Source organism: Phyllostomus hastatus, unplaced genomic scaffold (genome assembly GCF_019186645.2).
Source record: "Phyllostomus hastatus isolate PE091 unplaced genomic scaffold, TTU_PhHast_1.1 phas_scaffold_11, whole genome shotgun sequence".
Lineage (NCBI taxonomy): Eukaryota > Metazoa > Chordata > Mammalia > Chiroptera > Phyllostomidae > Phyllostomus > Phyllostomus hastatus.
In genome coordinates this window covers 5,991,462-6,052,621 of record NW_025334005.1, presented here as the reverse complement: position 1 = coordinate 6,052,621, position 61,160 = coordinate 5,991,462, and the positions used below count along the sequence as shown (strand labels likewise).

General features: G+C 45.1%; 2 protein-coding genes, 1 long non-coding RNA gene and 3 pseudogenes across 3 annotated transcripts; 3 read left to right on the top strand and 3 right to left on the bottom strand.

Annotated features, from left to right (window-relative positions):
• Positions 1-6,692: 6,692 nt before the first annotated feature.
• Positions 6,693-10,634, bottom strand: LOC123829248 (annotated as a pseudogene).
• A 6,300-nt stretch (positions 10,635-16,934) lies between these two features.
• LOC123829603 (secretoglobin family 1D member 2-like) lies at positions 16,935-20,124 on the top strand. The gene is made up of 3 exons (XM_045855471.1): positions 16,935-17,033; positions 18,673-18,860; positions 20,043-20,124. The coding sequence occupies exons 1-3, from the start codon at positions 16,979-16,981 to the stop codon at positions 20,070-20,072; spliced, it is 273 nt and encodes a 90-aa protein (XP_045711427.1). The 5' UTR covers positions 16,935-16,978; the 3' UTR covers positions 20,073-20,124.
• A 1,126-nt stretch (positions 20,125-21,250) lies between these two features.
• On the bottom strand, positions 21,251-27,935 carry LOC123829247 (annotated as a pseudogene).
• A 5,113-nt stretch (positions 27,936-33,048) lies between these two features.
• Positions 33,049-35,034, top strand: LOC123829268 (mammaglobin-A-like). Its single transcript, XM_045854769.1, has 3 exons — positions 33,049-33,128; positions 33,484-33,671; positions 34,914-35,034. Exons 1-3 carry the CDS (start codon positions 33,074-33,076, stop codon positions 34,950-34,952), a joined length of 282 nt encoding a protein of 93 aa, XP_045710725.1. The 5' UTR covers positions 33,049-33,073; the 3' UTR covers positions 34,953-35,034.
• Positions 35,035-46,733: 11,699 nt separating this feature from the next.
• On the bottom strand, positions 46,734-54,505 carry LOC123829246 (annotated as a pseudogene).
• A 956-nt stretch (positions 54,506-55,461) lies between these two features.
• Positions 55,462-58,665, top strand: LOC123829206. Its single transcript, XR_006787581.1, has 3 exons — positions 55,462-55,556; positions 57,200-57,387; positions 58,574-58,665. It is a non-coding gene; the product is annotated as an uncharacterized LOC123829206 (long non-coding RNA).
• The last annotated feature ends 2,495 nt before the right edge of the window (positions 58,666-61,160 follow it).

The window sequence follows — 61,160 nt, the reverse complement described above, 5'->3', positions numbered from 1 at the left end:
CTACAAACAGGGGTGTCATCCAGAAGAAGTAGATGAACTTGCATGAATGTCCCCATGTCCTTGGTCCTGCTGCGACAGAAGTGACCACCACATGAGCCTCTTTCCTGCGTTGTTTTCTCTAGGCGTGTTCTAGCAAAATGCCAGACAGCACTGTTAAAGCACCATCAGGGTCTGGTCTTGAGGATTCCAGGGCCTCAGGACATGCTCCTTCTGCTCCTAACGCTCAAGCCCATGATAGACAGAGTGAGAATTGTGGCTTTCCTCCTCTGCTTCATGGCCAGAAGCTTGACACTGTTCTCAGGGGCCAAGAACCTTCCAAGAACAGGCCCAGCTGGTGGGAGGGAATTGACTCTAGAATTGAAGTGAGACATGCCTGGGTCAGAATCCTGATTGTGCTACTGCCTTGCTCTATGATGCTGGACAGGTCATATGACCACCTTGACACACGCTGACCCTTCTTTGTTGGGAGGGTCAATGGAAAAGATAGATCAGAAAATTCACAACACAGTTCATGGACAGGAGACTTGTTGGTTTCTTGGCTTTTCCTCTCCATGCTATTGATTCCCAGCTAGACAGCACAGAATGAAGAACATATTAGATAGTGGTTTTTCTTATGTAACAGCAACCCTTGACTGGCCCACCTCTGACCTAGCAAGTATCTCCAGATTGCCAAGGCAAGCCCACTTTCAGACACAAGTAGATTCACCAAAAACTTCTTTGCAGTGACTTTATGATATCACCTACGAGGGAGGTAAGGCTTCAACCTGAGACCTGATGCTCAGATGGTGCATGATCACCAGCAATGAGACAATAAAAGCTGTCTTGCCCTTTAGGAAAGCACCTGTCTTCATTGTCACAAGGATGGAGCATCACTTGAGCTTTCACACAGTTATACCCAGGCTTCAGGTTTTGTTATTGCTGGTCCCTCTCCTTACCCTAAAGCCGTGGCCACCCATGGGTCTCAGCGGAGAGCTGGGGGTATCAGAAGCTCTCCTCCTTTAAGGTAATTGAAGTCAAACATCTGTCCACCAACACATGAGAGGCCAAGGGATGCCTTAGGTTTTCAGCTCTTTAGTTGCTGATTTTCCTTCCTTATTTGTTTCTTTCAAATCATGTCAGTTTTTATGTGGAGTAGCGAATGAGTTTTCAGTGTGCTTCAGAATGAACCTTGATGAAAGAAACATGGTGTAGGGGTTACATACAAAACCAGCGCAAGTTTAAGAGCAGGACTGCCATAACCTGATAAAAATGTGGACATTTTAATGCACTAAACAGTTGACCTGTGGCTGGGACATCTTTACCTGTGGGTGGTACAGAGTCTTCCATTGGAATCCAACCATTAAGTTTCTTAAAATTACATTTACCATGTGGACAGGCATTCATGGTGTCCATAAAGTCTCTGGAGATACTTATTATTTCTAATATTAGTTACAGCCAACATTTTTTTCTCTTTCTAACTACCATGCACACTTCCCTATGCTCACCTCTTGGTCATGTGACCTGTCACTGAGTAGGTGGCTACTCACCTTGAGAAATAAGAAAAATGGAGGAATAGCACATTGATAAATCATTACCCAAAAAAGGCCAATCCAACTTTTAAAAAAGAGTTTTATTGATTGATTGATTTTTGAGAGACAGAGAGAAAGAGAGAGAGACACACACACGTCAATTTGGTGTTCTACTTATCTATGGATTCATTGGTTGATTCTTGTATGTGTCCTGACTGGGGATTGAACCCATAACCTGGCATATAGAGACAATGCTCTAACCAACCAAGCTACCCAGCCAGGGCCCAAACTTACCTTTTAATGAGGGTTGGTGACTAATAGGACATGGGATTGAGAAAATTTGGTTACACCTTGCTGCAGAGGAAGCAGTTGTCTTCTAACACATGCATGGTCAAGAGCACATGCAAAAAGGCATACATAGAATCAATGACTCTTCAGGCAGAAGCCCACACGATTTTACTCATAAGGTGCCAGGGCAGGTCTCCCTACACGTTTAAACTCATCGCACACATTTGATTCTGTAAATCCACTCAGTGGAAATCACCAGCGTCACCTGTGCCTTCACAGTGGCTTTCCTCACCTGGTGGGCTTGGCTTCTCAACCTCCTGCGCCATGTCTTCCTGGGCCCTGGCAGGGGCTCGAGGGGGAGACGTGGTGCAGAGTGGTGCGCCCACTTCTCTGTGGCTGCCCTCTTTTCCCAAATCTCGACCCCTCGAGTCCATGCTTCCTGGTTGCTCACCAACACTTTCAGACCTCTGACTTTTGTATTTCATCTAGATTCCCCCCATCCTTGGAGGAGGTGTTGCTCTCACACAAGCTATGTGGTCACAGGCAGAAGTGGAGGTGTGTAGGGCATCTTCACCTGGCCCTGTATGTCTTTAGTAATTTTGGAATTTTCTCATGGGTTATCACTTCAGATATTTATTATTCCAGTAGTTTTACTGATTTCCTTTGTGGGTTCTCATTTTTCCTGCATTGGACCTTGTAACTTGATGGTGGAATGAGGAGTGGCACAGGCAGGCCACCCGCAGGACTGGCACACAGAAGGAAATGTCCAGTGAGATGTTCTTAGGCTGAGCACAACTGTGAGGCCTGAACCTGCAGGGGGCACCATTTCCTGTAGAGTCTGGGTTCTCCCTGAGCGTTGGCAGCCCTCCATCAGTCACCAGGAGGAGGCTTTCAGCTGTGCTTCTGGATGCAACAGCCAACACTGACCCACCATGGGTTTGCTCTCTGCCATCCTCCTGTGAATTCCCCCTCCCACCAAAAACCACAGGATGAGATTAACACAGGAAAAGAATAAAACAGTAAACCCAACAGTGTGGTGGGAAAAGAAACTGACAACATTCGATTAGAAGTGTTCACGCAGATAAAGAGCAGGTAGGATGAAGTCCACTGAGAAATAAATCTGGAGGAAGAGAAGCCCAAGCGTGTGCTGGAGAAAACTCCTTCAGAGTGAGCAGATTTCTGTGCAAAGGAGGAATGGAGGGTCAGGGTGGGACGTGAATAATTGTTAACGCAGAGAGGAGGGAAGGGTGAGAGGAGGAGCAGGTGACCAGTGCCGGGCAGCTGCCTCTCTCCCGTTCCCTGGGTTTGCTCAGGATGCGGTGTTTCACCACAGAAGACAGAAGTCAAAGGTTGCACAACTGACTTCCTGTAGGAGCAATAAGTTACAGGTTAGCTGGTGACACCAAAGTGACAAAACGACACTGCATCACAAAATGTTATATAGCGTTAATTATCAAAAGAGCCACAGATTAGCACAGTTTCTGAAGTACTGGCAATGGTGCTGATCTCATGCTTTTGAAGATGTCAGGAGTATTGGTTCGGAGAATGTAAAATGTTGAGATTTTACTGTATGTGGGTGCTTTAATTTTTCCCTCCAGCTGGCAGTCAGTGGGACCCCCAGTCCTGTCCGGGATGGGGCTCCGCTCATCCCTTTGTGACTCTACAAGTTATGCATTTCTGTGCATACAGTCCTGTTAGCCATAAGCAGTCTTCCCTGGTGTTTATCAGGTTGTGTCCAATAAGGAAAAGGAAAAACACTGAAGGTCTATTGAACCGGGAGAAGCTCAACAAGGAGTTGGTAGTAAAAGTGTTTGCAGGACTGGAGAAATGAAAAAGAGACTACACAGGCTGCCTGTTGACTGCAGATGGCAGGAAGACAGTTTCTGGAAGTGCAAGGGAGAAAGACAAATGGTGTTGCCCAGAACCCATGGCTGCAGGGGAAGCTGAGGCTGCTGCTCTTGGGACTGAGCTGACTGAGCAAGAACCCAGGAGCCTGCCCATGAAGCCACGGGTGCGGCTCAGCCTCCCTGGGCTGCTGTGGGTACCACACACACCACTCCTGCCACCCCTGAAGGAGGCGATGTCAAAGCTGAGAACTATCACATGCGCCTGCCCTCTTCCCAGCTTCAATCTCCCACCAGAGCCTTCCATGAAGATGCTAACAAGAAGGCAGCTGGACGGGGGCCTGGGATGTGGAACCTGAAGGACTTCAGCTCCAGTAACAGAGAGGTGAGTAGGACAGACAACTCTGGGACGGAGGCAGGAGAGATCCTGAATGGCCCAGTGATGGTGACCTACAGAGTACCCTTGTTCTCTTTCTCCTCTTTCCTCTTCCTCTTCCTCTTCCTCTTCTTCTTCTTCTTCTTCTTCTTCTTCTTCTTCTTCCTCCCCCTCCTCCTCCTCCTCCTCCTCCTCCTCCTCCTCCTTCTTCTTCTTCTTCTTCCTTCTTCTTTTTTCCCAGTTTTCTTTATGAGTTTGATTGAATCTAACTTATGATGTATGCTGGCGGACAATGTTGCAAAAGCTTTCTCTATAGACTATTCTTATTTTCAGCCAGTCAGACACCATTTATCTGATTGTTACAAGAGTTATAGCTAGTAGTTTTTTGCCCAGAACATGATAAACAAGTTTAATTAACTTAAAAATAGTCTTGAAGATGAGATGCGATAGTATTAGCTTAGCAAGGTCCCTGTCCCTCAGTTTTCATTACCCTGGTGCGTGTCTACCAGTTTGAAGACCAAAACCCCAGGCTATTCCTGGGATGTCATCCTGAGACCTCAGGGACATGTGTGCCTGCACATCCTCCTCAGGACAGAGTCCAAAGACCCTGCCTACACTGCGCAAGTAACACCCATCCCCACCCACCACCCTCCTCTACCCTTAGTTCCAATATTCCCTATCAGGGTTTTAACATCACAGTAACAGTGACTCAGAGGTGATCATGAAACAGTAAATGAAGTGATTGAAAAGTAATGATCTTAATTTAACTGAAAGAGATCTAAGTGGACTCTGAGCCAAGTTCAGAAGCACACGCTGTCAGCACTCAGGGGAAACAAACACACCTGTTGGAAGAGTCAGTTAGACTCAGTCTGCTGTTTGACTTGGGAATGAGGTTATTCATTCTGTGTGACTTAGTGTTTACACTTGTTCCTCCCTGATGTAAGTTTAAGAGCTGACATTGACCTCCAGACTCTGTGTGCAGCGCATTTCCTCTGTTGATCCATTCATCCCAACACAAGTCCTCTGACGTCAGCACTAAGATATCACCCTTCCTTGACAGATGAGGAAAGTGGGGCTAAGTGGGTCAGCACCAGCTGAAGACCCACAGGTAGAATGACCCAGAGCTGACCTTGACCCACTAGTCTGGGCTCAAAGTCAGGCTTCTCTCCACTATCCAAGAAATGCAAACGTTCTCATTTTGAGTCATGCAGAGGACACTTTAGAATTCAAAACAGAGCACACCTGTCCTGCTAGGGCTCCGGTGGTGAGAGCATTGACTCTGTAGAATTATTTGAGAATAGTGGACACCTGTAAACTTATAAATACTTCCTTAAAGAACATGGTGTGTGCCTCTGTGAGTAAAGTTTCAGGATTTTTTCTGAACACACAGCACTTTACTGCAGGCCCATTTCAGTATTATGCTGCTGGTTCTGTTCCTGTTGCCACAGTCCCTCTTTTCCCACGATGTCATGTATTGGGAATGGCTGAGCTACAGGAGAGGAGTCACATGTTCTGTGGTGAGCATGAGTTCAGCTCACGTGAGGAATTCATATAATTTCCAATAGTTTTTTCAGTCGATTATCTTCAATGTTTAATTCCTCAATTCATTTTTAATTTAATCTTTATTGTATTTTTCCCATTACCATTTAGTCTCCTTATACATGTCTCTCCCCCACAATCAGCACAGTGTAGCCCATGTCCATGAGTCCTCAACAAATCATTTTTGAAAAATCCTCCCTCAAGGACGTGCTTATTGATTTTAGAGAGAGAGGGTGGCAGGGAAAGAGAATGAGAAGGAGAGAAAAACATCAATGTGAAAAAACAATCCATTGTTTGCCTTCCATATGCACCCCAACCAAGTATTGAACCCCCAACTTAGGCATGTGTCCTGACCAGGAAGCGAACCTGTGACCTTTGGGTTTATGGGATGTTGATCCAACCCCCTAAGTCACACTGACTAGGGCTCAAATTGTTTTTATATAGATATTTTTCCTTCTCTGCAGATAACGTTCTTATACTTTCCTCCTTTCTTTAATTTTTTTAGAGCTGTTTATGTTCACAGAGAAATTAAACAGCAAGTGCAGACTGCCCACAAGCATGCAACTCATGAACACGCACAAACTCCCCACCCCCTAATCTACAGCCCCACCAGACAGGGACATGTGTCATAATTGACAAACCTCTATTGACACATCAGCATCACGTACAGGCCATAGTTAGCATTAGGGTTCGCACCTGTGTTGTACATTCCATGTGTTTGGTGAAATGTACAACAATGGGGACCCACCTTACAGTGCAGAGAGCTTTCCTGCCCTCCAGTCCCTGTGCTCCACCTACTTTCCCTCCTTCTCCTTAACCACTGGAGACCACTGACTGATCTTTGAATGTCTCTATGACTTTGAACTTTCCCAACATCTGCCTTTGCATCAGGGTTTCTATAAGGCCTAAGGGCCTGTGAGGTGCTGGAGCCACTCAGTGGGAGAAGCCTGGGTCCCAATGAACCCTTGAGGTCAGGATGTGTCCTGGACAGACATCTGGGAGCAGTGGACTTCAGGTCAAGGCAACAGTTGTTCAGAGTGTCCATTCCAGAGGACTGTCATTGGTGACACTGTTGAGAACACTGGACCATGGTGATAATCAAAAGCAGTGGAGTTATTTCCATTTTATTATCATTTCTTAGTTCTTCACAGACAGTGCACCCTTCATCACCCACACCCCTGGGGGCTCTACCATTGCCCCTTCCTCTGACCTCAGCACAAACTGCTGCGTGTCCTCTCTGATGGCCTCTGCACTGCACTGAGATTTCACAATGACAAACCACTGTTTTTTGATCCACTGCAAGGAAAAAGGTAGCGAGATGTTGTCAGATGTGTGTTCTGGAGGGAAAGGACGACTGAAGACTCAGAAGAACACACACAACAAATCAAATGGATTGCCACCTTGGTCCTGTCTCTGAGCAGTGTGGTTTCCAAATTACACCAAATGACATACTTGAGGTAGTTACTTTATGTTGCATATGCCGTGTGCAGCATGCCTCAATCCTGTTCTACTCTGTCCTCAAATTCCCTTAGTTCTTTGATCTTTACTCAAATGTCTGTTCTCAGTGGGGAGTGTAGCACTGTTCAGATCTGCCCAAGTCTCTTAATGTCTCTAGCTCGGTGGAAGACAGGTACATTCACATACTTGCTTCACTCTTCACTCTGTTGCAATATCACATGTCAGGTAGTTTCTAGAAAATTCCACCAAACACTTGTGAGAAAAGGGCAGTGACCTGGAAACGTAAACCTTCATGTTCTTATTAAAGTAATTGTGTCCCAAACTCTCTGGTCAAAAGGTCTCATCAGCAGTGTCATGTAAGTGTGTGCGTGTGTGTGTGCGTGTGTGTGTATGGTGAAATTTGTTCTGTGTGGCAATTAGGCAAAGGCCAGAGAGCAGACTGGCCTTAACAAGTTAAACATATGGAGTGGTTTCCAGAAGCAAGTGTCCACTTCCACTTCTAAGGCTTTAATTGACATTGTTACCTCAATAAATGTACACAGTAAAATCTTGTGAATTTTTTTTTTGCTTCAAGGTGGACTGTATCAGGAAAAATTAGTGTAAAAACATTCAAATTCATAAAATTTAGAGAAGACAGTAAAAGCATACATTATATATTTGTAGCTACAATAATAATCACTTTAATCACAAATAAGGCAAGGTCTCAATTACTACCTAAGCAAACACTCTTCTGTTAGGCTCTATTGCATGTGCAGGCAGGAAACACTGCAGGTATGGGAAGGGAGCCCAATGCTGTATCTGTATGTGAGGCAGCAGAAAGGGTAAACGGCATGTTCTGACTATGGCATCACAGCACTGTTGCCTGAAGAAAGGTAACTTGGCTGATATGCCCTGTAGTGGAGTGTATGTTAGTAATTGTGCCCATGCATTAAAACTCTCATTTCTGTCATTAAGAGAGTAATCAGTTTTCTTCATGATAGATTGTGTTTTACTGAGTTTTGTGTGGTTTCTCCCTCTCAGATCTGCTTCCAGGGACATTCCTCCTTGGGGACAGTTTCCTGAGATACCCACTTTGATTTGCCTGACTCAGTTTGGTCATTGAAGAGCAGCCAAACTGCCAGGACACAGGGCTGGTGAAAGGCCCCTCCCTGAACCCGGGGTGAGTCAGCTCTCCCCATTGTTCAAACCCTGATGCCACACTAATTCAATAGGCATCACACTTGGCCAAGAGCATTATTTACAAGTTAATGTGGGATTCCGTTTGGTTATGACATTTTTATTTTTATATAAGCTTATTAAAAACATAGCTAGAAACATGCTCCTGAATTCTGAGAGTATTTTTGATTGACTTACACACAAGTGCGCCCTTGCAAAATTCCCCAATGGGCCAGGCTGAAAAATCTGTGCAGTCTGACTTCAGTGTTCTATGCAGCAAAAACATTCAAGTGAAGAACTGTGAACAATCCAAAGTGCCTGCAAGGGTGGGGACAGCTGGCTAGTGCAGCCCTGGATGCTGTCCATGGTTCTGAATTCTCTGTGGTTCTTGGCCTGTGTCTTGTCCTGTTTCTCTGTCTTAACAAGGCGTTTTCTCAGGAGCCTGCATCTTCCATGACACAGCCTGCAGGTTGGACGAAGCCATACTGTGAGACCTGGTATTTGGTGGAGCCCACATAGGATGCCTTCACCATCCGCCTCCATGTCCATGAAGTTCTTGGCAGTCCAGATGAGGGACATGGTGCTGTCTACCCCAGAGATGATGAGCTCCCCACCATGGTTCTCCCTGTCGCTTATGACCTTGCTGTACATGTTGAGCTGGTAACAGTGGAGGGCAATGTGCTGCAGGGGAGGCCAGCAGGTCCTGTTTGCAGGCTGTGTCTGGGCAAAGGTCTGGGGCCATGTGGCCACCCTTATGCATCCTGAAAATTGCCTTGGCAATTTTCTTGGCAGTGCTGCAAAGCCAATGTATTTTTGAGTGTCCCAGACCTCCATGTGAAGTCCCTCACCTCCATCACAATCATGCTCATCTGCCTGGGCCCCACAATTGTGTCATTACCCTGTTGTCTTTTTTGAACACTCAGTATCCAGGTGGTTCTTTTCATTGTGCAAGCTGCCACACACCCCACAGTGTTTGCTTTTTGCTCTTGGGGAGGCTGAGCCAAGATGGCCTGGGCACTTGGGCCAGCTTCAGGCTGATCATCCACCTGCTAGATAAAATGCAGCAGGACTGTTTTGGAGAGAAGTGGGGTAGCTTCCAGCGCTTTCTCTGTCTTGTCCCCTGGCTTGTAGGTATCCATGGCTGAGGTGAATGCAGGAATGACCTGGGTTGCTGGGCTTCTGGTGGTGCCAGCTAAGTGGTCCAGCCCATCCACATCTTTCTCTTGGGGAACAATGACACATTTGTTCACATCTTCCAGTGTAACACCGTGAGGCAACCAGGAAGTCATCAAAGGAGATAACATCATCAACAACATCTGTGAGAACATGGGCTGGTTTTTCCCACTGTTCTTTCAAAAGATCCACATACTCCTGGGAGTGTTTACTGTGTGGTGTTACTGCTCCAGCCAATGCAACATTGATAACCTGAGGACAGCATGTTTCTAGCAGACTTGCAGACATCTGAAAAAGTTTGATATCTTCTTCATTGTTTGAAATGCAAAAGGCCAAGTTGGTGACCTCAGACAACTTGTGGACAGGTTTCTGGAAAACTTGTGCACCGTCTAACTTCATTCTCATTTCCACTCTTTGCAGCTTCTATCAGCACTAACAGAGGAACATTGATTTCCAGGGATGAATCTGACCAGTCTGTGACAGTTTGTGAAGCTGTCTACACAGGTCAGTGTTCTTCTTCATCATTTTACCTATTGCAGAATTGAGTGCATAGTTCCTTTTCAAAAAGAATATTTATTCATTTATTTATTTACTGCCTTATTAGAGAGAGGGCAATGGAGAGAGAAAAGAGGGGGGGAAATATCAATTTGAAAGATAAACATCGATCCCTATGCACCCCCACATGCTCATGATGGCCCACATCTTTCCCTCCTGTTGCCTTTTAGGGCTGTGATGTTAAGTTCATCCACATTTGATTCCTGGGCTTCATACTGTATTTCCAAGTCTTGTCCACCACCATCAGTCCTTGGTTTCAAGGCACCATCTTCCACAAATTTCAGCTGAATAAGTAATTTGTAGACACCTGCCATGTCAGCCACAACAAACAGCCAGGTAAAAGCAGAGAGGAAAGCTCAAGCTGCCTAAACCACATTGTCTCAGGTCACAGAAGAATAGGGGTCATCTGCAAATTTCCACACAACCCTCTGCATTAAGTCACCTTGTTTTCCAATAATCTGCAGCAGCCACAAGCTTCTCCTTGAGAAACTGACTCTCCTTTGCAATTTTATCCCATTCCCCAAGAATTCTCACTTGCTTGTTTGCCAGATGCAACCAAAACCTGGACCTTCTTGGAATGGCCTCTCTTGTCATAGAGGGCCCCTTCCTCTTGGTGTTCACCAGTTGTAACCTGAGCAACAAGAGTCTCCAATAGTCTCTCCACTGCCAGAGCCCTGATCTCTAGACTTCAGAGGGTTCGCATCTGAAGCCTGTGTTTTCTGGGTGGACAGCAGGCATTTCTGTTGGGAAGGGAGCAAGCAGAGGAATTTTCCCAAGATCCAGAGCCAAGAGACACCACTTGGGATTCCCCCCATCCAGTTCCAAGGAAGAAATCCTGGTGAACTTTCTTAGTAAAAAATCTAAAGAAAGTGGGAAAAGAAGAAAAATCTTTACAACTAATGAAATCAATTTTCAAAGTCAACAGCCAACATCACTGTAAAACACTGAATGCTAAAGGTGCTTCCATTATAACAGGTGGGAAATATCTGATGAACCCAGTATTAGTCAACATGGGTCTACAAATTCTAAGTGTCACACTAAAATAAGAACATAAAATAATTGTAAATATTTCCAAAGATGAGATTAAATTCTTCCACTTGCCAACAACATGATTCTTTCACTAGGAGACATGAGACAGTCTCATGGAGAACCGCTAAGAGCATTATAATAACATGAAGAGATACACTGTAAGTAGCTGAATACATGCTCAATATATAAAAATACAGCAGCTTGTGTGTGCTGAAGGACAGAGTGAGAATTAGAAATGGAAGAAGATGTCTCATGGGCAAAAGTGACAAAACTGTAAAATATCAATGAACAAATCTAATGAGTAAGGTAGTATATACTGTACGTTTGGAAGACTAATTACAAAATTGTCAATCTCTCCAAAATTGATATATCAATTCAATGTATTTTTAACCTGAATGTCACTGGAGATTAATGAGGAAGTGGATACAACCATTTAAAAATGCACATGGAATAATTTATGTCTGCAAATGGCTAAGGTGATTGGAAAGAACACAGATTGGTTACTTGCCATAGCAGATATTGAAAGTTAATTAAAAATGCAACTCTTCTTGATTAGTGTAGCCTTAGAAATAGACAACTATACTGTGGAACATGTAACTCCAAAATGGATGCACACACTTAGAGAACATAATATATGGCATAAACAACGGTAAAACTTAGTAGTTAAGAGACTATTTTTTTTTGGTCAGACATGGCTACTGAGCATTGACAAGAAAGAAAACAAGACTTGTACCTCTTACAATAAACAAAATTGGAACTGGCTTCAAGATTGACATGGAAGAGGTGAGGAATTTCAGTGAAATGGTTGTGACAGAAGCCAGACTGCATGGGGTCGGGAGGGGGATTGGAGGTGAGCAGTGGGATGAGTCACTGGTTTTACTTTTCAGCCTGATGGAAGTCATTTGTCTGACCTGTAGAAAAGTTCATAACAGGTAAAGATAATAGCCTATAACAAGATACTAATGGACTTAATTAGCATAATAAATACATCAACTAACGAACGCATGAGCTTTATTGATCAATACCTGTGCACTGGGCAATGTTGGGTAAGAAATATTCCCGTACAAGCCTTCCAGTCAAGATGGAGGTGTAGGTAGGCACACTGTGCCTCCTTACATTACCAAAAGAAGGACAACAACAGATTTGTAAACAAGAAACAACTATAACTGTTAGAAAATTGAATTGCATGGAAGTCTAACAACCCAGGAGTTAAAGAAAAATTCATTCATTCAGATGGGTAGGAGGGGTGAAGATGGGCAGCTGGGGCAGAGAGGACACTCGGCAATGTGGCAGCTGGAGGATCCCGCAAGGTGTGGATGGCAGGCCTGGTGGTCCCACATTTGTGTGTGGCTACAGTGGAGGAGGAACTGGGGAGCGAGACAGACCATGCAACCCAGGGTTCCAGCACTGGGAAATAAAGCCTCAAAACCCCTGACTAGAAAAACCAGTGGGGGTTGTGGTGGTGGGAGACTCCCAGCCTCACAGGAGAGTTTGTTGGGGAGACCCACAGGAACCTAGAGCTACACAATACCACCCACCTGGGAATCAGTACCAGAAGGACCTAATTTGCTTGTTGGTAGGGGAGAAAGGGACTGAAAGCAGTCTGAGAGCTGAGTAAGTGGCATTGCTCCCTCTTGGAACCCTCCCCAACTGACAATGGCACAATGCAGCACTCTGGGTTGCCCCACCCCACTGAATACCTAAGGCTCTGCCCCTTGCTACAGAACAGGGGTGTGGAGACAAAATAATAAGGCCCAAATGAAAGAAATGACTGAAGCTCAAGAAAAAACACAACTGAGCAATGAAGAAATAGCCAACTTGTCAGATGCAGAGTTCAAAATACTGGTAATCAGGATGCTCACAGAAATGGATGAGTATAGTCACAAAATAGAGGACAAAGTGAAGGCTATGAAAAGTGAAATAAAAAAAATATACAAGGAACCAACAGTGAAGGGAAGGAAACTGGGACTCAAATCAATGCTTTGGAGCAGAAGGGAGAAATAGGCATTCAACCACAACAGAATGAAGAAAGAAGAATACAAAAAGATGAAGAAAAGCTTAGGAACCTCCAGGACAACTTTCAACATTCCAACATCAGAATCAGAGGGGTGCCAGAAGGAGAAGAGGAAGACCAAGAAATGAAAGGTATGTGAAAAAAGAATGGAGGAGAACTTCCCCAATCAGGCAAAGGAAATGGACTTTCAGGAAGTCCAGGAAGCTCACGGGTCTCAAAGAAGTTGGAGCCAAAACTGCACACACCAAGGCTCATAATAATTACATAACCCAAGATGAAAGACAAGGAGAGAATCTTCAAAGCAGCAAGAGAAAAGGAGGCTGTTACTATGAAGGAGTTCCCATAAAACTATCAGCTGATATCTCAAAAGAAACCTTACAGGCAAGAAGGGGCTGGAAAAAGGTATTCAAAGTCATGAAAGGCAAGGTCCTACCTCCAAGAAACTCTATTCAGCAAAGCTATCATTTAGAATGGAAGGGCAGATAAAGCACTTCCCAGATAAAGTCAAGTTAAAGGAGTTTTTCATCAGCAAGCCCTTATTGTATGAAATGTTAGAGGGAATTATCTAGGGAACATAAGAAGATCAAAAATATGAACAGTAAAATGACAGCAAACTCACAACTATCAACAAGTGAACCTAATAAAACAAAACCAAAAATAAACGAAGTAAGCAACTAGAACAGGAATAGAATAAAAGCAATGGAGATCACATGAAGGGATATCAGCAGGGAGGGGGAGGAAGGGAATGGGGGAAAAGGTACAGGGAATAAGAAGCATAAATGGTAGGTACAAAATAGACAGGATGGAAGTTAAGTATAGTATAAGAAACGTAGAAGCCAAAGAACTTCTGCATACGACACATGGACGTGAACTAAGGGGTGAGGGATGTGGGTGGGAGGGGAGGTACAGGGCAGAGGGGAATAAAGGTGGAAAAAATGGGACAACTATAATAGCATAATCAATAAAATATATTTATAAAAAGAGAAATATTCCTGTACAGTCTCATGTCTTACATCTCACACCAAAGAGCAGCAGGTCTACAATGAGAGAGATTTAGAGAAGGTGCCAAGGCTACATGCACATGAATGTCAGATGCTTAGGGATTAATGAGGACCAATGGCCACAAGGAACAGAAGACTTCTATTGTTCCCTTCACTACAAAAACCTGTTCAAGAAAAAAGGTCTTTCTGGCAAGCAGGGGATAAAGTTAAGCAAAGTCAATGGTCTTGAGAATCCTCTCATGAGTATTAGCTCAACAGTTTCTTGGTCCATCTGACATGCCCAGAGGCCTTTTGGCCTCTTTTCCCAGAGTTCCTCCAGAATGCTTAAGCCAATTCCTTCAATCTCTGATGAGTGGCCTTTCTTCTCTAGGGTCAGGACATAGAAAATACTGCTCACACTGAGCTCTTTGGAGTATGGAACTGCACACGCAGAGGCAATGCCATGGGATCTGACTGATGATGTGTACATCACCCATCTTGGTAAAAGGGAACAAGGATGTTTATGCAGGGGAGGTGGCACAGGAGAACAGTGTCACCAGACGATACATAAATTGTATCTTAAAGTACACGTGGACATCATGATCCAAAGTGATGATGTCTCCAATGTTTCCATGCTCCACATTCCTGTTCCCCAGTCAGACACAGAGAGCTGAAGGAGCCCTGGATTTCAATAACTTCCGAAGGACAGCTGTCACCAGTTCATCTTGCTGAGGACCTTGTTCCAAGAATTCTGTGTGTCTTGGGATAAATAGTACCCACCCCACCCATCACCCTCCTAGACTCTTAGTTCCAAAACACAGTACTTAGGATTACAAAATGACAGTAACAGTCACGTAGATGTGATCATAAAACAGGATATGAAGTGATTGAAAAGTAATAATCTTATTTCACTAAAAGAAATTCCACTGCAACTGGAAACAAATGCAGAAGCACACTCAATTAGCATTCAGGATAAATCAATACAGCTCCTTGGCAAAGTCACTTAGATTCAGTCTGTGGTTTGCCTTTGGGGGTGAGGTGGTTTGTTCTGTTTGATTTAGGGCTTACATTTTCCCTTTTAGTTGCATAATTGGAACAGCCGACTTTTACTGCCAGCTACTGTGCTGAGCATTGTTCCTTAATTAATTAATTTATCCTCACACAAATTGTTTGGTCTTAGCATTATTATACAGATGAGGAAACTGAGGCTGAGATGGTTAGCACTTTGCTGAAGACCCCAGAAGTAGAAAGTTCCAGAGCTGAGCTTGAAACCAGGTAGGCCCTAAAATTGGGCTGTTCTTCACAGCTCAGTAAGGGAGCACATTCTAAATTTGAAAGACCCAAACCGCATTGTTGAATTCAAAACAATGTGTAAAACTGACCAGTTAGGATTCTGCAGTGGGCAGGATTGAAACCATACAGTAATTTGGGAATAGTTGACTTCACATTTTCTAATATTTCTTCTGAGATATGTCTCCTGAAATTTTATCCACCACCTGGGAGAGAGACCAGACCAATCTGTGTCTTTAGGATGTGGTTGTTCGAAGTGGTGAGCCATGTCTGCCTACACTGCCGTCTGGACAGGACACCTTACTGTCTGTAGTTTTAGGGCAGTTTCAGGTTCACAGAAGGAGGGGCAGAATGTATACAGCGCTCCCATCTACCCTTATTTCCAGACAGGCACAGTCTTCTCTGCAGTCACCATCACACACCTGGTGGCACCTTTGTACCCACAGAGTGCAAGTGCTGGGGCATGGGGTCAGAGGATTACTTTATAAGAAATGGCCACACTGTCCTCCAGAGTGGTGGCACAATTTGTCATTCCCAGCAGCCACGAGGAGCAGTTCCTGTTGCCTCAGAGAGGAAAGCAGGGGGCAATTGGGGTAGTGTCTACTCAGCCACCCTTCAGTTTCCAGGACAGCTGGAGCACAGGGGCACTTTGCTTGACCTGGCCCAGTCTGTCTCCAGTCACAAAGTTGTCCCTGTCCCACTGGGCACTGCTGTTTCAGGGTAACATGCATGGGTTCCTGTGGTCTGTACCAGCTACCTGGTTCATGGTGTCTAGTCTTACCTCGTTCAGTTCCCACTGGATACCTCCTCCCAACACCACTTCATGTCCAATCCAATCTCTTCTGAGAGGCCCTCAAGCATATTCCTCTGTACCCAGACTGTTTTCTAATGTCTTTCCCATTCTTCCTGGGAGAAGGGTCCATGCTCGAGGCCTTCCGTGGGGTGTCTGCACATGGCTGGGGACAGAAGGGGGATGGGCCCTGTGGGCACTGCTGCTGCTGAGACCCTGAGGACCCAGGAGGGGCCACCCTGCTAACTGACAAGGGAACCATCAGTCAGGACAGTTTCCTGCTTGATTTGATGGAATGCTTGCTACACCATTTTTCGAACGTTAGATGAGAGTCAGAGTGTCGGAGCTGGCTAGGTAGTCTTTCTCTTTGCACAGTGATCTCTAGTGAGCCAAATCACTGGTATCTTCATAAGTGTCTATGTGCTACTGACCTTACTCCCTCATGTGCCCAAAGGGACCCTGGCCCAGCAGGCATCCTTGGCACTAAAGGTGCACTCAAAGTAAACATTCCAGGAGTATGTCCCAATCCCCTTGTCTGTGCCAGGCGCGAGGCTGAGACAGATGAGCAAAACCAGTCACTGCCCACAATTAAGGAGCTAAATTCTAAGGAGGCTCGCATCAATCAACTGATTGTACACTTCTGAAACTCCAGTTAAGAAGCTAAACTTTTGGGACACATGCCAATCAACTGATTATAGTTTCGTAAAACTCCATGCTTGCTTTTTGCCACAAAGGAGATGTGCTAGGTGTCAGCAATGTGTGTGGTTGACCAAGTCTCCGGGGCTGTGACCATGATGGTTGGCATCAAGCTTCAGTGAGGAAGGGAGGGCTGGAGGCCAGGCCTTGTGTCCTGCCACGTCTGAGTGGGCAGGACCTGTGAGGCTGACTGGGTACAAATAGCCCTGGGCTCCCCAGGCTGCTGAGTCCAGCTGCTAACTGCTCATTGTTTGCTAAAGCTGAACTCAACACAACATCAACCATGAGACTGTCCCTGTGTGTCCTGCTGGTCACTCTGGCCCTTTGCTGCTATGAGGGTGAGTATCACTCCTAATCAGACTACCACTAGACCAGGTAAGTAACCTTCTCTGAAGTAGGTAACTTATTTGGGGAGGAGGCATGAATGAACCAAAATCCAAACCAGCCCTGCTACTTGTGGAGTAGGCCCCTGAATGCCAAGGGCTCCTGTATCATTTCCCAACACCCTGGAACTTTCCAGAAAACCCTTTCAGGCCACTTTGAAGAGTTTCTCATTTGAAGCCTCACTCCCCATCTGGGGTCTATGTTCAGAAGCAGCAGGACGAGATAAGATTTGGTCGTGCATCACACCGGCCACTCAGCAGAGCCGTGACTTGAACAAATGCTCATCCTCCCAAGCCTCCTCTCATCCTTGGTTTCCACTGCCACCAGCAAGAGCAGCTCTGACCACAAAGTGAAACAAAGGGTGTCAGGAGCCAGCTCTGGGTCTCACCAGCTGGTCCTCTTCACACAGTCTTTGGTGTCAGTTGAGCCCACAGCTCTCAAACGCTGCCTTTCACACTCATAGAATGTTCAAGATGGGAGGGATTTAGGAGAGTTCTCAGTTCAAGAAGAGCCAGTGTGGTCTGGCTCTCTCAGGAATCAGTCAGAAGCAGCCACACTCAACACATGCACACACCCTGCTCCTTTTCCGGGAGTCTGCCCAGGTTGAAAAGAACCAGTCCAGTGTTATGGCCATAGTGGCTGTGATTCTAGGTGTTTTCTAGCCACTCATCTGACAATACTTTGTTATGTCGTCATGCCCTTGCCTCTGACCCAAGTGCTTTGACTCTCTTTTCTCTGACTTTCTGAACTCCTCCTCTTTCCCCATGTTTCCTCTGATCTGACCTCTCCCCGTCTCTGAATAGTGGCTGTGTGAACAGGTCACATGGGAGAGTAGGAGGGCACATGCCCTGCTGCAGGTGGTTGTAAAGAAATGGGGGCAGAGTGTGGGGTGGGGATGGAGAATCCAGCCCAGGAAGATTGGTGACTTCAGGTCTCAGCACAATCCCTGTGGAGCCTAACGCAGGCCCCGGTAGTCATCTCCGCCCATCTCAAAGGAATTCTGTATCCAGTGCAGATGAGAAGAGCTAGTTTTGATTGGTGTGTAAGCCTCAGATTCCTTTCTAAGTTTCTTAGCTGTCTTCACCCAATGACATAATTCTACTGTTAATGTACTCCCCAAGAGCATCTTCCTACATTCAATCATTATCCCTGCTCTTCTCCAGACTTGGTCCCTCTTCTCTAATCTCTGAGAGATCTTCCTCTCCCACACCACTGGAAAGACTGATCACTAAGAGCTTTCCTCCCCTGATGTCCAGGACCAAAGAACATGTCACTGTAAGGACAGGCAAAACCTTCATTTCTGAAAGCCAGGGAAAGTGAGTTTCGGCAAAGCAGGAGAGTTTTGGAAACGCGTACATGTACCTACACAGGAGAACCGCTGACTGGGGCTCGGTGAACCTGTTTTCTAGGACCAGCCCTGTTGCTGCTCTGTGATTTGAGCAGTCACCACCTCTAGGATATTCCATTGTCATTGGCACCATTCTGGGATGGGACCATAAATGCCCCTGGTGTTCCTGTCTAGTTCTAAAGTCAGGGGACGATGAGGGAAAAAGTGACTTCCTTAAATCAATTGTGTTTCTTCTTCTGCTCCAGCAAATGCAAAAGTCTGTCCAGCTCTTATGGCTGAAGTTAGAAGCTTCTTTTTGGAACCTGAAGGGTTCTACAAGATCAACCTTGTAAAATTTTTTCCACCTGGAGAACTCATTGAGGCCGCGATGAAAGTGAAGAAATGGGTAGATCTTATGCCCTTCCAAGACAGAGCAAAACTTTACAATTTTGCGGTAAATGGTTCCTCCTTTTGTGTAGGGGCTTCTGCTCAGCTGCATGACCAGGAGGGAGATCAGGGTGCTGCACTGTGGGCACAGGGTGAGGAGGCACGTGCTTCCCTTGTCACTTCAGACAGAGTGGCCCAGGGCCACAGGGTGGATGACATGACATCTGTTGAGCTAGACTAAAGATGCAGAGTATGGGTAGTATGTTCCTCCTTCTTGGGTCACCTCTTTGGGCAGGTGTACCCACAGTGTCCTGGGGAGGACCACCAGGACCCAGGTGGTGATGCTGAAAGGCAGAGACTGCTGCCTGCCTGCCTGGGAAGTTTCAGAGGTTGAAGAACCAACTCTCTCACTCATTGGCACAGTGCCTGGGGAGTGTCATGGAGGGCAGGGAGTATTGGAGGGGAGACAGCGGATGGGGGTGGTGCTGGCCCAGACCCTGTGTCAGGATAGAGGTGTGGCTGGCTGGGGGCTCCACCAGCTCTCACAGAACTGGCCCTTCCCTGTCCCTCTGCCCCACTTTCCTAACCCTCACCTGTCACAAGCAGGGAGCAGAGACCCTCCCTGTTACATCCTCTGCAGCCTTGCCTGGAGTTGAGACACTTCTCTTATGTGTTGGGGAAGAAATCAGATATTTATGATAATTTCTCAGCTGGTCCACCCCTGGAATGAGGAGTTTTGGCACAAATTCCCATACTGGCTGGATGCTCAGTGTGGGGATGTCCATGTGCTGTCAGGTTGACCTCCATGCAGGAGACAGGACATCTCCTGCAAGCAGAATGTCCCATGTTCCCTCTCTTCCCCATCCTGTTCTGTCACCCTGCAACCACTCTGCAGTGAAAATGTAAAGCCCTTGGACCTGGGATTTGGAGGAAGGAAATCCTGAGCTGCTCAGCCCAACCCTTGACCCTCTCCTGTCTCCATTTGAAACCCACGTCCCATGCCTGGGTCACTCAGGGTTTATTTGTCAGGCTATGGACGTGTCCTTCCCTGTCCTACATGGTTTGTGATGGGTACACCAGGACTATTGAATTCCCTCCCGCTTGGCTCTCCTGCCTCGTGCCTCCATGTGCCTTTGCTGGGTGCGATGTCCTTCACACATTGATGTGAACAGAAGTCCCTGTGAACGTGTCATCTCCAGGGGAAGCATGACTGATGTCCCCTGTCTCTCTCTCTCTCTCTCTATTTCAGAAAAGTATACAGTCCCAATGTAACAAGTAGACTTTAAAAATCTTGCACACGAGCGCCTCTGTCATTCAAGGATGGCCTGATCACCCCTGCAAAATGTGAAGGTTTCAATGTCTTGCTTCAATAAAGTACTTGCCTTGCACTTCTCTCCCTGTCTTGTTTTTGTCCAACAGTCTCTCCCTGGAGTTGGGGTGGTTCTTGTCATGAAGTGGCCATTAGGTGGTGACCATAGTACATTCTAGAGACACATCATCCAGTGACCACGGTGGCCTGAGGGAGGGATCCCAGAGAGACTGCTGGCTTAGGAGCCATCCCACATTCCTGCACAGATGCACAGGGACAGGAGAAAAAAGGGGGTGAGGGGTCAAAAGCACCCCAAAAGGGTCCCACCCCTGGGCTTTGCTAAGGGAACTGCTGCCTCCCTGAGCAGTCGCAATGTTCCCAACCAGCATCCCCACTGCCATTTCATCCCTGTGAGAAACTCAAACAGCCTGCCTGTGCCTCACCCCTTTCCATGTTTCCATGCTGGAAGGGTCCAGGATAATTTGTTTTCTGTCTACTTCTCACTTTGTAGTGAATCTCAGGGCTCAGCCTTCAGGGATCTCTTTGCTCTCTGCACACTCACATTGCTCACCACCCTTGGCAACTCTTCCTCCCTTCAATCCTCCTTAAAGCCCCACAAACAAGCATCCTAACTCTTCCTTGGGACACATGTTATCCTCTCTGCCTCAACTCTGCTCCTCAAACCATCTTACACCCTGTGACAGGGTCAGTGTTCAGAACCCAAAGCCCTGCTTTGTCATACAAACTTACTTCACGCAAATGCTCAGTGGCACTCCACTTCGATGACATGAGACTCATGTCTTCACTCAGAAATTAGCATATTCAAGCCTGTGTGATACTCAAATGTCACCTTGGGTCCAAACAAACACTTCTTCTTCTTCTCTCTGCTCTAATTCCACCTTTTGTCTCACAGACACTAACCTTCATTTCTGACATATTAGGGCATAAAGATGGTGAGAGACGAGAAGAGAAGAAAGAACTTTCCCAATGTTTATTAAAGAAAAGGCAATGATGGTAAATCTGTAGAACATAGTGAATTTTCTGGGATACTTTCCTTGCAAGTGTGAGTTTTGATTTGTAAACACATGCCAGGGCATACATGGTTCCCAATTGTGCTGGGTTGGTGAGAGGCTGGAATCCTAAAACGTTCACCTTCCAGCTTTCCCAAGGCTCTGGTCTGCCTTTGGATGGGCAGCAACTGCCTGAATAGCTACAATGGCTGCAGTAAATCTGGTCTACATCTCCCTGAGCTCTTCTAGTTGAAATAATCACAGAATTTGACCTCAGATTTTGTCATGTACTTCATCTATTGTGTGAAACTAAGGCTATGCTCCAGTAAGGAAACAGGCAATCAACTCTTCTGTTGTCTGGTTTGCTTTAGTAACTGCCACCTGTGTCAGATGACCCTGGACCAAACAGCATGTGGTCTTCAGCATTCCAAGGTGATCTTGATGACTTAGAGTCTGAAGGTCAGCCAACGTCGTTGTGCCAGCCTTAAAATCAGAAGTATCTACATGCAAAATGATGAGTGGTTGAACATTTTTAGTTGCACTATCTGTCTATTTTGTATTTTCAGATACCAAGTCTTTGTATTTTTCAGCATTATGTCCATATTCAAGTCTAACAGCTAACCCAAGAAGGCAATCAATTGCTGCTTGTCAATCTTGAATCTTGAAAGGACAGCGAACACCTGTGAGACACCTTTCAAAGGATGTGGGCCAGTCACTGCTGTGGATGTTGCTTAAAAACCATGATTTCAATCTTGTAGTGTCAGGTTTTCTGGTATGCAAGCCAAATACTTCCCCTGCATAAAGTTTCTATATTCTCTTTCACCTTTTCAGATGATGTTGGCAGGGTTATGGCAGTTGAGGGCCATCAACTTGCCTCTCAACCTCACCTGGCTTCTCGCCCTTGTCTCTCGACCTTGGCCTAGAGAGTTGAGGCAAGGAAGAGAGAGCCAAGGAAGATCTTAATCAACACATACTCCCTTTTTCTTTTTTTCTTTTTTAAAATTTTGATTGTTGTTAAAGTACAGTTTTCTGCCCTTTACCCCATAGCACATATACCTTTATGTCTGTTCCAAGTTCTCTGGTCCAGACAGGACTTTCTCTCGTGGGTCTTCAGAAAGATCATATTACAATGATCTATTTGTTCTTGTCTCATGGTAAAACAAAGTCTTCTGGAAAGGTTAAAAATATGACAGCAGAAAAATGTCATAATGGATTTGGAAGACAAAGAAAAATGTTGCAGCAAAGGTATGTACAAGTATATATGATACGAGACTCAAAACTTGGAAAAATCTTAGTTTGAGATGATAGTTAATAAGCTTAATAATCAACATATGTCAAAAGTTATTGATTATAGGAACTGAAGGGAGGACCCACCCTGACCCCAGGAAACCATATGGAGTTGCACTATTGTGCCTCAGGAGGACTGCAAGCAATGAAGATGGTATCTGAGCACTGTGCTCCAGGGTGAGATGCCCACTGCTCAGGACACAGATGACAAAATGCTGCAGCTTTTATTGCATGAAATTTCCCCCTGAATTCCAATCCATTTAATTATACTTTTCTTCTTCTTATTAAAAGGGTTGCTTGAAAATGGAATTTCATGTGGTCTGTTAGGGTACAAACTTACCATCTTCTCAGTTCATTGGCATCTGCCCATAGAGATTCAATCACTGTCTCTGTTTTGGGGACTGGTAGGTGACAGGCAGCATGATGCCAGCTTGCCTGGTTTCATTTATATAAACGACAGGAATATGAGAGAAAAGAAAAACAAGTCCAACTAAAAAATTGAGAAATGAGAGTGAATGTGGTGGGAAGAAAGGCACCTATAAATGTATTAAGAAAATGTCCCCACAGTGAAAAACATGAAATGGAGAAGCTCACTCACATCCCACGCATTTTTGTGACTTTTTGCTACATCTCCCTAAAGAAAAAATGATTCTCAAAGAAGAAATGTCAGTGAATATTAACAGGGGTTCTGCAGCATGCCACCACCCTCTAGGTAAAAATCTAGAGACAGAGGTTTGGTGAAAATGGAAAGAGGTCATTTATTCAAAAGCTGCACAATGTTGAAAGAATGACAAGCTTCCACCTCAGGGCCTATTTCCTCTAGAGCACCCAGAGAAAACCCCACCACACACTGCCAGATGGAGACAGGGTGCACCCCGAGTTCCTTCTCCCATTTAAAAAATACTATCCTTTGGGATGGTACAATATTCACAAATCAATAAACGTAATACATCACATAAACAAAAGCAAAGACCAAAATCACATCATCATATCAGTAGATACAGAAAAAAAACATTTGATAAGAAACAGCACCCATTGATGATAAAAAACACTCAACAAAGTGGGAATAGAGGGAGCATTCCTCAACATAATAAAGGCCATATATGAGAGACCTACAGCCAACATCATACTCAATGGGCAAAAGCTCAAAACTTTCCCGCAAAGATCAGGAAAGGTTGTTTCACTTTCACCACTTGTATTTCAACATAGCATTGGAAGTCCTAGCCACAGCAATCAGACAAAAAGAAAAGGAAATAAAAGGCATTTGAATTGGAAAAGAGGAAGCAAAACTGTCATTGTTTGCAGATGACATGATAGTGTACATAGAAAATCTTATAGACTCTACCAAAACACTGCTCAACCTAATCAAGGAATTTGGCAAAGCAGTGGGAAAGAAAGTCAATATTCAGAAATCAATAACATTTTTGTATACCAACAATGAAATATCAGAAACAGAAATCAGAAAAATAATCCCATTTGATATAGGAACAAGAAAAATAAAATACCTAGGAAAAAACTTAACCAAGGAGGTAAAAACCTGTACTCAGAAAACTACACACCACTGAAGAAAGAAATTAAGGAAGACACAAATAAATGGAAACATATACCGTGTTCATGGATGAGAAGAATTAACATCATCAAAATGTGCATACTACCCAAGCAACTTATAGATTCAGTGCAATACCTATTAAAGTACCAACAGCATATATATTTTAAAGATTTTATTTATTTATTTTTAGAGAGGGAAGGGGGAGAGAGAGAGAGAGAAAGAGAGAGAGAGAGGGGGAGAGAGAAAATTCAATGTGTGGTTGCTGGTGGTGGGGGTCATGGCCTGCAACCCAGGCATGTGCCCTGACTGGGAATCGAACCTGTGGCACTTTGGTTCCCAGTGCGCGCTCAATCCACTGAGCTACGCCAGTCAGGGCCCAATGGCATATTTTACAGATACAGAACAAACACTTCAAACATTTACATGAAACCACAAACCACCCTAAAGAGTTGCAGCAATTTTGAGAAAGAAGAGCAAAGCAGGAGGGATCAGAATACCTGATATCAAACTGTGTTACAAGCCCACTGTAATCAAAACAGCCTGGTACTGGCATAAGAACAGACACATGGATCAATGCAACAGAATAGAGAGCCCAGAAATAAACCCAGGCCTCTATGGCCAATTAATATTTGCAAAGGGGGCAGCAGCAGAAAATGGAGCAAAAATAGCCTCTCCAACAAATGGTGTTTGGAGAGCTGGATAGCTTCATACAAAACAAAACAAAACAAAACAAAACAAAACAAAACAAAACAAAAACTCAATGACTAACTTGCACCATACACAAAAATAAATTCAAGGTGGATAAGAGACTTAAAAATAAGTTGTGACACCATAAAAGTCCTAGAAGAGAACACAGAGAGGTAAATCTCAGGTATTCTACACAGCAATGTTTTCACTGATATGTCTCCTAGAGCAAGGGACATAAAGAAAAGAATAAACAAATGGGATCTCATCAAAATAAAAAGCTTCTGCATGGCTAAAGAAAACAGCATTAAAATGAAAAGAGAATCAACCGTATGGGATAACATATTTGCCAATGATACCTCAGACAACGGTTTAATCTCCAAAATATATAAAGAACTCATATGACTCCATTCCAGGAAGACACGCAACCCAATTAAAAAGTGGGCAAAGGACTTGAGCAGACACTTCTCCAAGCAGGCCATTAAGAGAGTCCAGAGACATATGAAAAGATACTCAGTATCACTAGCCAACAGAGAGATGCAAATTAAAACCACAATGACACACCACCATTGAGAATGGCCATCATAGCCAAACAAAGCACAAACAGCAAGTATTGGAAAGTTTGTGGAGAAAAGAGAAACCCTAGTGCACTGTTGGTGGGATTGCAGACTGGTGCTATGATCATGGAAAATGCTATGGAATTTCCTCAGAAAACAAAAAATGGATCTGCCTTTTCACCTGACAATTCCACTGCTAGAATTCTATCCTAAGAACTCTGAAACACCAATCCAAAAGAACCCATGCCGCCCCCCCCCTCATGTTCATAGCAGCACAATTTACAATAGCCAAGTGCTGGAAGCAACCTAGGTGCCCATCAGTAAATGAATGGATCAAAAAACTACACAACAGAATTCTACACAGCAGGAAGAAAGAAGGAGCTCCCAGCATTCGCAACATCATGGATGGAACTGGAGAAAACTATACTAAGTGAAATAAGCCAGGTGGTGAAAGACAAATACCATCTGATCTCACCTTTCACTGGAACCTGTCAATAAAATGCACAAGGAAGCAAAATATAACAAAAGACATTGAAATTGAGAGCAGGCTGACAGTGACCAGAGGGGATAATGAGGGAAAAGTGTTTACAGGAACAATGGACACATGGACAAAAACAAGAGGGGGTGGAAAGAAGGGAGGGAGGTGGGAAGGGCTGAGGTGGTGGGAAAAGATAGAAAACTGTACTTGAAAAACAATAAAAAATAAAATAAAATAAGTACATAAATAACAATGTTCAAAAATAAAAAATAAAAATACCATCATTTGGGAAACTGCAGGTGACCACTGCACAATCATCCAGGCCACTTGGCTTCTTTCCCCTTCACTGTTGGACCTCAGGCTTCTCCTGGAGTCTCGCGGTAGTCTCAGTCTCAGCATCCTGCATGCAGCACGCCGCCCTTTCTTCCACTTGGTGCCCCTTGGCCTAGCACCTGTGCCCCATCCCTCTGGCTGTCAGCTCACTGGCACAACGGTGGGACCAGAGGATTAGGACAGTGCAGCATCAGTCCCTGGCTCAGCTTCCCCTTCCTGCACTGGGGACAGGGGATGGGTCCTGTTCTCTGGCCATGTGGCTTTCAGTGCCCATTGATCCAGGACAACTCCACCCTCCCAACACAGTGAGCAAGGGGAAGAAAATGTGTGTGTTTCTCCTTACCCTCAGTTTTACATGTTTGGACCAAAAATTTTGAGAAGTCTGGAGGGATTCTGCTTCCCCAGTGAATCCTGTCCTTTACCCAAGTGAGACTGGCAGGTCATCACCTGTCCCTACCACCATGTTCTAGAAAGGAGTAGGAGGAGGGCTTTTGCCTCCATCAGACACCATATCCAGCCTGTGCCGACTCCAGGCGGGGCCTCCTTCCCACCAAGTCTCAGCCTGTGGGGAGGGAAATCTGTCACATGCTACACTAGCGGCTTCACGCTTTCCACCTACGGTGTTCCCTGCAAATCCTCTCACACTTGGCCAGTACAAATCCTTGGCCTCTCACAAATCCTTGTAGCCAGGCCTCTCCCAGATTCATCTTTATCACAAACACTAAGGCATGGGCAACAGTGTACAATAAAAATTGAACCAGCGCAAGACTGAAAAACACAAAGTAATACTGAAAATTCACAGGCTTTGACCTATACTTGTATACAACTAGAATTCTTAGACATTCAGCTAGCCTTTAAGCATGAATAAAATGTTTCAGACTTCCAAATCTTCAAAAGTTTTATTACCAATGACCTTCTCAGAAGGCAGGAGAGGATATGCTCTACAAAAAGGCCCAGATGAAGAACAACGAGGCATGCAATCCAGTCAACACAGGACAGAAATAAGCGTTTAAAAATGAATCCACAGAGAGGAGTAAAATATATTCCCATACTCTATGCCAGGAGACACAGTGAAAGAAGCTACAGGCAAGGCAGGAAAGGCAGAAGAGGACCAGGTTGGAAAGGGGTCTTATGCTTCTGACTGCAAGTTTTGTCTCAATATTTCCTTTTGAGAACAATGCTCCTATATCATTATCTTTAAAATGAAAAGGTTGAAAGTTAAAGAAAGTTGTAAGACAGAAATGGCAGGGTAGGACAGGATTGAAATTTGTGGAGATATAGTTTGGCCCAAACAGGTTAAGATGCTACAAATCATCTCAGGTCAACTTGGAATTTACCCTGCACCACACGTGCTGTATTTGTTAAAAGGACATCAGAGAAGAAGACTTTCATTCTTCTTTTTATGGTTGCCTGGAGATGATAATGCTAAGGAACATGGAAGGAAAGAACACCATTTAAGTTGCTAATTAACTCTGTATTTATCTGTGTTGTGTGTTGGGTATGGTGCCAGCTACTGGAAATGCAGGTGTGGATGAGGCAGACCCAGGGACAACTCTGATGGGATCTATGGTCAAGGAAGGTGGGTGGGAAGGAGGCAAGAATGGTGTTGAACATGCCAGAGGACAAGAGGCAATGCTGGGAGGAAAATTAAACAGATTGAGGTGATATGAAGGGAGGTCGGGGTGAGAGATGGTTTTGTGTATTAGTTTTCTGCAGCTGCTGTAACAAACTACCGCAAGCTGGGGAGCTGAATACAACAGGAGTTAATTTCCTCATAGTTGTGGTATTGACCATAGGTATTGACAGGGCTGAGGCATCCCTCTGCCCTGTGGTTCCACTCACTGTCCAATGAGTGTCCACTGAGGACCCCTCATACTCCTCATCTCTGGCCACAAAGTCAGTGGAGATTTCTCTATCACTGGGAGTCCCCGCCATGGCTTTGGTGCCACTGGACGTGAAGAGTCTCTTTGTCGTGAATCCCTGAGCATCACAGGTCATTTATCAGCATGCCTGGTCTCACCCACTTGATGCCAATATCATACCACCCATCCTGTTGGAACACCAAAATATCTCTGGACATGAACAAATGTCCAGAGGGATGGGTGCAAGGAGTGAAAGGATCCACTCCAGTAGAAAATTGCAGTTCTAGCAGTACAGAAATGGATTGTTAGATCTCCCATATTCTCTGTGTTAATGCTCCTAAGGACCAGAAGGGCACACTCTGGAGGCCCTCCATTGGCAAGAAAATGTGAGCATTAGCAAAGGGAAAATAAGTAACCAAATAGAGAAGACTTGGTGTAGAATTCTAATGAAGCAGTGAATGTCATGAGTGTGTGCTGATTAAATATTTAACCACACATTTTGTAGAAATGTCAAGTTGTGTAAAGTTCCGGATTTTGGTGACTGAGCCAAGGGGAATAGCTACAGGTGACACCTGATCCTGATTCTGCTTCCAAATCGGCTCCTTGTCCCAGTCATTGGATGGGTGTGGGATAAGTTGGATCAAGTGAATGTTTACCTCTGGGGAACAAAAGGTTCGAGGTGGCCCAGTCCCTGGATGTCAGGGCTCCAACTTCTTCCTCTCCTCACCTGGCCCTGACTGTGGAGGCTGAGTCCACAGCTCTCTCCAGAAACACCAAGAATGTGCTGTTAGCACCAAGATGTCAGGCTGGTACCCAGGCTTAGACTTGGGTGGGGGTCTTGCCTTTCTTTAAGTTTCTATTTTAAATGGGCTTCCCTTTATAAAAACACTGCAAACTAGCACATGTGATGTAATCAGAAAATTCTTTGTAGAATCTCAAAATCTGTCCCCAAAACCAGTCATACATCAACTAATTAAATGCCTACATGTCACCTGTGTGACACAAATGGCAGAAGACCACAAGTCATGCTTTATAGGAGCTTCATAGGGAGGGAAGAACCATGGTGTCAGGTCCCACTCACTAGGGGAAAGGTGTACACAGAGTGCCCTGGGGTCTTGGAAAGGAGATCCTTAGAGTCATGTACATGATATGACACAATCAGTGGGCTGTCTTTGATATGGAATCGAGAATATATAAGGAGTTTTAACCTTAAGGGACTCAGGCAAGGACAGTGGAGGAGAAGACTTCAGATGGAGCAACGGCCTCAGCAGAAAACTCTGGCTGCTGCACAGAGATCTACCTGGAGTCCACAAGGGCAGTTGTGCAAGTCAAGGTCACAAGAGTCCACCTGACTCATAAAGTGAAGGCTCATAGGGGTCAGGCTATGGCGGTCAATAGTGTTGAGAGCTGTCTCTGATGCCAGAACCCCTGGCTCCTTTGGTTGCTCTGCCATCCACTAGCTGTGTGCCCTTGGTCAGGTTACTTGGTCTCTCCATCCCAACTGGCACAACTGGGGGGAAATGATATGCCTGCCTCATAGACTGGAACCCACACATCTCCCTTAGCTCACCAGAGGCCTGGTCTGTGCTACTGTCCTGGCGTTCCATCCATTCTGTGACCTCTTCTACCTTGTGGATTGCCCTCAGTTTGGCCAATAATTTCTTTATCACTCTGCTCAATGGGTTGTTGTGAAGATTAAAAGTGGTGGTTGCAGGGCCCTGCATCGACTAAGTGCTCTACAATGGTTTGCCATCTGTGTTTTGCTGAATCTGGAAGTAAGTAGCACAGGTAGGAGCCAGATTCTGAGAAGATTAACAGGTCACCAGGAGGTAGAATATGGTCAAAAGCAAAGTTATTTGTAAATCACACCTTAATAAAACTCTTCCTGAAAGAGTCAGTCTAATGTCAAAAAGAATGGATCAGAATATAGGGCTTATTTTGAACTCTGGGGTTTTCCTCCTAATGGAACAGGATTATCTCTAAATCTAGTAGAGAATGTAAAATAGCAGCAAGTTTCAGGGGTCTCTAAGAGTCTGAACTGTCCTACACAGGCGATGAGAACAGCTTTCTCAATGTTACAAATTAATCCCTGGCAGCTGATGTGGAGGCAATCCCTTCTCTGTGCCTAGGCCATTGTGAGGACTTACCCACTGTAACTCACTCCAGCCTCAGCACAATCCCACATGGTTCCCATTGTATGAGGAGACCCAGCTGAGACAGCTCCACAGCAGCATTGGCCTGAGGCCTGGAGAGCAGGTGGTCCAGGAGTGGCCGGGGTACCGTTTAGGGGGAAACATCTGGCTGCCATCAAGGCATCTCCAAGACCAGGGCCTTTCCTGAAGTTTTTGGCTTGGGAAAGCACTACCCCGCCCAACTTCCAGACCTTGGTGTGATCGGAAAGTAGGAGCGATTCCCATCCAAACCATCCTGGAGTCTAATGTCAGCCCTGGAAGTGAGGGGCAGAACCAGCTTTACAGAATGAGTGAAAAAGAAAAACATGAAGTATGTTGTGCCCACAGGCTGTGGGGCTGATTTCTAGGACTATCTTACAATAAACAGAAGTCTGGTATCATCTCGTCTTCAGAACTCTTTCATAGGCTTGGTGCCGATGCATGAATCACTGAGGAAAAATAGCTTCTGCTGAATGTCATTACTTTCATTCAACCTGAAAAGACCTGAGATGACTGAAATATAAGTGTGAGTATATCTCAGGTCTTCAGTGACCCTGGGGATAGGCCCAATATCATTCTGACTTACCACACATGTACCTATTCCCATACTCAAGTTATCCAGGGTAAAATCTGAATAGTTCTCCTCTACAGCATGGTTGGTCATAGCAGGCAATCAGTAAATGTCATACCAACGTGGAAACCAAAGGCTACCTCACTCCTCCAGCTCTGAATTTAATTTGGGCACCTGAGTCAACATACCTTTGGGGTGACAAAACAGCAAGCAGGCTGGCAATACCAGCATTTGCACCTTTCAGGCTCTTCTTCTGCTTCAGAACGCTTACTTTTAAATGAGTCTTCTGGGAGTAAAATTATAGTCCTAGTCCTTTCACACACCAGGAATGGTCACTGAGTGCTATGGAGAAGACAGGGGGATGAAGAAACACACACCACATTGTACGTGACCTGGGATTGCTTTTGCTGAGGACAAAACCTGGGCAGGGTCCAGTGTCGCAACAGACAGCAGAGCAGATCCATAATGATCTGCACCTGGGCACTGGTGCACCCACTGGGCACCTGGCAGAGCCCTCAACCACCTGTTCAATGAGTCATGCTCCATTTCCTTATGAAAGTCTTTCCCTTGACTTTGGAATGAAGATCACCACCAGTGGTCAACAGGGAGAAAGTACACATGTAAGAACGTAACTTTCTTTCCATTTCTAGCTTCTTCCTGAATCAATATTGTTCTTGGTGACTTTGGATCAGGACAATGATGGAAAGACATGGGTCTCCAACAATCCCGACAGAAAACAATGCATCCACAGGTGATTGACTGTTGATACATCTCTCAGGCTCTCTCTCACCTGTTTTTCTCTTTACTCTCAGCCAGCTTTGTTTCTCTTGTTCCTCCATATCATCCCTGCTTAGGCTGATGTGGTGTTTCTGTCCTAGGAGGCTGTGCTGACCCTCGCTGACACCAAGAGGGACATGTTGCCTGTGTCCCTCAGCTGGCCAAGTGCCACCTGTACTCAGAGCCTTTGTTTTTGCTTCCCTTTGCTTAGACAACTCTTCCCAGAAGGTGCCCTTCATTTCACCAGTCACTCAGGTGAGCTTAAAAGTCCCAGTGCAATCGCCTGCCTGGACCTCCTGCAGGATGCTGCCCAAGTGGTCGTTTTGCTGTCTTGACACAATCACTTTCCTTTCCTCTCCTACTCTCTTGCAGTCTTGTTTTGTCACTTCGGGTTAGAGGAAAGCTGCACAAGTGCAAGGTCCTGCTTGACTTGTTCCTACAATGGAATCTGTGACACATAGCATGGGGCCCATCCTAGGAGATTCATGATTGTTAGGAGCATGGATGTCTACATGAATGGATGGGTGAAGGATGGATACATGGATGGAAGGATGGATGGATGGATGGATGGATGGATGGAGGAAGGATGAATGGAAAAAAGACCCTCTGATGTACTCCCAAGAACTCTGTTTTTGGGCCTGTGATAGGCTCTTGACCTAATTGTCAGCCATCCTTACGAAGCCAGGCATGAGATCACGTGTGCCCGCTTCAGAAATGAAGAAAAGGAACCTCGGGGCAACCAGCACTGTAAATTTCCTGAGAACACGTCATGACTAGGTGTGCATCCGAGATTCCAATCTACAGCCGCATGAGCCCAGGTTCCGACCCTTTCACCTTTCAGCACTACCTGGCCCCTGATGATCTCTAATCCTACTTCTCACATCATCCTTTGAATCAGTGGAGCTAAAACTCTAAGGAACTAACAAAAACTAAACCTAATTCTAAATTTATAACTAATTTTATATCATTGACTTAACTAAATGAGAGTATTTTGTGAAAACAGCCTTCAAAGAAGGTGAGAAATGATTTCTATTTCCCAAGGAAAAGCATCTGGGTTGCAGTCCTTGGGTGAGGAAAGTGAGTTGTCCAGAGGCAGCATGTGGAATGGTACTTAGCCCATGTGTTTGCAGAATCAGGAGGAACACAGACTGAATGTGAAATGTGTTCTTGTACCCTGAAGAGGTAAAAGAGAAACAAGAGGAGTAAGAGGGTCGGGGCAGAAGAGGAGGGGAGGAGGGTGGTGGAGAAGGTGGACGAGTTGAAGGTGAAGAAGGAGGAGGAGGGAGGAGGGGAAAAGGAATTGGGAAAGGGGGAAGAGATAATGAGGACCACAACAAGAATAAAGCAACAGGGATGACAAGAGAGGCTCACAAGGGTGTCATTTGCCTTATGACTTTGCAAGCACTATTGCATTAAGTTTGTCTAATGTCCTTAGCATTATTGCAGTTCCCAGATGTTTGAGGGTTTTCAAAGCTCTGTCCCTTTTAGTTGTACAGAGTCCAAGTGGGCTGGTTCTGGGAGATTCTCCCAGTCCCTTCCTGAGGTTTGTCCTGTGACTCATCCCATCATCCATGGGAGGGATTAGGGTGGCCACCAGGCAAATAAAAGCCTGTGTTCTGGACAGTCACCTCCAACAGGAGCTCCTTCTTCCTGCCACATCAGAGTGACCGGCCCACAGCAGCTGCCTGAACCATGAAGCTGGTGGCAGTCCTCATGCTGACCGCCCTCCCCCTTTACTGCTATGCGGGTGAGTATGGGGACAGTGCGGGCTTTGGAGGGGGGCTGTGCTCAGGGCCCCTGTACAAGTGCTGCTGCTCCCCAATCCCACCCCACCCAGCCCATGCAGAACAGCCCATTTCTCTAGTGTCTGTGCTGTGTGTATGGGGCTTAATGGGGCAAGGACAAGGAGGCAGATGCTTTAGGGCTCAAGAAAACCCCAGGTCCTGAGTTGAGTCTCCTAGAACTGAGGACTCAGACCCTTCCCCAGCATCTCTGAGCATATGTCCCTGTGAGGAGGTAAGAAGATGACAGAGTCACAATCAGGCCCCACACGGAGGTCATGCCTCGGTCACTGAGCCTGTGTTTGCATGCTTTCATCCCAGGGTCCGGCTGTGAAACTTTGGAGACTGTGATCTCTATGACTGCTAATCGTAATGTGAGCGTGAGTGAATTAATCAATTACGTTCAAGATTTCATACCAGGTGAAGATACTGAAAAAGCCATAATATTCCTGAAAGAAGGCTTTTTCCATCTGAGTGAAGAGACTGTGGAGAAGTTTCTAGAGCTGCAGGTAATTTTTCTGTGTCTTGAACTGCTTTTGAACTGAGAGACAGGACATGCAGGCTCTCCGTTTGTGACAACTCTTTTGAAGCACGTGATGGTCATGCTTGTCAGGAAGATGCCTTCCATCTTATTAATTCAACCTTCAGTGCACTGTCAAGCAACCTGGGTGTGCTAGCACCCGTGGGTGGATTCCTTGACTGTGAATTAAAGACCCCAGAGTGACACGTGGAATCCATGGGTGTGAATCTCCCCTAGGCAGTTGGAAAGCTGAGAACAGAAATCAGTGGTTTCACAGGAGGCAGTCTTTCCATGTATGCCATGTGTTGTGTAGTGTTTTCTAGTGCTTGTTCCCTGCCCTGATATACTGTTCGCAACATTCCAGGGTAACCACCTGGACATAGTGCCACAGCACAAAGAGGCAAGTGCACACCCCTAAGAAATTCCTGACACAGGGGATGGCATGGATGAACCTGGAGTTACTATGAGAAAAACAATGAGCCAGTCACCAAACGACAAATATCACATTTTGTAGAGTAGCCAATGTGTTAGACACAGAGGTTGAAGAGTGGTTTCCAGGGAGGGTGGGAGGAACTCTGCAGGTGGGGAGGGTCTGCAGCTGCACCTTAGCACAATGAGAAGGTCCTGGAGGTCGGGTGTGCTGCTGACCAAATGTTCTTCACATGAATAGCTGTGCGCTGAAAGTGATGAAACAGTAATATTTGTATGTGTATTTATTGTAATTTAAAAATGATTAAATTACAGCCCCTTCATTTCAAGATGATGGGAATATTCTTTAAATATTCAGTAGACAAATCATGAGGAGCACACACCTGCAAAGTTTTGTTGCCCACAGAAGCTGTGGGTGGGGAGGGCATGGGGCTGTTTGCTCTTCTTCCGAGGTGCAGGAACTCAGAACTTCACATTCCGTCATTTTTGGGCTGAGTTACTGAAAACTGAAACACAGCCTATTGTTGGCTACATTATTTCAATGATAAGGAAACGTGCAGATAACCTGACCAAGGGAACCAACCCTGGGGGGACAAGATTGGACACCAACAGCCTTTGGCATCACTCATGGTCACCTGAGATAGAACAAATGGGATTCTTCCAGCTTCTCTTCCAGCACCAGCTTCCTGCCAGTGCATGTGGACCCATCCAGGAAAACAAAGAGGAGGCATGTTTATTCTCCAGGATGTTCCTTGGTAAGAACAGGTGAGACATCAGTGATGTCTCTGTTTTTGTTTTCCAGGAAATGATATTCAGCAGCTTTTGGTGTGCTCAGTACTAACTTCCACACGACCTCAGAGACTGTTCACACACCGACTGTTCACAGGTAGAAGCCACAGCTCAGCTTTCCTTCTTCATCTTTGGATCTACAAATGCAAGACAATTGTGAAACCTCACATGCATTCTCATTTCATTAAAGCATCTGCAAAACGAAAGTTGTTTCTTGGTGGTTGAATAAAATGGAGGCTTTAGGGAGGCTTACGTCACACATGCATTTCTCACACACACGAGTGTGCACACCCACCAGCGCACAATCATTCTTTACCCAGCTCGAGGGTAAGGTGCTGAGAAACTGAAAGTCACCCTGTCCCCGACCACCCACAGCTGAACACTGATCCTTTCACTGGCATGCGACTGTCCTCCCTCATCCCTCCCCGAGGTCCATCTGGGAACGTTCAGGCTCTCAGGTCCCAGTAGTGGTGGCCTGCTCAGGTTCTCGGGTCCATGGCATGTCTCACATTGATGCTGTGACCACTTACCATGGCTGGGCTCCACTCTGGGTATTCATTGTCCTGGACACCAGGTCTCCACCCAGTGCTGACAAACACCCTCATCATGCGTGTGCATGAAACCCCCACTCAGTGCTGATGAAGATCCTCACCCTCAATTCTCACCCCTAAGAGGGAATTCTCACTCCACAAGTGAACCCCTATGGGAGAAACTGTTTTTCCAAACAGTAAAGGAATGTCATCACCTTCTCCTGACAAGGCACTGAGCCTTGTCTTAATGTCCACTTTCCACACTCAGGTTCTGATTTGTTGGGCTTCCTCCTGGGACAGTCAGGCAGCTGTGATGGCCCCTCCTAGCCAAGCAGTGGCTCCTGTGTTTCCCCCTCTTCACCCCCTGGAGTATGCCCCCACTGAGCTTGCCTCCACTGGTCACTGGTGAGCTTCCCAGGGGCTATCAGGCAGGGTGTGCTTTGGGCAGCTTATGCCTCAAAGACGCTTTTACACCTTACCAGCACCCCCATGTTACTTTGATCCCTTTCACAAAAATGTTCATTCCCTGGTTTATTTCAGGGGCTTTCACCTGCTTCGCTCCTTGCTGGCCTGGTGCATTTTCATTGGTGTGGATTGGACATATTTGGCCACGGACGGATTCTTGGGAGCCAACCTCCCCCCACCCCCCATCTGGGCTCCTCACATGCTTGCCATGTGGCACAGGCACTCTGGTGCTGGTGCTTCCCTGCCCCCATCTCCAACATTCCTTCCACTCCTTCGAGGGACCTAATCCTCTGGTGTTCACTGGTGCTGCCATCACAATCAACATGGTACATGGAGACTTTCCTAAGTAATGCAAGCACTGCCCTCTGACTGACCTCCCCAACTATATCATGAGACAAGATGGGCACCTGGGAAACATGTGAAAACATCAACTGCCCCCTAACTGCACTGGGGCAGCTTGGGTGTGACCTGAGGCAGGTGGGGCCAATGTGGTCCAGCAGCCGAGTCTGAGGAGTTGGGGGACTTTCTCTGGCCACCTGATCCAGGGGCTGACCTCTGGTTCTCCACTCTTGCTCTAGGGATCCTAGAAACTACCATTGCTCAGGTCCTGAGCCCCCTCCTCCCTTCCAAGCTAGTGACCAGTCCAATGAGAGCATGGCCATTTCAGTGACTACAGTCATATTTCTCCTTCTGACTCCCCATCACAGGCCTTCTGTTGCTCCCTCCACACATCCAGCCCAAGGGCAGATATGTGAACTCCTCTCCAAACGGGACACGTCAATCAGTGAGCAAAGGCCAACTTCTGCATGTGCGTGCAGAGCACCAAGATTCAGCAGGGACCACGAGTTCCTAATAAACAAGTGTGCGTGTAGGGGGTGTGATAAGCAAAATGTTAAGATGTGAGGTGTGGGTGCAGGGACATGGTCCTTTGGTCTGGGCCTCATATTGTCACCAATGCAGAGGTGCTGTGGAGAAGTAGAAGGATGTTCCTTATTATGACCTACTGAGTCTTAGGTACTTTCAGCCTCTTCTTTATGCATTGATATAAAGAAAAATAGGACTTCTGGCCAAGATGGAGTCAAAGGTAGATATGCTTCACCTCCTCACACAACCAGAAAAAGGAAACATCCAATTTTAAAAACAAAAGTCAACCAGAAGTACCAGAACATTGAATTGAATGGAAGCCTGGCAACTAAGGAGATAAAGAAGCAACACTCAACTGGCGGGTGGGCGCCACCAAAATGAGCAGATGGGCCCCTGAGGACCCATGACATGGTGGCCACTGGTGCACAAGGCAGTACCACACTGGTGTGCAGATAAACTGGGAGGGACACCTGGGGAGTGAGACAGGCAGCAGAACCTAGGGTTCCAGAGTGGGCAAAATAAACCCTCAGAAACTCTGGCTGTTAATACCTGTGGGGGTTGTGACACTGGGAGAAACTGCCAGTCTTTTGAAAGAGTGGTGAGAGCCTAGCAAGGGGCATTGTTTCCTCTCTGTGCCCTCCTCCACATACAGCTCCACAACACATCCATGTGGGTTGCCCCACCATGGAGAATACCTAAGTCTCTACCCATTATAACATAACAGGTATGTCTAGAGAAAGAAATATAGGCCCCCAAAGATAAAAAACTATGAACACTAAATTGACAACAAACTCCCAGTTATCAACAACTGAACATAAAAGAACAAAAACTAAGCAAACAAGTAGAATAGGATCAGAATCAGAGAAATGCACATGATGTGGAGAGTTTTCAGTGGGGATGAGGAGGGGAAGAATGGGGGGGGGGGTAAAGGTATGAGGAATAAGAAGCATAACTGGTAGTCATGAAATAGATGGGGAGAAGTTAAGTTTGGTATAGGAAAAAGAAGTGAAGGAACTTATTTGAACAACTCAATGAATATGAACTAAGGGGGGAAATGCTGGAGGGTTGTAGGGTACATGGCAGAGGAGAGAGAAAGGGGAAAAATTGGGAAAACTGTAATAGCATAATCAATAATTATACTTAAAAAATTCAATATGGTCCAGATGAAAGAACCCACCAAAACTCTAGAACTAGAACTAGGTGAATAGGAGATCGCACCTATCAGATGCAGTGTTCAAAACACTAGTAATCAAGATGCTCACTGAAATGATTGAGTACAGCCCCAAAGTAACGGAAGAAGTGAAGGCTATACCAAGTGAAATAAAGAAAAATGTACAGGGAACCAGTGGTGAAGGGAAAGAAACCAGGACTCAAATCAATCATTTGGAACAAAAGGAGGAAGGAAATATTCAACCAGAACAGAATGAAGAGACACGAATTCAAAAAAAAATGAGGAAAGAAAACACGACTCTGGGACATCTCCAAATGTGCCACATCCACATCATAGGGATGCCAGAAGGAGAAGAGTAGGAGCAAGAAATTTAAAACTGATTTGAAAAAATAAAGAAAATTTTCCCAATCTGAGAAAGGAAATGGACATACAAGTCCAGGAAGCTCAGAGAGTCCTGGAAGCTTTGGATCCAACAACTTGAATCCAAAGAGGACTACATGAAGACACATTGCCCAAGGTTAAAGATAAGGAAGGAACCTTAGAAGCAGTAAGAGAAACAAAGAGAGTTACCTACAAAGGAGTTCTCATAAGACCGTCTGCTGATTTCTCAAAGAAATCTTGCAGGAAAAATGGGACTGGAAAGAAGTATTCAAAGTCACGTGAAGTAAAGACCTACAGCATAGATGACTCTATCCAGCAAAGCTCTCATTGACAATGGAAAGACAGATCAAGTGCTTTCCAGATAAGGTCAGACTAAAGGAGTTCATCATCATGAAGCTCTTATTATATGAAATGTTAAAAGGACTTATTAAGAAAAAGAAGATCAAAACTATGAACAGGAGAATGACAACAAACTCACAGCTGTCAACAACTGAACCTAAAAACCCAACAGAACAAGCACAAAATAAGCAAAAAACCAGAAGAGGAACAAAATCATAGATATGAAGCTCATCTGGAGAGTAATCAGCAGGGAGGAGGAGAAGGGAGAATGGGGGAAGCTGCAGGGAATAAGAAGCATGAATGGTAGGTACAAAATAGACAGCGGGATGGTAAGATAGCCTAGTTAATGGAGAAGCCAAAGAACTTACATGTATGGCTCATGGACATGAACTAAGGGAGGGAAATGCTAGAGGAACTAGGGGACCAGGCAGAGGAGGATAAAGGGGAGAAAGGAACAATGGGACAAGTGTGATAGCATAATCAAGAAAATATAATGAAAAAATAGACCCCACAAGATTTATTGGTACATATTCATTATTACTATAGTCACTTTGGTTTAACAGTTTTGAAGAACTTAAAGTATTTTTGTGGAACCTAAAAGTATTGATTGCCTATTTCCCTGTTTGTTTTTTTTTCCTGATGGAAGAGTCAGCCCTGGAGGGAGCTGAATTGTCCAGAGAAAGGTCAGGGGTCATTCTGGTTGAGGGGATAGCCTGGGAAGGAAGTGGGACCCACAGTGGTGTGAGCAGGAGGGTGTTCATAAATTTGTTTGTGCAGAACTCTGGGGACTGGAAAAGGTAAAAGGGCTGAGGTCCAATTTCAACATCTCCTGCTTTGCTTTATTCCTGTGAAACACACGCATGTCCCTCAAAACCCACTGCCTGTAGGTCACAGTGGGAACAAGAAAATAGGTCAATTTCTTCTTGTAGGGAGAGTCACACAGATTAAGGGAGCACCAATAATCTCAGTCATAGAATTTTTTTGGTGAAAGTTTGTTGTAAATCAAAATAAACATCATTTATCAATTTTCAGGATTAAGAGAGGATATGGCCCTGCTTTGTTTGAGTCACCTATCTCACTGGCTCAGTTTTCCTGGCACCTGGGTCCAGGAGAGAGAATGCCCTGCCAGCTGTGGGGAGCAAGACACAGTGATTTCCCTGTCCCTTAGAACTTGTCATCTCCCTGGTGTGTGTTTACCAGTTTGAAGACTAAAACCCGAGGCTATTCCTGGGATGTCATCCTGACACCTGAGGGACATGTGTGCCTGTGCATCCTGCTGAGGACAGAGTCCAAAGACCCTGCTTGCTCTGGGTAGGTAACACCCATCCCCACCCACCACCCTCCTCTACCCTTAGTTCCAATATTCCCTAATAGGGTTTTAATATCACAGTAACCGTGACTCAGAGGAGATCATGAAACAGTAAATGAAGTGATTGAAAAGTAATGATCTTAAGTGATAGAAATCTCAGTGGGGCCAGAGCCAAGTTCAGAAGCACACTCAGCACTTAGGGGAAACAAACACTCCAGTGGCAGAGTCAGTTAGACCCCTTCTGCTGTTTGAGTGAGGAATGAGGGGATTCACTCAGTGTCACTTAGTGTTTATACTTGTTCCTCCCTGATGTAAGTGTAAGAGCTGACATTGACCCTCAGACACTGTGTGCAGCACGTTTCCTCTGTGGATCCATTCATCCCAACACAAGTCCTTTGACATCAGCACTAAGATATCACCCTTACATTACATATGAGGAAAGTGGGGCTAGGAGTGTCAGCACCACCTGAAGACCCACAGGCAGAATGTCCCAGAGCTGACCTTGTGTCCACTAGTCTGGGCCCAAAGTCAGAATTCTCTCTGCTAACCAAGAAATGCAAATGTTCTCATTTCAAGTCAGGTAGAAGACACTTTAGAATTCAAAACAGAGCACACCTGTCCTGCTAGGGCTGTGGTGGGGCAGCATTGAATCTGTAGAATTATTTGAGAATAGTGGACACCTATAAACTTATAAATGTTTCCTTAAAAAACATGGTGTGTGGCTCTATGAGTAAAGTTTCAGGATTTTTCCTGATTACACTCTGAGTTTGTGCAGGTCCATTTCAGTATTGTGCTTCTGGTTCTGTTCCTGTTGCCACAGTTCCTCTTTTTCCACAATGTCGTGTGATGGGAAAGACTGAGCTACAGGAGTGGAGTCACTTGATATCTGCTGAGCACAAATTCAGCTAATGTTAGGAATTTTTATCAGATCCAATAGTTGTTTTTAGTAGATTATATTCAATGTTTAACTCACCAATTAATTTTTAAATTTAAACTTGATTGTACTTTTCCCATTACCATTTCGTTGCCTAATACACCCCCAGCATATACCACTCTGTTGCCCATGTCCATGAGCCCACATCAATTCACTTTTGAAAAATCCTTACTCGAGGACATGCTTATTGATTTCAGAGAGAGCAGGTGGCAGGGAAAAAGAAAGGGTGAAAAACATGAATGTGAGGAAAAAAAAACATCAATTGGCTGAGTCAGGTTTGTGCCGTGACCAGGAATCAAACATGTGATTTTTGTGTTTATGTGATGTCCCTCCAATCATCTGAGCAACACTGGCTGGGCTCAAATGTGTTTATATATATATTTTTCCTAGTGTGAAGAGACTATTTTTTTATAGTATGCGACTGTCCTTTTGTGATAGACAATTTTTTAGAGCAGTTTATGTTCACAGAGAAATTGAACAGCAAGTGCAGACTTCTCACGTGCATCCCACTCACAAACATGCACAACCTCCCTGCCCCATCTACACCCCACCAGACTGGGACATGTGTCACAACTGACGAACCACTATGGACACATCAATATCACATACAGCCCATAGTTACCATTAGGGTTCGTATGTGTTTGGTGCGTATTCCATGTGTTTGGTGAAATGTACAAGGATGCGTATCCACTCTTACAGTGCAGAGAGCTTTTGTGTCCTACAGTTCCTGTGCTCTGTCTCTTTTCCCTTCCTGTCCCACCACTGCAGACCAATGACTAATCTTTCAATGTCTCCATGGCTTTGACCTTTCCCAATGTCTCTCATTTCATGAGCGATCCTGAAGCCTTAAGGGCCTGCAAGATGCTGCAGCCACTCAGTGGGAGAAGCCTGGGTTTCAGTGAACCCTTGAGGTCAGGATGTGTCCTGGACAGACATCTGGGAGCAGTAGACTTCAGGTCAAGGCAACAGTTGTTCAGAGTGTCCATTCCAGAGGACTGTGCCATTGGTGATACTGTTGAGAACACTGGACCATGGTGATAATCAAAAGCAGTGGAGTTATTTCCATTTTACCATCATTTCTCAGTTCTCCACAGACAGTGCACCCTTCATCACCCACACCCCTGGGGGCACTACCACTGCCCCACCCTTTGACCTCAGCACATCCTGCAGCATGACTCCTCTGTTGGCCTCTGCACTGAACACAGATGTCAGAATCATTAGGCATTATTTTTTAATGCAATGCAAAAGAGTAGTGACATGGTGACAGATGTGTGTTCTGGAGGAAAAGGAAGATCTGGGACTCAGAAGAATGCACACAACAAATTGAATGGATTTCCCACTTGGTCCTGAATCTGAGCAGGATGTTTTCCAAAATACACTTAATAACATATTTGAAGTAGTTATTTTTTGTTGTATGTGCAGTATGCAGTATGCTTCAATCCTGTTTTATTCTCTCTTCAAATTCCCTTGGTTCTTTGGTCTTTTTAAAAAAATTTATTTATTTTCATAGAGAGGGGAAGGGAGGGAATAAGTAAGAGAGAAAAACATCGGTGTAAGTGAGAAACAGAGTGATTTGAGAAAACTGTGCCCCAGCTGGGGACTAAAACTGCACACAGCCACGTGCCCTGAACCAGGAATCCAACCAGTGACCTTTTGCTTCACAGGATGACACACAACCTACTGAGCCACACTCTTTGGTCTGGGCTATTTGGTCTTTAGTGAAGTGTCTATTCTCAGTGGGGAGAGTAGCACTGCTCAGATCTGCCCAAGTCTCTTAATGTCTGGTCAGTGGAAGACAGCTGAATTCACGTGTTTCCTTCAGTCTTCCCTCTGTTGCAATATCACATGTCAGGTAGTTTCTGGAAAATTCCCCCAAATGCTTGTCAGGGAATGGCAGTGACCTGGAAATGTAAACCTTATTATTCTTATTAAAGTAGTTTTGTGCCAGACTCCCTGGTCAGAGGGTCCCATCAGCGGTGGCATGTAAGTGTGTGTAAGTATGGTGACATTTATGCTGTGTGCCAATAAGGTAAAGGACAGAGAGCAGACTGGCCTTAACAAGTTAAACATATGGAGTAGATTCCAGAAGCAAGTGTCCACTTCCACTTCTAAGGCTTTAACTGACATTTTTACCTCAACAAGTGTACTCAGTAAAATCTTGCAAACTTTTCTTTTTTTGGTTTCAAGATGGACTTTATCAGGAAAAGTTAGTATAAAAAACATTCATGTTAATAAAATTTAGAGAAGACAGCAAAAGCATACTTTGTAGCTATAGTAATCTCTTTTTAATCACAGATAAGGTAAGGCCTCCATTACTGCCTAAGCAAACACTCTCCTCTTAGGCTATATTGCAAGCCCAGGCAGGAAACACTGCAGGTATGGGAAGGGAGCCCAATGCTGTATCTGTATGTGAGGCAGCAGAAAGGGTAAACGGCATGTTCTGACTATGGCATCACAATATTGTAGCCTGAGCAAGTGTAAGTTGGCTCATATGTCCTGCAGTGGAGTGTACGTTAGTAATTGTGCCCATGCATTAAAATTCTCATTTCTGTCATTAAGAGAGTAATCAGTTTTCTTCATGATAGATTATGTTCTACTGCGTTTTGTGTGGTTTCTCCCTCTCAGAACTGCTACTAAGGACCTTACTCCTCTGGGGACAGCTTCCTGAGATACTCACTTTGCTTGCCCTGACTCAGTTTGGTCATTTGATAGCAGCCAAAATGCCAGGACACAGGGCTGGTGAAAGGCCCCTCCCTGAACCCGGGGTGAGTCAGCTCTCCCCATTGTTCAGATCCTGAGACCACACTAGGACAATGGGCATCACATTTGATCAATGGCATTATTTACAAATTAATGTGGGATTCTGTTTGGTTATGACATTTTAATTTATATTTATTTTTATGTAAGCTTATTAAAAATATAGGTACAAGCCCTGGCTGGCATAGCTCAGTGGACTGAGTGCGAGCCTCGAACTAAAGTGTCGCACACAACAAAGAAAGAAAACTTCAGGCCAATATCACTGATGAACATTGACGCAAAAATCCTCAACAAAATACTGGCAAACCGCATCCAACAATACATTAAAAAGATTATACACCGTGACCAAGTGGGATTCATTCCAGGGATGCAAGGATGGTTCAATATTCACAAGTCAGTAAATGTAATACATCACATAAACAAAAGCAAAGACAAAAACCACATGATCATATCAATTGATGCAGAAAAAGCATTTGATAAAGTACAGCACCCATTCATGATAAAAACACTTGGCAAAGTGGGAATAGAGGGAGCATTCCTCAACATAATAAAGGCCATATATGAGAGACCTTCAGCCAACATCATTCTCAGTGGGCAAAAATTAAAACCTTTTCCATTAAGATCAGGAACAAGACAAGGCTGTCCACTTTCACCACTTCTATTCAATATAGTACTGGAAGTTTTAGCCACAGCAATCAGACAAGAAAAAAGAAATAAAAGGCATCCAAATCGGAAAGGAGGAAACAAAACTATCACTGTTTGCAGACGACATGATAGTATACATAGAAAATCCTATTGACTCTACCAAAAAACTGCTTGACCTAATAAATGAATTTGGCAAAAGAGTGGGATACAAAGTCAATATCCAGAAATCAAAGGCATTTCTGTACACCAACAATGAAACAGCAGAAGCAGAGATCAAGGAAAAAATCCCATTTGAAATAGCAAAAAGAAAAATAAAATATCTAGGAATAAACCTAACCAAAGAGGTAAAAGACCTGTGTTCAGAAAACTACACAACACTGAAGAAAGAAATCAAGGAAGACACAAACAAATGGAAACATATACCGTGTTCATGGATTGGAAGAATTAATATCATCAAAATGTCCATACTACCCAAAGCAATTTACACATTCAATGCAATTCCTATTAAAGTACCAATGGCATATTTCACAGACATAGAACAAACACTTCAAAAAATTTATATGGAATTATAAACGACCCCGAATAGCTGCTGCAATATTGAGAAAGAAGAGTAAAGTAGGAGGGATCACAATACCTGACACTAAACTATATTACAAGGCTACTGTAATCAAAACAGCCTGGTACTGGCATAAAAACAGGCACATAGACCAATGGAACAGAACAGAGAGCCCAGAAATAAGCCCAAGTCTCTATGGTCAATTAATATTTGACAAAGGAGGCAGCAACATAAAATGGAATTAAAAATAGCCTCTTCAACAAATGGTGTTGGGAGAACTGGACAGCCACGTGCAAAAAAATGAAATTTGAGCACCAACTTACACCATATACAAAAATAAATTCAAGGTGGATAAAAGACTTAAATATAAAACATGACACCATTAAAGTCCTGGAGGAGAACATAGGTAGGAAAATCTCAGATATTTCACGAAGAGACTTTTTTACTGACGTGTCCCCTAGAGCAAGGGACATAAAGGAAAGAATAAACAAATGGGACCTCATCAAAATTAAAAGCTTCTGCACAGCTAAAGAAAACAGTATGAAAATTAAAAGAGAACCAACTGTATGGGAAAAACATATTTGCCAATGACACCTCAGACAAGGGTCTAATCTCCAAAATATATAGAGAACTTACACGACTGTACTCTAAGAAGACAAGGAATCCAATTAAAAAAGTGGGCAAAGGACTTGAACAGACACTTCTCCAAGGAGGACATACAGAATATCCAAAGACACATGAAACGATGTTCAATATCGCTAGCTATCAGAGAGATGCAAATTAAAACCACAATGAGATACCACTTCACACCAGACAGAATGGCCATCATAAACAAAGCAACAAACAAGTGTTGGAGAGGTTGTGGAGAAAAGGGGACCCTAGTGCACTGTTGGTGGGACTGCAGACTGGTACAACCACTGTGGAAAGCAGTATGGAACTTCCTCAGAAAACTAAAAATGGATCTGCCTTTTGACCCAGCAATTCCACTGCTGGGACTCTATCCTAAGAATACTAAAACACCAATTCAAAAGAACCTATGCATCCCAATGTTCATAGCAGCACAATTTACAATAGCTAGGTGCTGGAAGCAACCAAGATGCCCATCAGTAAATGAATGGATCAAAAAACTATGGTACATTTACACAGTGGAATTCTATGCAGCAGAAAGAAAGAAGGAGCTCCTACCCTTTGCGACAGAGTGGATGGAGCTGGAAAACATTATGCTAAGTGAAACAAGCCAGGCAGTGAAAGACAAATACCATATGATCTCACCTTTAACAGGAACCTAAATAACAAAACAAAGAAACAAGCAACATGTAACCAAAGACACTGAAATACAGGACAGGCTGATGGTGACCGGAGGGGAGAGAAGAGGGAATTTCAGGGGACAGTGGGAAGGGTTCACAGGAACAAACTTAAAGGACACATGGTCATAGACTAAGGGGAGGGTGGTAATGGGAGGGAAGTGGGGAGGGTGGGAGGGGGGACTGGATTGGGAGTAAAAAGGAGAAAACTGTACATGAACAATGATTAATAAAAAATAAAATAAAATAAAATAAAGTGTCGCAAGTTCGATTCCCAGTCAGGGTACATGCCTGGGTTGTAGGCCATGACCCCCAGCAACCGCACATTGATGTTTCTCTCTCTCTCTCTATCTCCCTCCCTTCCCTCTCTAAAAATAAATAAATAAAATCTTTAAAAATTAAAAAAATATATAGCTACAAATATGCTCCTGAATTCTGAGAGTATTTATGATTGACTTAAACACGTGTGTCCTTGCAAAATTCCCCACCAGGCCAGGCTTAAAAATTTGTGCAGTCTGACTTTAGTGCTCTATTCTGCTAAACCTTTCTAGTGAAGAACTGGCACTGATTTTACAGGCTCAGAGGGGTGGGTGCAGCCAGCAAGTGTAGCCTTGCATGTTGTCCATGGTTCTGAATTAGCCAAGGGCTTGCTCAGGGTTGACCAATATCTTTGGAGTTGTCCTTTTAATCTTGCCCTGTGTCTTGTCGTGTTTCTCTGTCTTCACCAAGGAGTTTTCTCAGGTGCCTTCATCTTCCATGACACAGCCTGCAGGTTGGACAAAGCCATACTCTGAGATGTCTGGTATTTGGTGGAGGCCACATAAGATGCCATCACCGTCTGCCACCACATTCATCAAGCTCTTGGCAATGCAGATGAGGAACATGGTGCTGCCTACTCCAGAGATGATTACCTCCCCAACATGGTTCTGCACCTTGGCCATGACCTTGCTGAAGATGTTGAGCTACTGATACTAGAGGGCAACATGCTGCAGGGAGGCTGGCAGAACATGCTTTCAGGGTGCATCTGGGCAATGTCTGAGGTGGTGTGTCCTTGCTTGTTCATCCTGAAAATTGCCTTGGAAATTGTTGGCAGCACTGTACACGTGATGTATTTCTGAGTGTCCCAGGCCTCGAGTGAAGTCCCTCACCTCCACCATGATCACACTCATCTCCCTGGACATCACAATGGTGTCATTACCACTGTCATCCATTTTGAACACTCAGCATCCAGATGGTTCTTGTCTTCCTGGAATCTGACCACCTGTCCATCAGTGTTTGTGCTTTGCTCTTGGGGAAGCTGAGTCATGATGGCCCAGACACTCTGGTCATATGTTTGGATGCTAGTCCTATTTCAGACAAGGAAGTCTTCTGTTTCAAAGTCAGAGTCATGCACCTCCTTGAGAGTCACTTATCATGAGCACTTCTTTCCTGGTGTCCCTCATGCCATGGTACACCAGGTGGGAGGCTTCAATCAAGTCATTCATTGTCATCTATGGGCTGGCAGAATCTGAGATGATGGCTTCCACTGCTGTATTCTCTTGCTCCATAAAATGCAGCATGACTGTGTTGGACAGAATCATGGTAGCTTCCAGCACCTTCTCTGTGTGGTCTTCTGGCTCATAGTTGTCCCTGGCTGAGGTGACTTGAGGAATGACCTGGGCTGGGTGTCCTCAGGTTGCAACAGCTGCATGGTGCATCCCATCCACATCTTTCTCTTGGGGAACAATGACACCTTTGTTCACATCTTCCAATATGTGACTCTCTGAGACAGCCAAGAAGTCGTCAATGGAGGTAAAGTCATTGACTCGACAGCATCTGTGAGAATGTGGATTCGTTTTCCCCATTGTTCTTTCAAAAGATCCTCATAGTCTTGGGACAGTTTACTGTGTGGTATTGCTGCTACAACCAATGCAGCATTGATATCCTCAGGACAGGCAGCTTGTAGCAGGCTTGCAGATGTCTCAAGAAGCTTGATATATTCTTTATTGTTTGAAATGAAATGGGCCATGTTGGTGACCTGAGACAATTTGTTGGCATGTTTCCAGGAAACTTGGGCACTCTCTTTAACTTCTTTCTCATTTCCATTCATTGCAGCTCCAATCACTAACAGGGGAACATTGGTTTCCAGGAATGAATGGAAACCAAGGATGTTTCCAGGATGTGGCCCACATCTTTCACTCTCTGTTGCCTTTTAGCTGCCTTGATGTTAAGTTACCCACTTGAGGTTCCAGAGTTTTACACTGTATTCCCAAGTCTTGTTTAGTGCCATCATTCCTCTGTTTCAAGATGCCATATCCACAACTTTCAGCTGAAAAAGTAATTTGTAGACACCTGCCACATCTGCCAAAACAAGCAGCCAGGTAAAAGCAGTGAACCATGTTGCCAGGGTCACAGAAGAAGAGGGATCATCTGCAAATTTTCACACAGACCTCTACATCAAATCACTTTGTTTTACAATATCTTCTGCAACAGCCACAAGCTTGTCCTTGAGAAATGACTCCCTTTCCAATATTACCCTGTTCTCCAAGAATTCTCACTTGCTTGTTCACCAGATGTAGCCAAAATTTAGGCCTTCCTGGAAAGGCCTCTCTTCTCATAGAGGGCCCCTTCCTCTTGGTATTCACCAGTTGTAACCTGTGTAACAAGAATCTCCAATAGTCTCTCCACTGCCAGAGCCCTGATCTCTAGACTTCTGAGGGTTCCCACCTGAAGTCTGTGTTTTCTGGGTGGACAGCAGGCATTTCTGTGGGGAAGGAAGTGAGCACAGAAATTTTTCCAAGGTCTGGTGCCAGCAGATGCAACTTGGTCCCCCTCCCATCCAGGTCCAAGGAGGAAATCCTGGTGAACTTTCTTAGTAAAAAAATCTAAAGAAAGTGGGAATAGAAGAAAAATCTTTACAACAAATGAAATCAATTTTCAAAGTCAACAGCCAAAATCACTGTAAAACACTGAATGCTAAAGGTGCTTCCATTATAACAGGTGGGAAATATCTGATGAACCCAGTATTAGTCAACATGGGTCTGCAAATTCTAAGTGTCATACTAAAATAAGAACATAAATTAATTGTAAATATTTCCAAAGATGAGATTAAATTCTTTCACTTGCTGACCACATGATTCTTTCACTAGAAGCCATGCAACAGACTCACAGAGAACCACTCACAGTATTACAATAATATGAGGAGATACACTGTAAGTGGCTGAATGTATAATGTATAAAAATGCAGCATCTTGTGTGTGCTGTAGGACAGAGTGAGAATTAGAAATGGAAGAAGATGTCTCATTGGCAAAAGTGACAAAACTGAAAGATATCAATGAACAAATCTAATGAGTAAGGTAGTATATATACTGTGTGTTTGGAAGACTAATTATAAAAATGTCAATCTTTCCAAAATTGACATATAAATTCAATGCCCTTTCCACCTGAATGCCACTGGAACTTAGTGAGGAACTGGATAAAATTTTTTTAAAAATACACGTGGAACAATATATATCTGAAAATGGCCAAGAAGATTAGGAAGAACACTGAGTGGTTACTTTTCACTCAGATATTGAAAGTGAATTAACAGAAAACTCTTCTTCATCCAGATTAGTGTAGCCTTAGAAATAGACAAGTATACTGTGGAACATGATAGGTAACTCAGAAATGGATGCCCACACAGAGAGAACTTAATATATGGCATAAACGACATCACAACTCAGTTGTTAAAAGGTTATTTTTTTTGTCAGACACCCCTATTAACCATCAGCAAGAGAGAAAACAAGACTTCTACCTCTTACAATATATAAAATTGGAACTGGCTTCAAATGACGTGTAAGAAGGGAGGAATTTCAGTGAAATGGTTGGGGCAGGAGCCCACTTGCATGGGGGTCATGATGGGATTGAAGGTGAGCAGTGGGACCAGTCATTTGAATGTGACACAGTAAACACTCCCACATCTTGTGATGCACACACACCTGCTCTGGCACAAGCTGACCAAATCTACAGGTGCTTGGTTTTACTTTTCAGCATGATGGATGCCACTTTTCTGACCTATAGAAAAGTTCATAGGAGGTACAGTGATCCTTCACCTATGGCGGGACTTAAGCTCCAGAGACCCCCGCAATAGGTGAAAGTCTGTGAAGTAGCAGTGTTATAATTATTTTATTATTTATATTTTAAGGCTTAGTAAACCCTTCTGACACTCCTATAAACCTTTCCCACTCTTTTATTAACATTTCCCACACTCTTATAAATACTTCATGTGCTCTTAAACACTTTCTTCACTCTTAAACCCACGTAATTTTAACAACATATAAAATTCTATATGGGTATTTACCAGTGAAGTATAGAGTCGTCCCTCACTATATCACCATTCACCTATTGCAGCTTCACTGTATTGCTGGTTTTAAAAAGCCTGAGATACAGTGAAGCTCCAATAAGTGAACCACGATATAGGGAGGGATGAATGTAAATATAATAGCCTACAAGAAGGTAATGATGACTTCATTAACATAATAAATACATCAGCTACCTAATACATGAGCTTTATTGCTTTATACTTGTGTACTGGGAAAACTTTGGTAATAATTATTCCTGTGCAGTCTCATGTCTTACATCTCACACCAAAGAGTGGCAGATCTACAATGAGAGGGATTTAGAGAAGGTGCCAAGGCTATATGCTTATGAATGTCAGATGTTTAGGGATTAATAAGGACCAATATCCAGAAGGAACACAAGACTTCTATTGTTCTCTCCACTACAAAAGCCTATTCAAAAAACAGAGATCTTTCTGGTGAGCAGGAGATAAAGTTAAGCAAAGTAAAAAGACTTGATGGTCCTCCAGTGAGTGTTAGTTCATCAGTTTCCTGGTCCATCTGACACACCTTGAGGCCTTTTGGCCTTTTCTCCCTAGGAGTTTCTCCAGAAACCTTAAACCAATTCTGTCAACTTTCCATGGTGTCCCAACATATTGTCTTTCTTCTCCAGGGTCAGAACACAGAACACTTGCTTATTTTTATCATCCTAAGTGGCACCTGTGTGTGCAGGGGACTCACACTCCCATGATTTGGAGGTCAAAGGTTAGTGGGTTCACGTGTGGGCTGATGTACACTGAGGAGCACAGACCTCAAGGATGGCCAGCACAGCTGCCCCATGTGGAGAGGGTGAGGAAGAGCTGAGTGAAGAGGTGGCCTTCATGGCTTTCAGGCAGTTCTTCCATGGAATGGCTTGTGTGACATCAGGTCCCCAGATAGAACACATGTACTGTGACAGATCCTCACCTTGGCCTGGTAACCTCAGCTTCTGCTAGAAAGAGCTCAGGATGGAAGGAGACTACTTGACACCCGACCATCTTCTCCTAGAGAAGAGGATCACTTGGTTGCACCTGGAAGTCTCCTGGTCCCAAGACAGATCACATGAGCAGAGCCTCAAGCACCTTTTTTGCACACAGCCTGGGTGCAAAGGGTAGTCACTATGACACTGAGAGGGCTTCAAGCCACCTTTGGGTGGTTGTTTTTTGTAATTTACTCAGTCTTTACCTTGTCACTGGATCCGTGTGACCTTCCAGAGCTCTGGGATTGGGGCAGAGTATGTGATTGTAATTTGATGTGTAAGACTTTGTGTATCGGTTGGATAACATTCCTCATAAGATGAGATATGTGGCTACAACACAGAAAAAACATATAGCCATCCTAGGACAATGGAGTTGCAGCAAGAGTTGCTAAACAAGAGGAACAGAGCAATCTCTGATGCCCCGGCACTTTCCTGGTCATGGGTCCCCCTTGGCAGCTTACCACTTGTAGCAAGAGGTCAGATCATGGTTAGAGGACCAAGGGCTGCAGGCAGGGGCCAGCAGGAGAGAGAAGGTGAGGTGCAACTACCCACACATGTCCTTGACCCATCACGGCGTACATCTCAGGGGCTCTTCAGTACAGAAGTCAGGGGAGGAAGTGGTAACATGCCTTCTGGAGTTTGTCAGAAGAGGAACATGAGTGATATGGGAACTGTCTCAGATCCTTGCAGCCTTGGGTAAAGCCTAAACATGCATCTTTCCATTTTTGATACTTATGAATGTAAAGTGTTATTGATAAATGCATTTCTTTTTGAGTAGTGTGACGTCTACTTTTTATGTTGTATACCCCTGGATGACATCATGTATTAGTGAAAATGAGTCTTGTTTAGTCATTGTTCATCCTTAGAGGTCTTGAATCTGAAACCACATGTCACTTGATTGTGCACGTGTGAAAAGGATAAATCTGTAGCACTGATGTCACTGGAGTCCAAGTATTCCTTTGGAGAATGGGCCAAGACTGATAGTGGGATCTGCCACTCACAATTATTTTTTAGTTGTTTATCAGTCATGGCATGTGAGGTCCTTCTCTGATGTTATTCAAAGCCAGGACACAGAGACCCCTCTCTGTAGAAATAAAGTGTCTCCTGCAAAATACTGCTTCACTGAGCTCTTTGGAGTCTGGAGTTGCACATGCAGAGTCAATGTCATGTGGGATGTGACAGATGACCTGTACACCATGCATCTTGGTAAAAGGGAACAAGGATGTTCATGCAATGGAGGTGGCACATGACAACCAGTGCCACCAGATGATAGATGAATTGTGTCTTAAAGTACACGTGGACATCATGATGCATAAGTGATGATGTCTCCAATGTTTCCATCCCCCACGTTCCTGTTCCCCAGTCAGACACAGAGAGCTGAAGGAGCCCTGGCTTTCAACCACTGCTGAAGGACCCATGTCACCAGTGCATCCTGCTGAGGACCTTGTGCTAGGAATTCCGTGTGTCTTGGGATAAATAGTACCTACCCCACCCTCCACCCTCCTATACTCTTAGTTCCAAAACACTGTATTTAGGATTAGACAATAACAGTAACTTAGATGTGATCATAAAACAGGATATGAAGTGATTGAAAAGTAATGATTTTATTTCAACTAAAAGACATCCCACTGGAACTAGAGCCAAATTCAGAAGCACAATCAGTTGACATTGAGAATAAATCAACATTGCTCCTTGGCAAAGTCCATTATATTCAGTCTGATATTTGTCTTTAGGGGAAAAGGCGGTTTATTCTGTTTGACTTAGGACTTACATTTTCCCTTTTTGTTGCATAATTGGAACAGCTGACTTTTACTAGCAGTTACTGTGCTGAGCATTGTTCCTGAATTAATTTATTTATCCTTACACAAATTCTTTGCTCTTAGCCTTATTGTACAGATGAGGAAACTGAGGCTGAGAGGGTCAGCACCTTGCTGAAGACTCCAGAAGAAGAATGATCCAGAGCTGAGTTTGAACCAAGGTAGGCCCTAAAATTATGCTCTACCTCACAACTCAGTAAGGGAACACATTGTAAATTTGACAGATCCAAAGAGCACAGTTGAATTCAAAACAGTGTGTTAAACTGACCCATTAGGATTCTAATGTGGGCAGGACTGAAACTCTACAGTAATCTCAAAATAGTTGATTTTACATTTTCTTATATTTCTCTAGGAGCAAGATGTGTCCCTTGGTGTTTTCAGATTCCCTGTTATATCTGTGAGGAAATTTTCACAACTTTATCTTTCAAGGTGTGCCTGTTTGAACTGTGTGAAACTCATTGTATTCTAGTAGCTGCTGGAGTTCCTGTTTCCAGTGGTGCCCTTATGTCCAATGTGTCACATGGTGACACAGGTTTATGGGAAGAGAGGATGGTTCGAAGGCTGTGCTGCATTCAGCTGCATCAGGAACTTTCATCCATTTTCACAGTTTTTCTCAGGAGGTTATCGTCAATTTCTTGGAGAGGCGATCCACTATCTACACACCATGACCAATTCATTGATTCATTTGTTGTCTGACATGTCCACTTGTTTGAAGAAAATGACACCAATAGGATGTTGGCCTTCATTCTTTACTAATGTTTAGTTCTAGGGCAGTTTCAGGTTCATAGAAGATGGAGCAGAAATCACACAGCAATCCCATCTACCCCTCATTTCTAGATAGGCACAGCCTTCCCTATGGTCACCATCACACTCCTGGTGGCACCTTTGTCCCCGCAGAGTGCAATTGCTGGGCCGTGGGGTCAGAGGATGTTAGTTTACAAGAAACGGCCACACTGTCCTAGAGAGTGGAAGCACCATTTGGCATTCCCAGCATCCAAGAGCAGTAGTCCTTGTTGCCCCACAGAGGAAAGCACTGGGGCAAGTGGAGTGGTGTTGCCTCAGCAACCCCTGCCTGCCCAGGGTGGCCAGGCACAGCACGTCCTCTGCCTGACCTGACCCAGCCTATCTCCAGTCAAAAAGCTGTCTCTGTCCCACTGTGCACTAGTGCTTCAGGGTAACATGCAGGGGTTCCTGTGTTCCCTACCAGCCACCTTGTTCATGGTGTCTGGTCTTCCCTTGAGCTGTTCCCAGTGCATCTGTCCTCCTAACAGCACTTCATGTCAAACTCTGTCTCTCCTGAGAGGATCTCAAGCACGCTCCTCTGTACCCAAAGTGTTTCCTAATGCCTTTCCTCACATGGGTGTGTGTCCCAAGGTCTTCCTTGGGGTGCCTGAGTGAGGGCGGGGACAGGAGGAGGACAGGCCCTGTGTGCACTGCTACTGTTGGGACCCTGAGGACCCAGCAGGTGCTACCCTCACAACAGACAAGGGAACTGCCAGTTGGGAAAGTTTCCTGCTTGATTCGATAGAACCATCGCTATGCTATGTTTCAACCATTAGATGAGAGTCAGAGGGTGGGAGATGGTGAAGTAGTCTTCCTGTTGGCACAGTGATCTCTGGAGATCTGGACACCACTGATATCTTCACAACTGTCTACATACCACTGATCTTTCTCCCTCAACTGCACAGAGTGACCCTGACTCTGCATGCACCCTATTCCACTAAGATGCACCAGAAGCAAACGTTCCAGAACTATGTTCCCATCCTCTTCTCTGTGTCACATGCTTGGCTGAGACCGATGAGCAAAACCAGTCACTGCCCACAATTAAGGAGCTAAATTCTAAGGAGACTCCCATCAATGAACTGATTGTACATTTCTGAAACCCCAGTTAAGGAGCTGAATCCTGGTGGGTGCGTGCTAGTCAAGTGATCATAGATTTGTAAAACTTCAGCTTCAGTTTTTACCACAAAGGAGATGTGCATGGTGCCAGTACTGTCTGTGGTTGACAAAGTCACCTGGGCTGTGACCATGATGGTTGGCAAGAGGCTTCAGTGAGGAAGGGAGGGCTGGAAGCCAGGCCTTGTGTTCTGCCATGTTCCAGTGGGCAGGACCTGTGAGGCTGACTAGGTACAAATAGCCCTGGGCTCCCCAGACTGCTGAGTCCTGCTGCTAACTGCTCATTGTTTGCTAAAGCTGAACTCAAAGCAACATCGACCATGAGACTGTCCCTGTGTGTCCTGCTGGTCACTCTGGCCCTTTGCAGCTATGAGGGTGAGTATCACGCCTAATCAGACTACCACCAGCTCTGGTAAGTATCCTTCTCTAAAGCAGGTAACTTCTTTGGGGGGGAGGGGTGAATGAACCAGAATCCAAATGAGCTCCACTACTTGTGCACTAGGCGACAGAATGCCACAGTCTCCTGCATCAATTGCCAACACACTGGAACTTTCCAGAAATCACTTCCCGGTCACTTTGAAGAGCTTCTCATCTGAAACCTCAATCCCCATCTAGGGTCTATGTTCAGAAGCAGCAGGATGTGATCAGATTTGATTCTGCATCACGGTTCTGCCACTCAGCAGAGCTGTCACTTGAACAAAATGCTCAACATCCCAAGTCTCCACTCACCCTTGGTTTCCACAGCAACCAGCAGGAGCAGCTGTGATAGTGGAGTAAGATGAAGGGTGTCAGAGGCTACTCTGGGTCTCATCAGCTTTTCTCCTTCCCAGAGTCTTTGGTGCCAGTTGAGTCCACAGCTCTCAAACTCTGCCTTTTAGACTTGTAAAATGTTCAAGATGAGAGGGTTTTAGGAGATTTCTCAGTTCAAGAAGAGCCAGTGTTGTCTGGCTCTCTCAGGAATCAGTCAGGAGCAGCCGCACTCAACATATCTACACATCCTGCTCCTTTTCCAGGAGTCCCCCCCAGGATGGGAAGTACCAGTACTATCTTAGGGCCGCACTGGCTGTGAGTCTAAGTGACTGTAGCCACTCATCTGAGAATATTTAGTTGTGTGGTCATGCCCTCAACTCTGACCCAAGTGCTTTGGACTTTTTCCCTTTCTTCTGACTTTCTGAACTCCTCCTCTTTCCCCATGTTTCCTCTGATCTGACCTGTCCCCATCTCTGCATACTTGCTGTCTGATCAGGTCACATGGAAGCCTAGCAGGACACATGCCCTGCTGCAGGTGGTTGTAAAGAAATGGGGGGCAGAGTGTGGGGGTGGGGATGGAGAATCCAGACCCGTAAGAGTGGTGACTTCTCTTCTCTGCAAAATCCCCTTGGAGCCAAAAGCAGGCACCTATTTCCAACCCCACCATCTCAAAGGGATTCTGTATCCAGTGCAGACCAAAAGAGCTAGTCATGGTTCATGTGTAAGCCTCAGATTCCTTTCTAAGCTTTCTGGCTGTTTACACCTAATGACATAATTCTACTGTTTAATTTACTCTCAAAAGAGCATCTTCCAACATTCTGTCATTGTCCCTGCTCCTGTCCAGATTTGGTCTCTGTTCTCTGACCTCTGTGAGATCGTCCTCTCCCACTCTGCTGGAAAGACTGATCACTAAGAGCTCCTCTCCCCTGATGTCCGAGATCAAAGAATGTGTTAGTGTTATGACAGGCCAAACCCTAATTTCTGAAATCTAGGAAAAGTGAATTTCACCAAAGCAGGAGAGTCTTGGAAAGGCCTTTGTGTACTTTACATAGGAGAACCACTGAACTGGGGCTCAGTGAACCTGTTTTCCAGGACCAGTCTTGCAGCTGCTATGTGATTTGTGTAGTTACAACTTCTAGGATTTTTCATTGAATTTGGCACCATTATGGGATGGGACCATAAAACCCCCTGGCATTCCTATCTAGGGTCAGGGGACCATAGGGAAAAAGTGACTTCCTTAAATCAAATGTGTTTCTTCTTCTCTCCAGCAAATGCAAAAGTCTGTCCAGCTTTTGTATCTGAATTGAGGAGCTTCTTTTTGTATCCTGAAAAGCTCTACAACATCAATCTTCTGAGATTTCTTGCACCTAGAGAATATCGTGAAGCCAAGGTGAAAGTGAAGCAATGCATAGATCTTATGCCCAAAGGAGACAGACAAAACATTTTCAATGTTTTGGTAAATTGTTCCTCTTTCCTCTGTAGGGACTTCTGCTCAGCTTCAAAGCCAGGAGGGTGCTACACTGTGGGCAGAGGGCTGGAAGTATCTGTCCCTCTTTTTACCTCTGACAGAGTGGCCTGTGGCCACAGGGTGGATGATGACATGACATCTGCTGAGCTAGACTAAGGCTGCATAGTAGGTTTAGCATGTTCCTTCTTCTCAGGTCACCTCTTTGGGCATGTCTACCCACAGTGTCCTGGGGAGAACAACCAGGACCCAGGTAGTGATGAAGGGGAGAGACTGCTGCCTCCCTGCCTGGGAGGCTTCAGAGGTTGGAGGGCCAATTCCCTCACCCAGTGGCTCAGTCCCTGGAGAGTGTCATGAATTTTGGGATGAGTTAGAGGGGGGAGAGAGAGGCTGATTATGGGGGGATGGCCCAGACCATGGGTCTGCATGGAGAGATGCCTGGCTGGGGGGCTCCATCAAATTTCGCAGACAGAGCCGCTCCCTGTCTCTCTGCCCCACTTTCCCAGCCCTCACCAATCATGGCCAGTGGCCAGAGACCCCCCACCCTGTTAAGTCTTCTGCAGCCTCTCAGGGAGCTGAAACACTTCTGTTTTGTGTGTGTGGTGGGCGGTGGGGAAGAAATCAGATATTTACAATAGTTTCCCAGCTTGTCCACCCCTTGGTGAAGTTGGGTTTGGTACAAATTCCCACATAGGCTGGATACTCAGTGTGGAGATGTCCATAGGCTGACAGGTTGATTTCCTCAAGGACACAGGACATCTCCTGCAGACAGAATGTCCTACAAGTCATTCCCCCTGACCTTATTTCACTCGACCTATTTTCACTTTGGAGTGAAAACATAGAGTCCTCAGACCTGGACTATGATGAAGGATATCCTGGTCTGCTTGGACCAACCCTTGACCCTCTCCTGGCTCCATTAGAGACTCGAGTCCGACACCTGGTCACTCAGGGTTTATTTGTTAGGTTATGGACATGTTCTTCCTTGTCCTGCATGGTTTGTCCTGGCTGCACCAGGACTATTGCATACCCGGACTGCTTGGCTCTCCTGCCTGATTGCTCCATGTGCCTTTGCTGGGTGTGATTTCCTTCACATGTTGGTGTGAACGGAAGTCCCTGTGAAGTGGCATATCCAGGGGCAGCATGACTGACATCCCCTGTTTCTCTTTCTCTATTTCAGAAAGGTGTAGTGTCCCAATGTAACAACTAGACTTTAAATATCTTACGCACGAGAGCCTCTGTCATTCAAGGATGGCTTGATCACCCCTGGAAAATGTGAAGGTTTCAACGTCTTGCTTCAATAAAGTACTTGCCCTGCACTTCTCTCCCTGTCTTGTTTTTGTCCAAGAGTCTGTCCCTGGAGTTGGGGTGGTTCTTGTCATAAAATGGCCATTAGGTGGTGTCCAGAGAACATTCTAGAGACACATCATCCAGGACCACGGTGGCCTGAGGGAGGGATCCCACAGAGACTGCTGGCTCAGGAGCCATCCTACATCCCTGCATAGATGCCCAGTCACAGGGCCAGGAGAGAAAACAGGGAAAGGGGTTGAAGGCACTCCAAAAGGTCCTGCCCCTGGGTTTTGCTGTGGGAACCACAGCCAACCTGGCAGTCACACGGTCCCCACACAGCAGCCCCACTGCCGTTCCATCGCCATCAGAAGCACAAACAGCCTGCCTGGTCCTCGCCCTCACTGGTTTTCCATGCTGGGAGGGTGCAGGGTAATTTGTTTTCTGTCCACTTTTCACTTTGTAGAGAATCTTGGGGCTCAGCCTTCAGGGAACTCTTTGCTCTCTGCACACTCACATTGCTCACCACACTTGGCAACTCCTCCTCTCTCCAATACCCCCCTAAAGCCCCAGAAACAAGCACCCTGCTTCCACCTGGGCAATGTCATGCACACAGTCCACACTTACTGCAAAAAAGAACGATCCAATGTACAGTGTCTATGCCCATCCTCCCCTTCCCCTGGGTGCCCCTCCCAGGTGATGGGCTGCCCTCCTTGGAGGCAGCTGACTCAGAGCACTGGGCATACCCTAGGCTCTGGGATCAGTTTCCAGTCCCTGCTGCAACACAGCACTACAAACTTGGTGGCTTTACAGAGGTATTTTCTCCAGGTGTAGGGGACAAAAGTATAACATGTGGAATGTCTGCCAGAATCACAGCATCAGGAGGGCCACACTGGCCCTAGAGAGGTGAGGAGAAAATTCATTCCTGGCTGCTTTCACCTTTAAAGGCTGATGGCAGTCCAGGTCCGGTGCCCACATTGGTCCCATGTCTGTCCTGGGAGTGGACCTTGCCTCTCCTTTATGTGTGTTTGCAAATCTCTCTCTGCCTCTTTGTTTACAATACATGGGATGACATTTGGAGGCCACCAGGAAATTCAGAATTTCTCCCTAACTCACAATCTCCACCCACATTACATGTGCAAAGCTCCTTGTGCCATGGTGGATAAACAAGTGGCCCCAAATTTAGGGTATGTTTTTGGCAGGAGGTGATGGGTGGGGCAGGGCTTTATGCACCTACTTGAGCTCATCTGCTTCCTGATACCTCAGAGTACACTAATATCTGCCTTCTCCATGTCCCAGCATCCATCAGACATGTTGGCCTTCCCAGACATGTTGGACAGTTGCACAGCCATGTTCACTGTCCAGTCCCAGGCCTTTTTTATTACTGGGCCCAAGTCCCCTAAACAGCCTCTGGGTCTGAGAGGCCCCTCTTGTGATATGCTCCCTCCCTATGGACCCCACTGTGACCCTCCAAGTGGGATTCCATCCTTACTTCTACAACTCAAAACACTAGAGGTCATGGGTTTCTAAATATTTCAAGTAAGAGTACTTATTGTTAGTACTCTAATAATATACTCTAATAATAGTACTCTAATTATGAAGGTTGTGCGAAGGACAAGCTATAATTCAGAAACCAAAAATGAAGAGTTAATTATCCACTATTACTCATTATGTCCCAAGTTTTTACACTCAATGTGTGTTTTGATCACTTCAGGGAACATATATACTTACATTAGTCTCTGTTTTCTGAAATGCATTGCATACTCAGTCTGCATACTGTGGTTGGTAAATGCAAGCACTTGTGTTGCCCTTGGTACAGCCTGAGAATCACAGACCAGGGGCCATGCAGGGAGCATGGAGGACCATGGTTAGTGTTGCACACAAGGCCTTGCATGACCCTGAGCCTGGGCCCTCTGACCACATCATCCTGCTCACCAAGGCTCTCTACTCAGCCATCCTTGTCCAGGTCATCCCTCCTGTGTTACATTGGGTCACACCTCCACACAGGGCTGGTGGTGGTCCCTGTGCTCTGTATTGTCCCCAGCACAGGACATACGACTACCTCAACTCTGAGGCCCCCTTTCACGTCCCCCTGCTCAGTGAGACCTCTTCTAACTCTCACATCCTACATTAAATCTTTACACACAGACACACAAGTTACACTCATGAACACACAGATGGTGCCCATGGTTGCACACACAGCCCACCTGTAGACATGCAGTCACACCCACACACACACACAGAATGGCACTGGCATCCCACTGGTAGCACTTTACTTTTCTGTGGTATGGTATTCACACCACAAAGTTCATGGGAGACCATACTGACTGAACTGACAATATGAAAGGACCAATGTTCTCATTGCTAAAACACGTAAGAGTTCACATGCATTGAATAGCTGTATGGGTGACATTGTCCTGGAAGGCTGACATTTTCAGTCTCATTTTGCCCTGACTTGTCTCCAGGAAGGTAATAGACTT

Bases quoted from the DNA above. Each gene is read 5' to 3' on its own strand.
- LOC123829603 (XM_045855471.1), top strand. From the start codon at position 16,979: ATGAGACTGTCCCTGTGTGTCCTGCTGGTCACTCTGGCCCTTTGCTGC. The intron at 17,034-18,672 runs GTGAGTATCACT...CTTCTGCTCCAG, and splicing joins GGCCCTTTGCTGCTATGAGG to CAAATGCAAAAGTCTGTCCA. The intron at 18,861-20,042 runs GTAAATGGTTCC...TCTCTATTTCAG, and splicing joins CAAAACTTTACAATTTTGCG to AAAAGTATACAGTCCCAATG.
- LOC123829268 (XM_045854769.1), top strand. From the start codon at position 33,074: ATGAAGCTGGTGGCAGTCCTCATGCTGACCGCCCTCCCCCTTTACTGC. The intron at 33,129-33,483 runs GTGAGTATGGGG...CTTTCATCCCAG, and splicing joins CCCCCTTTACTGCTATGCGG to GGTCCGGCTGTGAAACTTTG. The intron at 33,672-34,913 runs GTAATTTTTCTG...TTTGTTTTCCAG, and splicing joins AGAAGTTTCTAGAGCTGCAG to GAAATGATATTCAGCAGCTT.